Source organism: Amblyomma mixtum, chromosome 3 (assembly GCF_055824585.1).
Source record: "Amblyomma mixtum isolate Tamu chromosome 3, ASM5582458v1, whole genome shotgun sequence".
Classification (NCBI taxonomy): domain Eukaryota; kingdom Metazoa; phylum Arthropoda; class Arachnida; order Ixodida; family Ixodidae; genus Amblyomma; species Amblyomma mixtum.
Window position 1 is genome coordinate 335,697,659 of NC_143014.1, and position 72,089 is coordinate 335,769,747.

Here is a 72,089-nt window from a genome sequence, read left to right on the forward strand (position 1 = left end):
TGTACACAATACGACAATGACCTGCGCAGCCGCAGGGTCGTTAAACCTTGCTGTTTTAGATAATAACACTAAAAAAATATTAAGCAAAGCCTTGCGCGGCATTCAGGCGATCCACCCGTTGCCTCGAACAGGCGGAGAGCTCAGCAGCTCTTCGCGACATGAAGCCCGATCACGTATTCACGCCTAACGTCATCAAATTAGGGTTTTCACATGTCCTTCGAAGCTTCGGACCAAACACAGTGTCGTGTTTTCACTCCTTTCCAAACTTTTTCAGCCGAAACACTGCCTGTCGGAACTGAAGCATCAGACGCAGCAGCCGTCGCGACGAGGCGCGCGCCGAGCGGTCAGGAGGCGAGTAATGGCGGCGTGATCACGTGATCAAAGATGGCAGCCCCCATGATACGCCGCTGTAAAGCGTCTATACCTTCTCTAACGACATCCAGATCTGAGTCCCCGATACACAGCAAGGAAGACATCTGCCATGAAGCCAGATCACTGAGCATAGGACACACCGTCTGCCACAGGCCATGGAAACCAACTCTATTTACTGGTAGAATTCATGGTGCTGACAGCAATAAAGAGGCCACATAAATATCTGCCACTTGCCATTCCTGCAGCCTGTGAATCAGCAGGGGGAATGTCAAGCCATTCCTTGCAGCGATGCAGGAAGGAGAGCACATCAGGAGATTCCGTACGCTCCCTCAACACATACAGGCCCATCAATAGCTGCGGAAATGGAATGCCATCTTGTTGTTCTTGGCTGCATGTGCGTGAAGTGAACGTAGTGGCTGCTGTATTCTGCCTGTTCAGTGACCTACAGCACGCTTCAAAGGCACACCAAGGCATGCATGTGGCTAGGCTCTGCATGACCAGCTGAATTTAGGAAGCAGAGCTGGCTTTACATCATGGGATTAGAAAACAGTGGCGCTGCTTATCACCAATTTTGCACCAAAGATTTGAAAACACTCACCAACCTGTAGTGACTTCTGGTCCCACTAAACATACTAAATGGGTCAATGCGCAGAACCTTATTTTAGTTCCGGCCTAGAGGAAAATATTTCTCAGGATACAACTTTAGGAAGCATGCCAGATTAGCAAGCTTTAGATGTGTCTGTATTTTGTCAGAATGGTAACAACAACATCATTGCCATCATCATCAGCCTGACTATGCCCACTGCAAGACAAAGGCCTCTCTCCCATACCTCTCGAATTAGTCCTGTCCTGTGCCAGCAAGCTGTGTCCATCTTTTCCACGCGAACTTCTTAATCTTATCTGCCGACCTAATTTTCTGCCACCCCCTGCTGCGCTTCCCTTCTCTTAGAATCTACTCGAATACCCTTAAGGACCATCAGTTATCGTGCCTTTGCATTGCATGCTCTGCCCAAGCCCTTTTCTCTCTCTTGATTTCGACTAGGATGTCATTAACAACATACTACCTACCATAAGTAAGCTTATTTAGACCTCTTGATCTGTCAAGAATTCAATATAATAAAAAATTAATGAGTCAGCTCTTAAGCCAGAGATGTAAAGTGAATGCTGAGTTTTAAGGTTGCAGAGCACCGAAATGAAACATGCAACGCTACCTCAACGCATACACAAACGGCATGTTAGCAAAAGGCCAGCAGTAGTATGACTGCTCCTAGTTTACTGACATAGAACAAAGCAGCAAAAAATTCTACCAAACCAATCTGTAGTATATTGTTATACCTCACGTTATTTCAGGTAACTTTTTCTTTGTTTATATCCTTACACTTCAGCTCATGCAGGGAAATCTACAGCAAGTTGTAGAGAAGTTTTATTTCCTTCTGTGGGAGCACATGACATGTTCTTTACAGTAGATGCTGTTGGAAGCCGCTAAGGTCGTCAGTGTAAAACAGGCAGCATACCTTGCCAGCAGGCTCCTACAGCAAATGTGGTGTTGATGTTCTTGGTCTGGTGAAGAGGCCAGTAGTCTACAATTTCTGGGTTGTTAGCCGTCACCTTAAAGGGCCGTCTGTCGACACAGAGTGAAGCCTGCATCACACAGAACCAAAATGATACTGCCATTCAGAAAGGAAGTGTAGGAAAACCCAAATGCCAGAACTAGTTCAGGAATTAAAAGGCATGAGCCATGTCCCACTGAAATACCCAAAGAATGCTTGTCCACAAAACCCAACTGACCACAGACATCTGTGGAATGTCCGCATAACATCCAAAGCTACAGTAGATCAAGCTGTACCATGTTCATTCTGAACTCGTTAAGGGCTAATTGGGCACTGTTTAGTTCAAACTCAAGACATTTGATACTAAATGCAATGTTTCTAGTAATGATAAGCGCTCCTTCACTCAGTGCTAGCTGGGTACCAAGCAATCTACATGTACCAGCTTTATTTAAACCGTTCTTTAGAGTGAGTGCATTTGGAATTAGTGCTGTTCACTATTGCACTAATTGTTCTAAGAATACTGCAATAAACCAGTCTGAACTAATTAACTGCCAGCTTATCATCTTCCCCTGGACTGATCTGTTTGTGTGCCCTACCCAGTAGGAGATACTGTATCTACATGGAACATCTACTCCCAATTATAGGCACATTTCTATATTCCATGACCAGGTACTTGATGTGCTTATCAGCACACTTGACCCCCACAATGCAACGCACAGCTAAAGGGATGGTACATGGATTGTGTAGTGCAGATTGCAGCCAAGGATGCTAGCCTCAAGGACATTGACGAAGAACGCATAATGGTGCCACCTGTCGCCGCACACCTCGGGTGTCTTCCAAAGCCACTCAGCTGGTGTGAACTTGTTGGCCTGCTCCTGGGTGGGCTCTCGGTGCAGCAGCAGGATAAGCCTGCAGTTGTGGATGAAGAGCACTGGGTGATGCTGGCTCATACCTGCATGAATATTAGCCACACACATGAAAGCTCAATGAGGAGAGCTCATTTTCTTTTTTCATATTGTTCTCAACGTAACGCAATGAGGCCGAGTGATCATGAAATGCATGAGGCCCAAGGAAAACGGAAGCAGCAGATACAATGCCTCTTTTGTAATAGTAGCTGAGTGCTATTTCTATTCCCTGAAACACTTTCATGTGTGTGCTTAAGTATGTAAACAACTTGGGCAAAGTGGAGGAATATGGGGCTTAGCATACCAAGCTGAATGCCCTTTTGCCTGACCAACTATGCACTGTAAACACCCTACTGAATCAGACTACAGGTCTGATGAATGTGAATGAATTGTAAGAAAAGAATACCAATTAGCAAAACACCTATTTTCAACTTCTTGATGAGGTCACTACAACATGTTGATGCCACAATGACAATTTTGCTAGACAGGTAGAGTCGCAAGCCAATTGGTCACTCTTATTCAAGGGAAGATAGCACAGAGGAAAGGACATAATAAGGAGAGGTAAATGCTTAAATGCATGAGCTGTTTTCGGTTGCATGACCTGTCTTTCTTCATACCGAAGAAGAGTTGTACCAAGGTAGCACCTTAATAGTTACATAGAACCATCTTTGGAAATATCACATTCATTTTGGCAGGTCATTTCACCCAAAAGTATATGTCCACTTTGCACCCTTCTGCTCACATCTCGTACAATCATGCTGATGTCCTGTCCGTGAATGATGCTGCTAGGTAGAAAAGTTTTCATAACAAGATATAGTTGAAGCTGATTTTTTTTTCCAAAAATGTACATATTCAAGAGCATGCAATAAGCATTTAGTGAGACGCAGGGAAGCAACTTGGACTAAGTGGATGTGACAGCGCACTTACGGTGGCCATCAGAGCTGCACAGGACATGCTCTTTGAGGTGGCTGGCGTTGTGGGCTGTGGGTGCGCGGGGACATATCCAGAAGTCCACAGTGAAAACATTGGTTAGGGTGTGCAACACAGTACAGTCGGGAATGACCACAGCATTTCTGGCACCATCAATTCATACACCTGGTCAATCTCACGACCTTCGTCCGTCAGCAGAACTTGCGTCCACTCGGCTTCCATGTATGTGGCAAAGAAGGAGAATGCTCAGTGCGATTCCTCTGGGCACAGTCTGAAGAAAGCTTGTAAAGCAGAAACTGAGAGACATTAATAATTAATTTGTACACATCTTGGTGCACTAGGCAGCCTGAAGATGTTAGGATGAAATCTAACCATTCAGTGAAAAAATCCCAAAGAGCCAACAAATTTGTTCAAAACATCAGAAGGAACTATAAAGTTCCATTGCACCATTATGAAAGCAACCAAGCCATGATATTTTGTGCAGGAACCATGACACTGAGGTTAATGGTCACTGGAAAATGATGAAAAGTGTGCAACTTGCGACAGGCATGCTACCGTAGAGCTTCCTTTGAGAATCGACTGAGTAGGTGTTCCAGTCACAACCCTTGCCCACGTGGCGGGTGGCCGGAGTCAGACGAGCCGACAGCTGTTCGGTTGCACAGGCCCCTTCACCCAGCTCCAGCAGGGCATCCGGGAACAGGGCCCGGCGACCGGAGCCTGGTGTGTACTCCACATGCTCCTCCATGCTGCAAGCACAAAACACGCCACTGTGTTGCAGCTAGTGCAGAAGCCACTACGACCATTATAGCTGTAACATCGGCACTCTTCCTAGTCTACAGGCACCGATAAACAAGAGCACAAAGAAGGGGAAATTAACACTGTGAAGATGCTTTTTCACAAAAGCTTTCAGCCAACCCAAGTCAGTTAGTTGCATGTGATGGCAGCATCTGGTACTTCAGAAGACAAACAGAAAAAAGGAATAAAGGATTTCCACATGTCAATTGTTGTGGCTGATGTAATATTGACACATATGCACCAAAACATTTGGCTAACTTTTTTTAAGGATGTACAGCTACTTCAGCAGGTCAGCAGCAAATTTTGCCGCAGTGACATTCCAAAATGTGTGTCTGTATGCATGCATGCATTTAAGTGTGTGTATGGTTTCCCTTTGTAGCCATAAACCTGTACTCAGGTGGATGGTAATCAGTAATTTCTGGCTTAAACCATACACGTTAGCAGCTTTGGTACCGTCTGCTGAGACCTGCACTGGTTGCTGTGGTGTGCAGTGCACTCCATCTACATTATTCCGCAGACACTGCAGCACGTGCCACAGATGTTTAAGTTAATGTTAAGAAAGCTAAAGAAGGATACATGCACTCTTAATATCTATAGTTGAGTTTACCTTTCCATCCAACTTTGAGCACATGCCACACATGTTGTAAGTTAATGTTAAGAAAGCTGAAGAAGGATACACGCACTCTTAATATCTATAGCTGAATTTACCTTTCCATCCAACCTTGCAGACCCTGTTGACCGTGGTGGTGACATTGACCGGATGGCTCTGTTTCTTGCTACAGTCGAAGGCCGTCACTTTGAAAATGTGGTTACTGCTTGCCTCCCAATCCAGGGGCTCCAGATAGTGCCTGGAGCACAGAATAAGCAAGACATGCTTCTTCAAGCATTTGCATGGTGAAGGTGATGAAAATTTGAGAACAAGCCTTGATAACTGGGCAAGAAAAATTCAAGGAATGAAAGAATGCAACACAGCTTGACATTGCTTGCAAGGCACGCTGGGTACTCCCGACTTGCGGGTCATTCAGCAATAGGTGGTGTCTAATCTGAACGAGTCGCAAGACATGCTGGGTACTCGGACTTGCGGGTCGTTCGGCAAGATGCGCGTGCACGGCGCTTTGCTTGCAATGCGGAATTGTCAAGCTAAAATTCGGCTCTTAATATGTTTATAAGCGTTAATGAAGTCATAAAAAAGGTCTCTATGCTCTACGTGCATTATTATGCCCACACTCGATGTGCCATATTTGAATTAAGGGCACAAAAAGCGTTGTAAGTGCGAACGCTACAGCATGCGTTGTCTGTTTGTGCTGAGTTTAGGATGCTTCATTCACTCGCTTAAAGGTTCGCCTCTTGCTACTGTTACTGTGTGGCTGTTACATTGTTCTCTAATATAGTTTAGGATACATATTTCCTAGAGGTTCTGCATTTCCAAGAGGTGAATATATGAACTACCAACAACCGCAGTCTATTACATACTAGTGCACTGTGGCTGCGACGGCAAAGAGCTTGAACTGCTTGAACCATACAAATCCTCGGAGGACTTTTAGTACTCTTTCTATACATGCCGCAGTGGCCTAGTGGTTAGGGCGCTAGGCTACTGAGTCGGAGGACCCGATCCTGGACGCGCGGACGCGTTTCGATGGAGGCGAAGCGTGAAAAGCGCCCTTGTGCTGTGCAATGTCAGCGCATGTTAAAGGACCCTTGGTAGCTTCAATTAATCCGGAGCCCTCTACTATGGTGTCCCTCATTGCCCACGTGTCGCTCCAAACCTCAAAAGTCTGCGTACTTACCAATGTTTTACAACCTTAGCAGGGGGCACAGTCTTTTCATGTTCTTGTAAGCTTAACTGCTTTTGTTGAATATTTGCTATGCTTTATGGAAGACTTACTGCAGAAGCTAGCATGCTTAACAACTCTCTCAAGTTAGTTAATTTTAGTTCAGCTGTAATGCAAAAATGCAACTGCAATAGCAATTTGTTGAATTTTCAGTACTACTGTGTAGTCTTTCTGCATGTACAGAATATGCCCCAACAAGCATGCACTGAGACACAGTGGCTGAAAACCTCTGTTAATGTGTGACAATATCCTGCATGGGCAAGTGACATAGCAGCTATTCCAGCAGTGAGAGGCATCCACTTACTCCAGCTTTGATGGATGCAATAAGAACTTTGCTCACAAACAAAATTAACCATGCTTAGTTATGCACTGTACCTGCACTGCATTGCATTTCACATCTTGCATGGTGGTGTGGCACATTACGTGCCATTTACACATAACTTGCAGCTCTGAATGTTAAGGATTTCTGTATTTGATTTCCCAATGCTGGATTACGTAGATGGAAAAAATGTGCAAAAAAATGCTTTGTTTTGTGTCATCTCTTGAACGTTCAGTAGCTTCAGAATGTAAAATCGATGTTGCTTCCCATCAATGCAGAAGAGAGCCTGTAGCCATTTTGCAGTCGTGTACTTTGTGCTCCACGAGACTAGTCAAAAGAAGAACCACCAGTCTGTGTACAGGCAGATGTCCCTAATGGTTCGCACCTCAGCTGCTGATGCCCAGCTATGTATAGAAATGTGGAAAGTATAACTTGTATGCATTGTATGCACAGTGCTCAAAGCAGTAGCAGCTAGGCAAAAGATGAGCTTGCCTCGTGTTTTTCTAGTTATTTCATGGTTTGACAGTGTGTATATCTTTTACATTTTTTTTAGACATGCAGACGAGGAAGAAAAAATAAGCCTTTCGGTTTGGGGCACCACAAAGCTAAGAAACATGAGGGAAACAAATCTAGCCAGTTTCAGTTAGTCCCAGATTGGAAATGGTGGAAGGTACGGCTCTTTAACCAAGAGTGACATTGCTTCAACCTAAGATCGGGCAGTTCTGACTTTACACGGGTACTCACAGTGATGAATGTTATGATGTGTCTTTCCTATAAGGCATTCATTAATATGAATCTGGACAAGGTCTATGTCATCCGAGTAAAAAAAAAACATTGGAACCAATTGGACATTCCAGTTGGAACTGAATGGACATTCCCATTGCTTCCAATTGGATTTCCCAATTGGAACCAATTGGTTCCAGTTGTTTTTAGCCCCCGACCAATTGGATCAAACTGGACTAGCTAATTGGACCCATTAGGCCAGGCCGTTATTTGACCCAGAAAATAATCACAAAATATGTTATGTTCATTGAGAAAGATGGCTAAATGTTTGAATAATATGCTCTAGGATCTTGGATGAATATTTCTACAACTTAACACATTGTAATATGCAAAAGGAAAACTGATTTATGAGCACTGTGGGGAGACACTCTGCCTCGTGGCAATCAACATTTTTCTACGGAATTGAAATGGAAATCAAAGCCAACAGACACACATGCATCACACAGAAGCAACACTGCACATTCAGGCACTAGTAGCATACATTAGCTCAATATGTACATCCAGAGAACACACTTCTGCTCCAACTTATATACCCAATTTATTAGGCTCTCATGCTGGGGCTGGTGGCGCTTGCCCACTGAGCACACATATTTAATTTAATTTCAGCTCCAGTGGTGGTGTAGGTGATTAGTACAATTTATTAGGCTACGCTGCTGATAGCCCTTATTTATTAAGTACCATATTAGTTCTACCTTTTTCGTCAAACATGCAAGCATTCATTGGATAAATTGGGTGCAGTTCGGTGGACCATTTGGATGCAATGGGTAAGACCGATTGGGCTCACCGATTGGAAGCTGAAATGGTCCAATTGGATAGTCCATTTAGACCATCCAATTGGAACACCATTCAAATTGGAACCAATTGGAAACTGAACTCGTCCAATTGGAACCAATTTGAACCCATTGGAAATCCACTTGGTTCCAATGGTTTTTTTTGACTGGGGTGCTGAAGTCAAGTGCCTAATATTTCATATTTATTTCTATAATTCTAGCCAGAAGAGAAGTTTGGCAAGGGTGCAGAAGAACTACTGGTTTGCACACAGGTTTGATGGTCTCTGAAAGAACAAAAGATTGGTGCTAACATTCATAGCTATTCCTCACTTCCCACCAGAGGAAAATGATTAAGAAGGCTCTTAAATCTAACTGCCAGCAAAATGTGTTACAGAAATATGCACCATCCCCTTATTTTCATTAGCATGCATCTTTGAAAATTAAATGAGTCACTCTTTCTCAAGCTAATATAATATTCAGTTTAGTACACATGTCAAATGATATCAGATCTGTGAAGCAGCAAAAGAAGTTCTTATTCTCATGTTCTTCAAAATGGACGACATGGCGATCATCCGTGGCAATGTAGTGAGTGTCTTGTGTTACCCACTTTGCTATTATATATATGAAAAAGTAGAAGCACACAGCGGAAGCTGAAACAGAACACGAGCTACGCCAGCGAATCTATAGCACGGAATCTGTAGCAAGCTTGCAAAAATGGAAATTGACGAAGAGGGGGAGTACACTCTGGGGAAATGACCTTACGTTGATTAGTCTGCAGTTGGGAGATCTGTTCAAATGAGAAATGCAGCAAAGACAAAAAAATGACAAACAAATAGTGCTAACGGCAGCAGGCATAGAAGAAGCAATTGAGAAATGCCTCATGATAAAGTGGGATTATAATCAGTTAAAACTATTCATCAGTACTAAAATGAAACAAGTAAAAAGGGTAACGCACAGGAGAGGAGAGAGGAAGCAATGAACCAGTGAATAAGGAAATTAAGGAGGCCATCGAACATTGATGGGTGGCTTCAAGGGAACACAGCGAAGCAAAGAAGGCACAGTTATCTCAAGAGGAAATACACCGAAAATGGGAATCTGATCAACAAATGAAGCAGCAAGTGCAGGTCCTCGTCCAGGCTAAAGTAAAGGACTCCACTGACCGCTGGCTGGCTGGAGTGCATGATGCAACTAAACAAGGGCCAAGAAAATTCTGGAACCATATCAGCTAACTGTGTAAAATGAATCAAGGAAAGCAGGAACAGATTCAGCATGGTGAGGGAATTTGCTTAGATCAAGACAACACTGCAATCTACATTACATCAGTTATAGTTGAGTCATTTAGGAGTGACAATACTGAAATCTCCCCAAATGAGAGAGAAACACAGGACAGCATAATAAAAAGCAGGTTATAAATGACCAGTACTAACAGAAAAAAGGTGGAAGCAAATTTTCTTAAATTCATATCCGAAGGGAGAAATGAAATCGCAATCAAGCTGAATGAGTTTGGTCCAAGAAGCAAGGAAACTTTGTTAAAAGCATTGGAGACAGTCACAACAAATAAGCAAACTCCACATAGCTCGCGATAGGAAAAATTTATGATATTCGAAAATGAGAAGGAGAAAGGATGCGCCTAAAATACTTCACATCGATTACGACATCATCTGCAGTATACAAGACGGTAATGCAGGCAATGAAATTAAATATGCAGACATGGGTAGAAAGTCACAAGATACACGGAGAACCCCCGAACGGGTTCAGAAGGAAAAGCCGCTTGTATGACAGCCTGTTCCTGCTTACAGAATGCATAGATATAGCTAAGACAGAAAACCGACATATGTAGTCAGCCTTTTTTGACATAAGCAGTGCATACGACTATGTGAACAGGGAACTCCACTGGAACACGTTAAAAGATGAAGGTATGTGTAAAGAGGCAATTGATTTCCTGCAGGAAATATAGCGTGATAATAAAGTTGAAATTACAGCAAAAGGAGTAAAAGAACAACTGTTGAGGTACGTATGCAATTAAGGCAAGGTTCTGCTCTATCATTGCTACTCATTATGCTTTATGTGATAAAGATGGAAAGAAGGCTACAAGAGAGTAATCTAGGTTATAATCTGCTGTACAGTTTAGGCGAAAAGGTTCTTGAACAACGAATCCATGGTTTAATGTATGCAGATGATATTACTGTTAGCACATAGACATGAAGATTTCCAAACTCTGGTTACTTGTCGTGGAGAAAAAAGAGGCATGGTTTGAGTTTTCGCACAAATAATTCAGGTGTGGCGCTTTCCAATGATACAAGTGATTCATTTACAAGATAAGGCCATAAAGTACACTGAAAGTCCAGACACAAATATCTTGGGATATGGATAAACAAGTGACAGACACGCACGAAAAAGCACGAGTAGTCTGTTGGGCCAAAAGGTTTAAGAGTTGCGATATAATGAAACATAGGGCATTATAGGTGTACAACAAAAGTAATACTAGGAGGTATGAATTTTGAAAGGAATAATGGCGCTGGGATTTACTTTAGGAAATGCGATTCTGTGCTTAAGGGCAGAAGTTAAGTCGAGAATAAAAGCAAAGAGGGTTGACTCACAAAGGTAGAAAAGAACTAAGAACCTAACCTGTAAGTATCCAGGGTGCAAGGACGCAGAAATAAACAGCATTAAACGAGATGTAAAATCCGCAGATTGTAAAAACTAGATTAATTGAATAGAAAAGAACCATAGCATAGAACTACATCGATACTGTAAAAGGCAGATCAGGAAGGAATCATTCTATGATAATTCAAAAGGCAGTTCCCTATTCTTTGCAGGGTGTCTTAGAACGAGCAGCTACAAAAAGAAATATAATGAAGAAGGTCACATGTGCTGCACGCAGCAATGCAGAGCAGTTTTTTGTGAGATTCCAACTGTCCCGGAGGATATTATGAGGACATTTTGAGGAGTTATTACATTTGTTGGCTTATGCTTATCAGCACCTGATGAGACCTGGGTAGAACCTCGAACACAAGTCCAAGTTGATGCCAAGGTGCTCAGCCATTTGTGGTTAGGTACAGAAAAGCAGGTGATTAAAACGGTGTGGAAGGCATAAGGGATGACTTCAAGTGATTTTTGGAGAAGGGTAAGCGCACCTTCCACGAGCAGACATCTTCACTTCAAAAGAAAAAGCAGAAACCAATTGAAAGCTCACACAAAAGTAAGAAACAAAGCTAATTGCTCATTTATGTGCAATTTCTGCACTGCTGCTCTATGGCAAATTCTTAGCTACTCTCCTACTTTCTTTTATTAATCACCAAGGCCTTTTCTCCATGTCTACATCAAGGGTGAAACATTTGTGTATCAAATAAGGTGTACAATGCAAAAGAGCTTTTTAAATGAAGTGAACAAGGCCTTCACACTGTTTTAACTTTACCGCTGCTGCAAATCCTCTGGCAATGGCAGTACACTCAGTAAAAAGGGCGAGGGAGGCTAAAGGGAAAAATCGCTGGCAAAGCCCAGGTTCTCTTCCAGCTTCCTGTGTGCTTGTACTTTTTCTATAGATAATGGCGGAGTGGGTAACACAAGACGCTCACTACAAGCGCCACGGATGATCGCCATGCCGTCCAAGGCACTTTAGTGCAATGCGTTTTGAACAACGTGAAAATAAGAACTTCATTTGCTGATAAATAGATCTGATATCATTTGACGTGCCCACTAAATTAATTACTATAGACGCTTGAGAAAGAGCACCTAAATTAATTTCCACAGATGTACACTAGCGAAAAAATTGAGGGGGACGCTTTGTTGACATAAAGTATGGTGAGGCAAAAGCCTTAAGCACGGTGTTGCTGCTTGTGTCACTGATTTGTGGTCAATACATAAAATTTCGCCTCTAAGAGTGGAACTCGACAGTGTCTTGCAATGCTCCCAGGGAGTCCACAGAACGCCACCGCCTGTTCGGCTCTACGCCATGCTTGTTGGTTTATTGGTTTTTGAGGAAAGGAAATGTATCTGTCTCGCATATCTCGGCGGAAACCTGAACCTTGCCATAAGGGAGGGAGGAAGATGGTAGATAGTGAAGTCACCATACTCACTAGACGTACCTTTGTTCATTCCATACCAACGAGCTGGCAAAGCGGAGTGGTTAGCGTGCTCGTCTCGCACTCCGGAGACCCTAGTTCGATTCCCCAACTCGAACAATTTCCTACTCAGATTTATTTATTTATTTATTTTACTTGGAGCATCACTATACCATCCCTTTAATTGGTTGGACGGTTACTAGCCAAAGTACAATTGGCCTCGTTTGAAATTTGCACATTATGACGTCGCGACCAATTGAAAAGCGTGACATTTCTGTCGACAACTCCTGCTTACAACGATGAGGCATCAAACGCATCCGCCTTAAAATACGGGGTAGCGCATATGTCAGTAACACCTGTCTTGATGGTAGTTACAATAAAGGTCCTTCTTAGTCCTTTTCCTCTGGCGAGAAGTGTAGAATACGTATGAATGTTAGGGCGATTTTTTGTTCTTTAAGAGAACTTAAAGCTATGTGCAAACCAGTAGCTGCCCAGTCGAAAAAAACCATTGGAACTAATTGGACATTCGAGTTGGAACTAAATGGACATTCCCATTGCTTCCAATTGGATTTCCCAATTGGAACCAATTGGTTCCAGTTGTGTTTTTAGCCCCCGACCAATTGGATCCAACTGGACTAGCGAATTGGACCCATTAGGCCAGGCAGTAATTTGACCCAGAAAATATTCACAAAATATGTTACATTCATAGAGAAAGGTAGCTAAATGTTTGAATAATATGCTCTAGGATCTTGGATGAATATTTCTACAACCTAACACATTGTAATGTGCAAAAGGAAAACTGATTTATGAGGACTGTGGGGAGACACTCTGCCTAGTGCCAATCAACATTTTTCTACGGAATTGAAATTAACATGCTTTTATGGAAATCAAAGCCAACAGACACACATGCATCACACATAAGCAACACTGCACATTCAGGCACTAGTAGCATACATCAGCTCAATATGTACAGTCAGGCCGGAATGAAACGCGAACAGAGCATGTCAAGAAAACAAAATATTTTGCCTGCCTACTTTCAGCTGATGTGTACAACTAGCCTGATTCATGTGCCTGGGTAAAGGGCCTACTGAAATGCATAATTGAAAATAGGTTGTAAAGGAATATCTCGCTGCAAAGCAGAAATGTATGACATATGCGTGTTCGCGTTTCATTCCGGCCTGACTGTACATCCAGAGAACACACTTCTGCTCCAACTTATATACCCAATTTATTAGGCTCTCATGCTGGGGCCGGTGGCGCTTGCCCACTGAGCACAGATATTTAATTTAATTTCAGCTCTAGTGGTGGTGTAGATGATGAGTACAATTTATTAAGGCGAAAGCCTTTAATGTCTCATCATTGTAAGCAGCAGTTGTCGACAGAAATGTCACGCTTTTCCGTTGGTCGAAACGGTCGTGACGTCACAGTGCGCCAATTTCAAACGGGGCCAACTGTACTTTGGCTAGTAACCATGCGACCAATTGAAGGGATCATATAGTGATGCTCCAAGTAAGTGGGACTGAGCTTAGTTAATTGTTTAATTACCCAATTAGCCTAATTAACTTTTCTAGTCAGGCCATATAAATAAATAAAACCGAGTAGGAAATTGGTCGAGCTCGGAAATCGAACCCCGGTCTTCGGAGTGCGAGACGAGCATGCTATCCACTCCGCCATGCCAGCTCGATGGTTTGGTGGTTTGGAATGAACAAAAGCGCGTCTAGTGAATACGGTGTCTTCGCTCACTGCCATCCTCCTCCCTTCCCTTCCGGCGAGGTGTAGGTGTCCACCGAGATATGAGAGACAGATACATTTCCTTTCCTCAAAAACCAATTTACCGACGAGCGAGGCGCAGAACCGAATGAGCGATGGCGTTCTATGGACTCCGTGGCAGCGTTGCAAGACGCTGTCGCGTTCCACTTTTAGAGGCGAAGCTTAACATCTTAACCACACATCAGTGACCGCACTTTAGGTCAAAAAAGTGCACCCCCCCCCCTGAATTTTGACGGGTGTCCACCGAGATATGTGAGACAGTTACTGAGTAATTTCCTTTCCTCAAATACAATTTTCATTTTCTTCATTACGGGCCCTCTTTGTCTTTCTTCTTTCACTCCCACTTCCTCCCTTCCTCTACGATGCGGTTAAGGTGTCCACCGAGATGACACAGAATTACTGCGCCATTTCCTTTCCTCAAAAACCGTTGCCTTCAAACGGCAAGGCATCGCGCCGAAGGGGTGGTGGCGTTCCGTGGACTCCCTGGCAGCGCTACAACACGCTGTCGCGTTCCACTCCTAAAAGCGAAGCTTAAGCGTCATTAATTAGCAGTTAATTAGTAGTCAGGAATTAATCAGTAATTAACCATTAATTAGTGGTTTGTCATCACTTAGTAATTAGTACTCAATTACATGTGGCACCACCTGTGCCACAGAAGCAGTCAAAGTGGTGCGGAAAACGCTTTCGCCTCTACGCACTTTAGACAGTCAAAGTGCCCCCTGAATTTATTAGGCTAAGCTGCTGATAGCTCTTATTGTAAGTACTATATTAGTTCTACCTTTTTCGTCAAACATGCAAACATTCATTGGATAAATTGGGTGCAGTTCGGTGGACCAATAGACGATATGCGAAATTGCTTGGTGGTCTGGCAACACCGCGCCCACAACTTCCGGTTTCCATCTTTGCTCGGTCGAGCTCGTCGAGCTGGTGCATCGTTTGCTATGCGTACTTTCTTCTTTCCAGTGGAATTTCAACAGGCAAGCTTCAGCTGCTGGATTGTTTTCACAGCTGATCTTTGACCAAACGTAGGTGCTTTCAATAACCGCCAGCTTACTCCTACCGTGTCCTCAGCTTCGCTTGAAGTCTGGCGCTGATGATCGCAATAATCGGCACTCGAAAGTGGATTGGAAAGTCGAACCGTGACCGTGTGCTGTATTCGTTTTAATGCTCGCATTAAAGCACCAGTTCAAGCATCACGCATTATCATGGCTATTTTATTCCCAGGTGGACGCGAATTCATCTGGTAGGGTAGCGAGCGGTTAGTTTGCGCTGAGTGCGCACGTGTGTTGACAAACTTCTGTGACAGTGCGAACTTTCGTTCGCGCCGACGCCAGGAGCTTCGTGCATTGCAGTATAATCACACAAGACCCTCGACCAGCTGCGTAATTCGATTCGTTTACTGTAATGTGCAATGCGCATGCGCGGTTTTCAACGCCACCGTTTCAGAGCCCGGCGTCGTTTGATTTTCGACACAATTCGTTGAAACTGCGTCCTGCTAAAGACGCAGTCAGTCAGTCGACATTAACAAGAGGAAAGTAGGCATGCACATATAATTCAAAATATTGTAAGCAAAGACGCAGCTTTTTTTTTCAGATAAGCACTGAGCCACCGCGGCGGCTTGATTAGAGAAAGATGCTACAGCTGTAGGTGCATGCACGGACTCGATACGCTGGTAAAGTTGTGTGTGCAGGGGCGAAATTAGCATGTTCGGTTGCTTCCGAAACTTAATTAGCTTACTCCCAAACTTGGACAAATGGCTTTGTTGCAAAGCAAGCTGTTGGAGCTTGCCACAACGATAATAAAATCTGATGGCCCAATCGTTTTCAGCACACTGTTGCACGTACTTTCTAGCTTAGAAATGCGTCCTTCCTTCATAATAAAGTAGCTATATTATTCGCTTCTTTTTTTTAGAGATTCGCCGCCGCAGATATCGAAGGTATATGAATCCTCAAGAAATAAAGCATTCGCACCTCAGTTTTTATACGTAGAGTGTATTGCTTCACAAAGACTCCTTAACGCGCATAACATATGAGTATGGTCCAGAGAGTTTGCTCGCCCTTCTAAAACTAATTGAACACGGGAAAAACTTAACTGAACACGTAGCAAACTAAGCAGTAATCGGCATATGGTTCTTCGAGTGAACTTATTTCGGCACGGCACGAGCGATTGGCCCGCTCAAAAAAATTACCTTCTCTATTACGTTGTTCAAGTATGCGTCTATATATATTCACGCCCGACCGGAGAGTTGATAAGTGCACAAAATCAGCTACTAATTTTGATCAGAGGCAACAAAGGCTGTGGTCCCTATCTTAATTTAAACGCAAATCACCTCGAGAGATTTGTCAAAAATCAGCGCAGAAAGCGAAAGCTGCGCACTGATCCGCGTGCTGACACATGATACCTCGCATGGCGTTTTGTGTTACTAAAACGTTGGGACGGAGTAAAAAATAGAAAAGCGAAAAGCTGGAACGCACCTAGTTCTGGCACACATCGTAGTGTCTTTTCCTAGTGGTGAGGGTAGCGCAACACTGCATCGGAATTTTACTTTTCAAAGGAAGCGCAGCCATTTTCACCCAACGCTGGGCAGCCGTTTCGTTTTCTGTACTGTACCAACATGGAGGACTTAGTTCTCGGAGCGCCGAGAGATGGCGCTGCTCATTTCGCATATCGTCTATTGGATGCAATGGGTAAGACCAATTGGGCTCAGGAATAGACGATACGCGAAATTGCTTGGTGGTCTGGCAACACCGTGCCCACAACTTCCTGTTTCCATCTTGATTCGGGCGAGCTCGTCGAGCTGGTGCATCGTTTGCTATGCGTACATTCTTGATATCGGTATAGCTGTCATGAATCTTGCGTGTGAAATTTCAACAGGCACAAATTCAACAGGCACAAATGAAATTTCAATTGGCACAAATACCAGACCTACATCACACGTTCTATGCAGATGACATCACACTTTGGGTAACCAGAGTATGCGAAGGCTACATAGAAGACACACTCCAAGAAGCAGTGGACATCATTGAGACATGCGCATGGGAATCCGGCCTCACTTGTTCAGAGCAAAAATCTGAACTCTTCGTGATCCGCCATAAACGAAGAAGTAGGAGTACTACGACTCCCCCCCCCCGCAAATAAACGTCTATGTCAATGGACGATCCGTCAAAGAGGTACAAACCATCAAAATACTGGGGTTGTATTTACAAACAAATGGAAAGAATACTGACACACTCACTCAGCTAAAACGCGCGGTAGAAGCGACGACGCGATTAATCCGCCGCATAGCTAATCGAAGACAAGGGGTGAGGGAAAGATATCTATGCCAACTAGTGCAGGCCTTTGCGCTAAGCAGGATGCTCTATGCCACCCCTTATCTCAAATTTGTGAAAGCAGAAAAAGGCAAATTGGATAGCATGATACGGCAGGCCTACAAAGCTGCGTTAGGACTCCCACTAAATGCCTCAACCGAAAGGCTTATGAGGTTAGGAATACATAACACCTACAATGAAAGAAGCCCATTTTAATGGCTCAAACAGCGAGATTAGCCAATTCCAGAACTGGTAGGAGTATTCTTACCAGGCTTGGAATTAACTTTCAACCTACGAATACAGATGCCAAAGTAGACTCACCCCGCGTCTATAGGACGGCCCTATTAATCAAACCCCTCCCCAAAAACATGCACCCCTTACACCATGAGGGTAGAAGACAAGCACGAGTCAAAGCCTTGCATAATAGATACAGACAGTGCGCTGGAACACTTTATGTAGATGCGGCAGAATACAAACGTACGAATGCATTTGCAATTGTGGCTGTGAATGAGAATGGTGACCTCATCGTCTCGGCAACAGTCAAAACGAAATCCTCTGAAACGGCAGAAGAGGCGGCTATAGCCCTCGCCCTAGCGCATACCCAAGACAGCATCATACTCAGTGACTCCAAAATGGGTATCAATAATTTCGCAAAAGGCCGAATTACAAACACCTCTCTTAAAATCCTTAACGCAACCAAATTCTCACCAAATTATTCCGAACTGATATGGGTCCCAGCCCATTCGGGGAATCCGGGGAAGGAGGCAGCCCACAATAAAGCCCGAGGTTTTGGCGACCGAGCAGTGGATGAGTCTGGCTTCCTGAATTTCGCGAAGGACTCCATGATCACATATCATGATCTCACCATCATTTTAAACTAGAGAGGAGAATTTTCCCCCCTCCAGGCAAAACACTTACTAAAGAACAAGAGGCTACGTGGAGTCGTCGACAGACGAGATCGATACGCACCCCATCACTCCTCGCGCTCATTTTTCCCGATCTTTCCAACCCAAACCGCAAACACTGTGGCCAACGTGCCACCTACGATCACATCCTGCGGGACTGCAAAATAGAGCCACCTCCGGGTGATCTAGTTACAGCTCCTTCTCTCGAGCGGTGGGATGCCGTGCTGGCTAGCTCTGACCCCAGAATGCAAGGTTTGGCGGTGGAGTGGGCTGACAAAGTCGTCGAGGGCTGCGTACTCTCGACCACTTAACGCGACCTCTTACCAAGCTCTTTCCGGCGAATAAAATGTTTTACAATCAATTCTCGCACCACGATTGTGCTCCTCTCAACCGTGGCTTGAGTGAACGAAATCAGCTGCTGGCAAGGCGCGACGACCTCAATGCTCCAGCAGGCCGATATGTCAACGGTGGTTGCGGCGTTCGCGCGAGCCAGTCTGCAAGCGTGACGCTACAAATTGCAACGAACGCACCGGGCATTGTGAGCTATGAAATGGCCAAAGGTGACAAACACAAATGCGACGAGTTTTATTCGCCACTGAGAGGCAAAAGGAGATAAGTAAAATACTTGCCTATCTTCTTTTCCTCTCAGTGGCGAATAAAGCTCGTCGTATTTGTGTTTGCCTATCTTCGTCTTGAAAGAATGAAAGAATTCTTTCAAGACGATGTACCAACTAACCCGTCAAAAAGTTCTACTACAGAATTTCTTTCGAGGAGAAATCCTTGAGGCCCGTGAACTGTGCGATGTCAGTGCACGTTAAAGAACCCCAGGTGGTCGAAATTTCCGAAGCTCTCTACTACGGCGTCTCTCATAGCCTGAGTCGCATTGGGACGTTAAACGCCATAAACCAAACCAACCTACTTCGCTCCGAGGACCCGCGGCCAAGCAAGCCATCGCCGCAGGCCGGGCTGCCAGCGTCATGAGCCTCCGGGACATGAACATTTGAGTGCAGTGGCGCCTTGCGGGGCCCCAAGGACCTACGTGTCCCAAACTCTCCTGTTCCAAATAAAGTTTTCACCAGAACCACACATTTACCTGTTTAAAGCTAGTAAATTTCTAAAAACTTCAGCTGCACTTTGAAGGGTCCCTGAAAAGGGTGCTTGAGCACACCCAGCAATTCTGGACAACAGTATTTTCAACGGGAGCCAGTTTATGAACTCAATTTTTTCATGTATTTTAAGATTTCACTGTAACAATCAATATATTCACCAATCTCCCGTCGGCAGGCTTGCATTTTTTTTCTATTAGCGTTTTTGTTATTGGCAAAAGCGTTCCCCATTGGTTTTCTACGGCAGTTCTAACTGCTCGATGCCAGCTATGGAAACAGTTTAAAAGAAAGCTTTTGCTGCACATCGGAGTATAACCTTCAGTATTTCCATTACAGTCCCTTACAGTTTTCCAATTTTCAAAATTATTGTCCAATATTGCTGGATGTGTATTATAGAGTACAGGCCCCCGAGTGTTCATACCACGTAAAAGGCTTCAAAAATGAGCCGATCATTTACAATATGTTTTTTTTTAAATGGCACTTCTACCCCTCGGGGCGACCAGCCGTGCCTGGCTGCCGCCCGAATCCGCACGCAATGCGTCATGCAGCGCTCGTTATGTCAGCAGTGGAAGCGCAGCAGCGGAAGCGCATGCTCAGGAAGCGCACGCTAGAGAAGCTGTCGATTACTTCCACAAAATGAGCGCTGAAGACACAGACAAAAGAGAGCATTCTTTCGAGTGTTATCTCTGCGGCTCTCACAAGCATTTTTCCCGCGCCTGTCCGTATATCGCAGATAAGTGATCCAGTAATATGCGTTGTGGGGCTAGTTGGTTCATACTCAGATTTCTTTTATGCGCACAGAAAGACGACACAATAAGACAAGGTAGACAGGACGGAGCGCATACTTTCAACTGTTTCATTCCATAAAAAGTAATTGAGATTTTGGTATAAATGTCATGTACTTTTTCCGGAATAAAACAGTTGAAAGTTTGCGCTCCGTCCTGTCTACCTTGTCTTATTGTGTCGTCTTTCTGTGCGCATAAAAGAAATCTGCAGATAAGTGCGCGAACTGCGGAAAGAAAGGCCACGTTCAGCGTGCCTGGCGTGGTCCCAAGCAGAAGCCAATGAGTTCAAGGAAGTGGATACGCACTCTTGAAAGTGACGACACTGGTAACGTCCAGACGCTGTCTCAAAAAACCCGGCGTCCCATCACCGTCGACGTCGAAATTCAAGGTGTACCTTTGCAAATGGAGTTAGACACAGGCGCTACGGTGTCTGTAATATCAAGACAACTGTTCAAGATACTTAGACCGCCTTTAAAACTCGACCCGACGGAACTGCGACTGAAAACATACGTAGAAGTTGTCCAGCCCTGCGGCACCTTCAAAGCAGCCGTGAAGGCCGAGTCACACTACGGAAACACAACAACGACATGAACCAAACACGTTCGCCGCCGCGGTGGCTCAGTGGTTATGGTGCTCGGCTGCTGACCCGAAAGACACGGGTTCGATCCCGGCCGCGGCGGTTGAATTTCTTTGGAGGATAAATTCTAGAGGCCCGTGTGCTGTGCGATGTCAGTGCACGTTAAAGAACCCCAGGTGGTCGAAATTTCCGGAGCCCTCCACTACGGCGTCTCTCACAGCCTTAGTCGCTTTGGGACGTTAAACCCCATAAACCAAACCAAACCAAACACGTTCGCAAGCGAGCCGTGAACAAGTCGGCTAACCAACTCAACCCACAACTTCATGTCACACTGCCATAGAGTTTCTTACTATTACCTAGAGGGAAAGCTGGCGGCCCGTCTATGGGAGTTTGCATGGCGACCCCTCGAGACCACTTCAGCCACCATGGGCGCTCAAAGCATCATGGGGCGGTGAGCTACTTGTTGCGGAACTGCAACTTTTGGCCAAAATATAATAGAAAAATAAAGCTGTTCGATAACTACGAATGTCCTAACATTCAATATCTTGTTTAATGATTGCAACAAATGAGCAGAAAAGCATTTAAGTGCAAAGTTTGCCCAAAATAAGAGATGACTAGCTTTCCTGTTGGCCAAGTGATGAACACTACAAAAATAAATATTTCGTAATTAATAGGCGCACTTTCAAAAGTAAATATGTTTTCAAAAAAAAATGTTGTTGCTTAGATACTTTAAGAGGTTTTTTTTAATGGCATTTCGGAAGAGTAGAGCCTTTTATTGGCGTCGTGTGTCATCGCGTTTTCACTACTATGGTTTTTGCACACTGCGTTCGCGCGAAAGTCGTCTGCGCATACACGAACAGCGTTTTTGGAATGAAACATCTTAGGTTTGGTTTGGTTCATGGGGTTTAACGTCCCAAAGCGACTGAGGCTATGAGAGACGCCGTAGTGAAGGGCTCCGGAAATTTCGACCACCTGGGGTTCTTTAACGTGCACTGACATCGCACAGTACACGGGCCTCTAGAATTTCTCCTCCAAAGAAATACCAGCCGCCGCGGCCGGGATCGAACCCGCGTCTTTCGGGTCAGCAGCAGAGCACCATAGCCACTGAGCCACCGCGGCGGCCTTAGTAAACATCTTAGTAATGACACTCCGTGTTCCTGAAAAACTACGACTGTCTCGCAACAAGTAGCTCACCGCCCCATGATGCTTTGAGCGTCCATGGTGGCTGAAGCGCAGCGCCGCCAGCTTTCCCTCTAGGTAATAGTAAGAAACTCTATGCACACTGCACGAACGGCAGGGAAACGAGACAGGTTGCTGGGGTGTTGCCTCGGTATGACAGCTTCCGGGAACCGGAACAATAAACAGCGTTCGTGGACCCGGTTGGCGTTGTTAGCCGGCCGGGCTGATTTCCCGGAGACACCGAACCAACCAAATAAAGCACAACGCGGTGATTCACCGGTTTTGTGCCTTTCGTGCTTGGAAACGTCGTTTTCAAAGTAAAAAAAGAGCGTTTCCTTTCGTGGTAATGTCGTCTGCTACGGTACGGCGTCTTGCACGCGGGCGGGAAGGCTGCTGTGGCCACCGTCGGCTGTCGGATGCGGTCGCCGTGGAGAAGCACGTTCGATCTCCGTCGCATTCTTGTGAGCAAGCGTACACTTCTGACGAACGCGGCTCTGTAGGGAGCCAAAAGGAATGTCTTGCTCCAGGGACTGCCTCGGCCGTGAGCTCCAACAGTTTCTTGACGGGTTTGTGCGCGAGAACCACCCGAGCAGGAGCCGGCATACGAGTGTGCCAGTTGCTCGCGTGAACATGCCGCCGGGAAAGTGACCTGATCGCGATGATTGAAGAGAGGCGCTTTCCATGGGATATAACAGACCCAAAATATGAACGATGTGATCTGAAGGAATCTGCGTTTCAAGAGATCGCTAGTTGGGACCGTATTTCACAGGTTAGCGCGAGTTACCTGTCCTGCTATTTTTGAATTTGAGATGAACAAGAAAGCAGTGCTGCATTTTTTTCTTTGAGATAGCAATCAGAATAACTTTACTGGGCTCCCATTTGATTGCAAGAATGATGCGTACAATTTTAGGTTTTGTAAGTACTCTGACAGTGTGGAACAAACTCGATGAATCTGCCGAGATTATGGCGTGATTTATAGTGACCGGCCGGGTTGATAATGCATTGTGGAACAGCAGCGCAAAATACGAAATTCGTAAAAGTAGACACAGGGCACAGAAAGTAGACGCGTGTAGCCCGTGTTTAATTCCCTCGTATGAGGTTTTCGGAAACGCTTTGCTCGGGCGCCCTTCGCATCCAGTCGATCAAACAGCGCGGTTTCCCTGTGGTGGCGGCTCGTCGTCCGAGTCAGAATCGAGCAAGGCTGCACCTCAGCCGCCGCGCACTGTCATAGTTCGTCCGATGTTCTGCAAAACTTCCAGTACCTACGGCAAGGCAAGTGTCCCCAGTTTCCGCGGCTGTGCGCACGCACGGAGTGGAGTGCGCGAGCAAGAGCAGAGAAGCGCCGGGGAACGCGATTGATGTAGTTTTCCTGGTGTGACAGAGAGTTTCTGAACAAGCGGCGCACATGTGGCCAACACAGGCTGGCGGGAGACAGCGACACGTTTCCCCTCTGTTCGTGTTGACGCTGTGTGACAGGATCGCCAACCCAACGAAAACACTGTTTTGTCGGACGGGTTGGCCGACTGTTTCCGCGGTGTGACTCGGCCTTAAGGTACAAGGATCAAGTAGGTGACCTTCCGTTGTACGTCGTAGACTACGGCGGTCCAGCGTCTTGCATGTCTAGAAAGCAGCCCAGATAGGGGCAACTGGCGCTGTGAAGGTCTGAGGATGACTGCGGCCTTGTTTCCCCTTTTATAGCCGCGCTTTACCTGAGCGAAGCACCCAGTGTCCCAAGATCTCCCTCACGTGTTTTTCCAGCGCCCGTCGCTTTTATTAAACTACCGCAAGCCGTTTGAAGGCCGAAGTAAACGCATAGACGCGCTCTTTCACACCATTTTGCTGTTTTCTGTCGAAAAGAAAAGGTTTCTCTGCATAGGCACAATACGCGCCTAAGTCGACAAGCTTATTTGTTGAGCCCGCCATTTTGTGTGATTTACAACCTCGATTGACGGTTGTTTTCGTTGCCTGGCTGTTTGCGGATGCTGTGCCAAACCTGGATGGTGCATCGCCAGTCAGTTTCGCACAATTCTTCATGACTGGCGCCAGGCAAGATCATCTGAGGTTCTTTTTCAAATCACGCATTTTTTCTAACATCCGCTCAAAACAGGACACATATATCTTTTAAAAAATGGCAAACCACACGAAGGCGCAGGCCACTTTCCTTAGCTTCTGTGGTAGTAAAGACGGCCCGATTGCCAAGTTATATTTGCCCCATCACGGGGCTTGTGCTTGTTAGGAGGACGAATGACGGGAGATTTATATGAAAGGCTGATGTAAAGAAAATAGACGAGGAATTGTGTTGGGAGCGGCGATAAAAGGTTTATCGTAATGATCGGGTATGCAGGAAAGGATGAAGCTGATGCGCGAAAACATGACATGCAGCACGGAATTCGGTCTATGAATGACCGTTATTTAGGACCATATCACGAGCGGAAGAAAAGTGCATTCGAAAGAGCTCATATAGATCATGGAAATATGGTGAAATTCTAAAGGTAATTAAGAGAGATAGATTTGGCACTTAAGATAAACAGGTGGAGAGGCAAAAAGAAACCCAAATGTTGGTGGGACGCGGATATTAAAGATGCAATATCAAGCCGCCAAGCAGCTAACAGGGCACATCAGAAAGCAAAACAAGAAAATAGACCCTTGCCCGAAATTCAAGAGAAATGGGTGGAGTAGAAGAACAAAAAGGTATGCCCAAGCCTAGGAAAAGACTAAGGCTACAACCGATAAGTGGATGGCAGATAGAAAAAGAGATAAGCAGGCACTGAGAAAGCTTTGGAACAACCTGAAGGCACTAGCTACCAGTTCGAAGGAAACGCGTTGCCATATACAGGATGACGAGGGTAAGTTAATGGAAAATGAAGCAGCCCTGCAATTGATTTGTAAACACTTATCAGAGGCTTCTAAAGCGTGTGGTGGCATCAGCGGTACGCAGCCTGATGCAGGGCGCTACCAAGGGAAGGTTTTTGACGAAGACAGGCCGGATATAGCGGGAAAAAGCGGAGAAAATGGTCCTTTTGCAGACAGCAACAGGTTTGGACCAAATACCAATGAGCCTATAATTCCGTTGCTTGGTAAAAAAACAAGAAAAACTTCGTATGCTGCTTTTAGTTACGTATTGAGAACTAAGGAAATCCCAGCAAGCTGGCGAGAGAGTAGAACGGACTTGACGTGCAAAGGCAAAGGTTGAACAGATCGCATTAAGTACTATAGGCTTCTAACGGCGACATCGGTACTGTATCGAATAACAATGCAAGTCATCAAGGATCAGCTGCAAGGTTGGACTGGAGATGTGCTTTTGGTAGAACTGCAGATTGAGTTCAGACAAGTTTAGAAGACAACTTGTTCGCCGTCACCCAATGCATCGAAATTGCTGCAAGTGAAGAACGACCATTGCGGATGGCGTTTTTGGGCATAAAAGGGGCTTACGGCAATGTACCAGGTCTGTTAGAAAAGTATCCGACCTTTGACCGAAGAAAAAAAACTGGCATAACTGGAGTGTTGGAAACCTACTAATCTTCAAAGTAGTCTCCTTGGGACTCCACACACTTCTCCCAGCGGTGCTGCCATTGTTAGAAGTATTCCGAAAAGGCCCCTTTCGGAATGGAGTTTATCTCAGCGGTCGTTGCAGCCATAATGTCCTCTCTTGTCTGAAATCGCGCTCGTTTCAATGGCCTCTTGATTTTGGAAAACAGCCAGAAATCGCAAGGGGCCATATCAGGAGAGTAAGGAGTCTTCTGAACTACAGGAGTCTGGTTTTTCGCCAAAAAAGTCTGAACCAAGTGCGAGGAATGTGCAGGAGCATTGTCGTGATGGATACTCCAATTTCCTGTGAACCTCAGCTCCGGTCTCGTGCGCCGCACAGCATCACGTTGGCGACGGAGGACATCCCTGTAGTACTCTTTGGTCATTGTTTGACCCTGTGGGGTGCGTACTCGTGGTGTGCCACACAGCGGGAGTCAAAGAAAGCAGTCAGCATCATTTTGACGTTGCTGTGCATTTGGCAGGCCATCTTTGGTCTTGGTGACGTGGAATGCTTCCACTGTGACGACTGGGATTTGGTTTCCGGGTCGTACCCGTACACCCAAGACTCGTCACCAGTGATTATGGTGTTGGTGGAGTCGGGGTCACTGTTTGTGGAATCCAGTATGTCATGTGAGACTTCAACACAAAGCTGCTTTTGCTCCATCGTGAGCAGCTTCGGCACGAATTTCGCCGCAACTCTCTCCATGGCCAAATTTTCGGTGATAATGGAATGTGCAGAAAAATTGCTAATGTCCACCTCTTCCGCAATTTCTCGGACAGTCACACGAGGGTCCCGCATCACCACAGCGTTCACTTCGGCAATGACCTGGTCATTTCGGCATGTTGATGGTCGATCGGAGCGTGGCTCGCTCTCCACTGATGTGCGGCTGTCTTTAAACCAGTTGTACCACTGCTTAATCTGTGTGCTGCTCATAGCATCGTCACCGAAAGCCGTCTGAATATTCCGAATGGTTTCCACTTGGTTGTCGCCCAGTTTCTGGCAAGATTTGATGCAGTAGAGCGGCTGCTGTCGCACCGCAATTTTCCTTGCAATTAAAAACCGACGAGAGCACTGCGCACTGCCTCACTCACACACTGCGCCCCAGCGACTGGCACTCTCGGCAGGCGGGAAAAAATTCGTGCATGCGCACGAAGGTTCAAGGTCGGCTGATGCAAGCGCGCTTGTTTCAAATCCATACTTTTCTAACAGACCTCGTAAACCACGCCCCTGTTAGGCAAATTTTTGAAAAGTAAGTGTGGGCTGTGAAACAATTTGTTCATTACAAGAAAATTAGAAGAACAACCTAGCTGTGAATTGTCAGGAAATGGAAGCTGCTGAAAGATTTGCAGTTGAAAAACGAGTTAAGACAGGATAGAAACAAGCGGATTAGGTTCTACTGGGTCGTGGTGGCGAAGGGGCCAACTGGTGACAAGTCGTACCGGGATGGACACATAAAAATGACATCGTTCTTCTAACAGATTGAGCGAGAGGCCTTCAAAACTTGGTAGACCCTTGCGGAAAAGAGCCGGAGGCTCTAGGACTGAAATTAAACGCTGAAAAATCTGGAGTCATGGTTTATAATGATGAGCCTGGTACGATTACGCTACCGACCTTAGAGTTAGAGGCGTACAAATATATTGAAATGTGTATTAATGATAGCAGAGACTAGATGCAAGGCCAAAAGGAGGAAGTTAAGAAGAAAGCAAAAAGAAACGAGGCTGTCATGAAGAATCGCGCGTTCTGAGGATATAACAAATATTATTCGGGAAATCTGAATAGGTGCGATGCCACCGGGCTCGTCGTTTGTAAATGCTGTGGTGTGCTTATTGTGGCGACCCCACACACTGCGCGGGTCCACACGGGACGGAGAGGCACAGAGACTCCGTTTCACTTAGCTGGAACAAAACAGATATATTCAAGAATTACATATTGGCGAGTACATGATGCAGAGGTAGTGGTGTCGAAGCTTACATGCTGCTGCGTTGGCGCCGGATTCGACAAAAGGAACGGAGGGCTGCGGAGTGAACCTTGTTCGTTCGCCGGTGGACAGACTGTTGTCTCGGGCTTTTCTCGGCACCAAAACCGACTGGATTTTTCTCATTTTTTTTTAAATCCATTGAGGCCATCCGTCTTTCCAAGCTGGAGCGCTTCCTTCGCCTTCCTCTCGGCGCTGGCGACTGCTGCATTCCCCGTCTTCCCCCGCATTTTCCCACCGAATCCTGCCTTTTCTTCTCTGGCCGGCGCCACTGCCACTCTTGCCAAAGGGTGTGCCCGACCAATTGAATGCTTACAGATGGCGACCAGGCTGTCAACCTCCGGACCTGTAGTGAGCCTTGGCCAGCGACACCCGGTTATTCCTGGCGCCATGCAGTTTATTGTTCAAGCGCGTCCGGGGTCAAACGCAGGGAAGATGTCGCCGGATATAACGACCGTCCGGAGACACGCTGCGCACGCAACGCCAGCAGGCGAATTTGAGACTGAAATTAGCGGTGCGTCTGAGGCAAGAAAATGATAACGTTGAAGACACCACACAAAGAACATCGTAGTAAAAATAGCAGGCGAATTTCTCGAATGAGCATCTGAATCTTCACAGAACAATATATTAACGAGAGAATTAATCCAAATTGGTTCCTCTACAAGCCAATTGCACATTAATTACCACAGCTTATCTGTCCGTGCTTCCCTTCACGCTTTTTGCCCTGATGCAACGTTTGGACGCCGACCGCGGTTCGCCGGCTAGCGCTTTGTAAAAGCAATGAGCTTTAAACAAAAAAAAGGGGCGGAAGCGCCTATCGCACGCATTACCGAGCTTTAACATTGTACTGTGAAATCTCGAACGCAAACAAGCATTCAGAAGGGAATTGCCAACTTGCACAGGATGACAACTTAATTGCTATGTTATTCTCTCAGGCGCCCTCTTTTTTTACACCCAGCAAGACTAATAGGGCAGATAAGACATGTGACCAATACTAACACTGGACGACAGTTACATACCCACATACAATATTTACAAATCGCATAAACATAGCATTGAACCAACATGCGGCGTTTGCGCTGCAAACACGCGGCGAGTTGTTCGGTCACCACTTCTCGCGCTTGACCCGGACCAGACACACAAGTTTTTTGCGGGGCTGGGTCTCTTGGAAAATGAAACATCCTCAACCATTTCTCGAATGGTTTCTCGATTCCTGCCTTCGCGTGCATGTTCGCAAGAGGCGGAGTTACGTAATAAAGAAAAAAAGGCGGAGGGTTGCTGTACTTCATCACGAACGATGAGACGGATATATTCTTTTATATTTTTTGGCGTTAAAAGCAACATAAGAGAGATCCCTCTCACGAAACTAGAAAGAGTATAAGACACCTATTGTCGCTTTCAATGGAAGGGACAGATTTCGAACACTTTATTTACACTGCTGATACCTTATAGCACGCACTGATTGTAGGCGAATTGATAGCAATGGCTCAGACCGCAATGGGGAGCAGTAAAGGTGAGCTGCAAATAGTGCAGACTCAACATTCGCAAGTTTTGTGCAAACTCTTCAAGTCATCTGTCACGTATGTACGAATTTTCTGATGCGGTATATCGCATCGATAGCGCAGAATAATATAAACGAGGAATTTCTTAACACATACATTGAGGTTAGATGTGCTGGCACACATATCCGGATAGATCACTACAAACGTCAGGAACTGCAGTACTTGCCGGGAGAGGTTCGCCGACAATGCATTAATGGAAAACCATGTATATTCATTTACGGCATCGCATGGTTCTCCATAGAAGGAGAGAAAAATATTCCTATTATAGCCTCTTGAGACCCGAAGTGAATTTGAGTGCACAAAAACTTTGTAGGGTTTCAGAATAAGCTGGTAGGAGTACAAAGGTGAAAAGTGAGAGATATTTTCTCAACAGAACTAATAGTTTCAGCTCAGCACGATGTCCAATATATTGGACACTAGGACTCTAGCCGGATTTTCCTACCCAGTGGGCGTGCCACAAAATACTTCAGATAAAGCTGTGAAAGTTGTGCGAAAAAATACTTTATTATGACAAAAGTCAAAGTAGAAAAATATACGTCAACTGAATAAAAAGGTTTCGCTGTGCTCACTTGCTGTGTGCCTTTTCGAAGCATCTTCTGTCTTTTGTTATGCAGAACTGCTGACATTTTGCGCAAAAAAACTTTGTTTTCATGGTGCGCCCCTCAAACCTGCAGCGCGCAGCGTTATAACGCTGAGCTATAGCTGCATCAGACAGCCTTGGGAAGTGGTAGGCACTTTTGTTGGTCTTTCCTCGTCGAGCTTGCTTTGATGGTGGGCTCCACTCAACTTCACTGTCACTCTCTGTTTCTTGTTGTTTTTTTTTCCTTGACGTTTCTTGCTTCTTGACGTTTCTTGGGTTTCTTGCTGTTTTTGGATCGACAATAGTGTCGTCGTCGCTGTCCGATAGGTCAATGTCTGATGTGTTGGAGGCCGCCGCGGTGGCTCAGTGGTTAAGGTGCTCGGCTGCTGACCCAAAAGACGCGGGTTCGATCCCTGCCGCGGCGGCTGGAATTTCTTTGGAGGAGAAATTTTAGAGGCCCGTGTACTGTGCGATGTCAGTGCACGTTAAAGAACCCCAGGTGGTCGACAATTCCGGAGCCCTTCACTACGGCGTCTCTCATAGCCTTAGTTGCTTTGGGACGTTAAACCCCATAAACCAACTAAACCAACTAACTGATGTGTTGGCTTGTGCAATTCTTTGTAAAACTGCTTCGGCTGTCTCATCAGGAACGCGAGGCCTGCCTCCTACAACAAAAAAGACATTATTTCGTCCCCAGCCGTTAAATACCAGCAGTATTCGTTTACAGTTATTGCGAAAGCCATCTCAAAAGCGCGGTCAAAATAACCGGGCTGAGTCCCAGCGTCCAACGTATTGGACACGTGAAATCAGATTGAAAGCACAGAAAAGTTAGGTCATGTAGAGTTACAATTATGATATCTACATGTTTTCTGTTCTATTTTTGTTGATATCCAACAAAATTTACTCGTTCAAAGTAGGTAAAATCGCAGAAACAACACTTACTTCTCCGGCAGGTGCCATAGAACGCCGCGCCACTGAACGCCGTCGTTTTCAAAGTGTTTTGGCGGGAAAGTGAGCAGTTTAATTTCGAAAAAGGTGCACAGATGGCGCCACCAGTTGTCCAATGTATTGGACAAGTCGGTTTTATGAAGATGAATCTTTCGGCGCGGGAGTCCTGGCTTAAAAGCTAATGTCCAATATATTGGACAAATTGCCATACACGGGTCTCAGGAGGATAGATTTATGCAAAAGAGATTCGGAGTATTGCCAAGCAACAGTTGAGATATTCTGTATGTTTTCATCGTTCGCTAAACTCCGTGGCTTGTGCTACGATATAACTATAGCGGAGCCTCATTTCCTTTCTGTGAACATGCATCATAAACATAACCAGGTAACAGCGTGCCTGTAAGGCCGACTGTAGCTGCATGTTTCGGTAGCAGAAAAGGAGCGTTTTCATTTTGCAGCCGGATTTGTTTTCGACAAAATGTAAACAATGCGCTCTGTTAGCACGACTCACTCAAAATTCAATGACGGGGTTTCAGAAAGGCAGAACAGAGTATAGCTCGCGAGCAGTTCTCAGTTCGCTGAAAACATTCTGAAATTTGGACATGCGGCGGCAAAGAAAAGCGGGAGCTATATGCTATGTATTCAAGCGATCGCGAAATATTACGTGGGGATAAGTGCAATAAAGCGCACAGGCTACTGAAATTGTGCGCATACTGTAAATAAACGTTTCCTGCAGTTAACCTCTGCAGATGTATCTTCCTTGACAACGTGGAGCATGGTTTTCTTATTTGGTGGCGTTCCAAAAAAGCTTAGGTTCCGAGTTCTTTTACTGGTACTGAATATTCAATTGAAAATCCTGTCATGTGCAATTTACCGTCACGTTGTAGCGGAGTTTTTAGCCTGTTCTCTGCTGCTCAGCAAGAAAGAACAAAGGCCGACGCTGCCAGGATGCCTCGTGTTACGCATATATATATATATATATATATATATATATATATATATATATATATATATATATATATATATATCGCCATGGGACCCTAATATAACAATAGCGGCAGAAATGATCATAGGGTGCTGCGTGTACTACCAAAGTTTGATACATCTTACTGCGAGAATAAACCGAATAGTCGTCATATCCCAGCTCGCAAATGATTTTAAAAAAATTGCGCCTCTCCCGTAACCGAGAGTAGAGTAAGCATGAAATGTTTACGGGCCTAACATAGGCTCCATTGCTCGGCTTAAGCAGCTGTGACGGTGGCGGCATTGAAATCCAGGATGATGCTGAAGCGTACGCGGACACGACGAGAGACGCAGGCCTGACAAGAATGTATATGCAGCGCGTTCGAATACTCCGCGAGCGTGTATACATCTGCCTGCCAGAGGGGGAAAGGGCTTGAAGGCCAAGCGGCTGGTCTTTTACATGCGTGAGTGTGGGACCGCAGCGCCATCCTTGGGGAGGGAGCGAAAGTTTTCCGCCGAAACCCCTTCTCGGCCTGGAGCTCCCCTCTTTCTTTAAGCGGCCTTCTCTCAAAGCCCCTAACAGATCACGTATGACAACGAAGTGTATTGTGGCATGTATGTGCTTTTTCCACACGTTATTAGAAATCGGAAATTATAATTCCGTGCATTATCAAATGCACAGCTCGACTGATGTCTTGATAAACATTGAGAAGACACTGGCAGCAGTTATTTTTTGTGACTCGTTTGGAGAACAACCGGCGCTTGTATGCCGGTCCCGTAGGAGGGCTTAGAGAGTCTCGTTGAATCTCGTTAAGTCTCGTACGGTGCCCGGATGTTCTCGTTTCAGAGCCCGGATGAGTGGGATTCAGTGCCCGGATGATGGCTCTCGGTCTCGGCGTGACGTCACCACAATGCCGACAACGGGAGCTAAAAGCATTTCATGCTTAAAACACAACTTAGTGAATGCAAAAAACATGCGCAGGCCTGCAACGCGGTCCCACAGCAAAAGCGTCAAGGCGCTTCCCACGCAGGCGGCCGCTCCGCCCGCGTGCCTCGAAGCCTTGGCTGCTTTTCCGTCGTCCATCATCATCACTGTCTCTGCTGCTTGACCGCCCAACCATGTGTCCGCGCCCTTGGAGGCTAGATTTTCTTTTGTGAAGCCATACTCCTGCCCGCGGTCCCACAGCAAAAGCGTCAAGGCGCTTCCCACGCAGGCGGCCGCTCCGCCCGAGTGCCTCGAAGCCTTGGCTGCTTTTCCGTCGTCCATCATCATCACTGTCTCTGCTGCCATAGGCAGAGTTTCGTGAGACGTACCCGCCGTCTGCTATCCCAGTGTTGCCATACTGTAGTGTTGCCAGACTTGCGCAACTCCCAGTGTTGCCAGGCTATAAGGTTGCCAGATTGTGAACTAAAACCCAGTGTGGCCAGACTATTTGTTCCCTCTCCCTTTTACATTCTCCTCCGCCTACAGCTACGCTGTCGCTCCGGAAAAGCCCAGCTCGTAAGAGCAGCCTTGCCCGGAGTGGCCGCCGCCTGTTCGCCAAGCGAAAGAGCACGTCCGCGGCGGTTACGAAATTTCTTTTTTAGGGACTTGTCGAGCAGACGGGTACCACAGACGAAATCTGCCGATGCGCGGCCCCAGTGAGCGTATTAAGACGAGAGAAATGCGTGATTTTGTTGAAATAAGCGTGCTATGCTCAAATTCACTTGTCGAGCAGACGGGTACACCAGACGAAATCTGCCGATGCGTGGCCCCAGTGAGCGTATTAAGACGAGAGAAACGCGTGATTTTGTAGAAATAAGCGTGCTATGCTCAAATTCACTTGTCGAGCAGACGGGTACACCAGACGAAATCTGCCGATGCGTGGCCCCAGTGAGCGTATTAAGACGAGAGAAACGCGTGATTTTGTTGAAATAAGCGTGCTATGCTCAAATTCACTTGTCGAGCAGACGGGTACACCAGACGAAATCTGCCGATGCGTGGCCCCAGTGAGCGTATTAAGACGAGAGAAACGCGTGATTTTGTTGAAATAAGCGTGCTATGCTCAAATTCACTTGTCGAGCAGACGGGTACACCAGACGAAATCTGCCGATGCGTGGCCCCAGTGAGCGTATTTAGACGAGAGAAACGCGTGATTTTCTTGAAATAAGCGTGCTATGCTCAAATTCACTTGTCGAGCAGACGGGTACACCAGACGAAATCTGCCGATGCGTGGCCCCAGTGAGCGTATTTAGACGAGAGAAACGCGTGATTTTGTTGAAATAAGCGTGCTATGCTCAAATTCACTTGTCGAGCAGACGGGTACACCAGACGAAATCTGCCGATGCGTGGCCCCAGTGAGCGTATTAAGACGAGAGAAACGCGTGATTTTGTTGAAATAAGCGTGCTATGCTCAAATTCACTTGTCGAGCAGACGGGTACACCAGACGAAATCTGCCGATGCGTGGCCCCAGTGAGCGTATTTAGACGAGAGAAACGCGTGATTTTCTTGAAATAAGCGTGCTATGCTCAAATTCACTTGTCGAGCAGACGGGTACACCAGACGAAATCTGCCGATGCGTGGCCCCAGTGAGCGTATTTAGACGAGAGAAACGCGTGATTTTGTTGAAATAAGCGTGCTATGCTCAAATTCACTTGTCGAGCAGACGGGTACACCAGACGAAATCTGCCGATGCGTGGCCCCAGTGAGCGTATTAAGACGAGAGAAACGCGTGATTTTGTTGAAATAAGCGTGCTATGCTCAAATTCACTTGTCGAGCAGACGGGTACACCAGACGAAATCTGCCGATGCGTGGCCCCAGTGAGCGTATTTAGACGAGAGAAACGCGTGATTTTCTTGAAATAAGCGTGCTATGCTCAAATTCACTTGTCGAGCAGACGGGTACACCAGACGAAATCTGCCGATGCGTGGCCCCAGTGAGCGTATTTAGACGAGAGAAACGCGTGATTTTCTTGAAATAAGCGTGCTATGCTCAAATTCACTTGTCGAGCAGACGGGTACACCAGACGAAATCTGCCGATGCGTGGCCCCAGTGAGCGTATTAAGACGAGAGAAACGCGTGATTTTGTTGAAATAAGCGTGCTATGCTCAAATTTACTTGTCGAGCAGACGGGTACACCAGACGAAATCTGCCGATGCGTGACCCCAGTGAGCGTATTAAGACGGGAGAAACGCGTGATTTTGTTGAAAGCAACTTCTCTGTTTTTCCGCATCTTTCCTTGCTAATAGCAATAACACTAGATTCTCTGAACAAAACAATATGCTTCTACCAAAAGTGAGTACAAATTATGGAAAACAAACTGCTTTTTTTCCGCCATCAAAACCTGGAATTCATTACCACTAGCAATCAAATCCGCACGTTCGCAGTCCGCTTTCTACACTTTACTAAAAAAAACATCTCTCATCAACCCATTCAGCTTCATGCCATGCTTAAGTTTGCCTGAATCTTATTTTCTGTTCCCCACTCTGACAGCGAACGGTCATATTGTTACTCATCTGGAACCTCTTTTTTTTTCCTCCGCCTATGTTTTATATCTGCATTTATTCAATGCCCATTGCTATCCGATGTCTTTTTGTGTTCTTTCTCTTGCTCTTATGCTTTGCTGTTTTATGCCATTTTTGTTAAATTATGCCCACTAACTATTGTATAACTTATTAATTGGCGCAAACTACACTAGTAGGTTTTAACTTAATTGTATACTTTTGTTCCATCTCCCCTGCCAAACTTGTGCACTTTTCTTATGTATTCCTGATGGGAGGTTCCCCAGACAGTTTTCACTTTGGGACCTCCTACTGTACTAACTTTTTTATGAAACTTACAACTCATTTGTATTTCGTTTTAATAAACCTTTAAAATCTGCGCGAAAAAAAAACCGTTCGAGGCGACATGTGGAGTCATGGGACATCCGGTTCACAAAGGCGGCGACGAATAGGACTCCAGGAACGCTTCCCTCCTCGTGCGTTAGTGCACTGCGCCACGGGCTAACAAAGGCAGAGCGAAGGCAGCACCCCGCTGCTGCTGGCACACTGTAGTCACCCCTGAAGAAGGGACCAAGTTGGTCCCGAAACGGTGGGCAAAAAAGTAAAAATATTGGTTGGCGTCAGTTTCCTCTCAACTATCTCAAAAACCCATCAAGACGGACTTCGGTCGAAGATGTTTTCGTTCCTACAATTACTGTTCTGAATGCGGCTTTCAACGCAGCACGAGCTGCAGAGCATTCTTAACTGCCAGAAGAAAAAAATATCTAGCCACTACGAAGTGACTGGGCAATAATAGGATGCGCGCACATGAAGCAATTATTTCTGCAAGGCTGCTTCTGACGACGCCCGAATTTCGCACTTTTTTCGAAGCTCACCAAGCACAGCCTACAATTTCGTCGTTATCAGTTATTCAGTTCAACACTGCCTACCCCAATTAAAAGTGTCAATGTTGCGTGAATCTGAGCACACGTCGTTGGTACCTGTTAAGCTAGACGCCTACGGCGCCAGTAGGTTCCTTCCCCCTCTCGACGGTAACTACCGTGTCCATCGGAAGTCTAGAGGGGTTAGGAATGGTGACAGCGCGTCGCGCGCTTCGGACGCTCTCCAAGGCCGCGGGAAACGGGGACCAAGGGGCCGACGACCGTTTCCTATTAAAAAGAGATTAGCTCTCAAGTGGGTGGGGGTCAGTAAGGTCGGCGACTTCTGAAAACCCGGACTGTCTAGCTAAGCAGCGGACATTACTGGCGCCTCTAGAGTCGGGTTCTGGCGAGCACTGGCCGCCGCCCACTTGTACCTACAGTGCCACTCCAGCAGTATTGATTGAAATTGCGCGAGAGCAGATTTAATAAAGCTCCGCCCAATTATCGACGGTATTAAAACCAGCTGCAAACAAAGAAGAGGAGCGCGCCGAGTCCCAATCTCGGCCGCTTTTCTACAGCCCTTTTTCAAACCGCCTTTTTTTTAACCGCCTTTTTCTCCTGTTGCCTTTATTTTTGTTTCCGTCTTCAAGAAACTAGTTTTTCTTCTCAAGAAGTTTGGAGTTGCTGCCCCATCCGGCTACGTGTCGCCGGACGAGTGGACGAAGGCGCGAAGCAGTGGCGGTCCGAAGGGCGGAGGGGGCGCTCGCCCCCCCCCCCCCCCCCCCCCCCTTCCCCAAAAGCCTTCGCATATCTTCCCGAACGTACGTTTTCGGGCTCTCACAGGGCGAGATGTGATTTTTGACGTAAATCAGCAAACCTTTTTCGTCTGTGATGTGTCCAGTAGTCAACTACCTTGTACGTTCAACGCGTTAGCGGCAGTTTTATTCCACACAATTCTAAAATTCGTAGTTATTGTCGAGGCATCGGGGCCCTGCCATGCCCCGCTGTTGTCTTGCCTTGGCGCCGGCGCGGCGACGACGGCGGTGCCATTCACATGCGGTTGCGGTGGCCAGCAACCTCGTCGGGGCGACGTGGAGCCTACTCATTCATGTCTTTATCCCACCGTGGGCGAGCAGGCGGGCTTGACTTCCCGCTTGCTCTTCGCTAGGAAGTGCACGCGTGGCATGCACGCTCCTTAGGTGCTACCTCGGACTGTACGAGGCCCCCCCCCCCCCCCCACCCCGGCCGCTCGTGCAGTGTGCCACGCGCGCGATTAGTTAGACACAGGACGCTGCGTACAATTTGTCGTTTTCTGTAAACGATTGTGCACAGTGGCCGCTCGCGCGCTCTTGCTTTCGGACAGAGCCCGGACATTTGCGCGCGAGCGGCGCGAACTTGATTACTTTTTGTATTTTATAAATAGCATACAAAGCTCTTCCCTGTCCTTCTCCTCGCTATATTTTCCCTTTCACCTCCGCCGGCTGCAGCTCGCGTGCTTACGATACTAGATGGCAATTGACGCGGCCGGCAACATTCTTTTCCTTCGCCTTTTTTTTATTTTTTCTTTAAAATAAACCGCTACCACCTATCCCACCATGAGACGCAGCGACGCCAGCGTGGGGATCGTCCCTTCGGTTGGCTTCACAAGACGCACCGCCCAGCCGCCTTGTCGGAGGTGACCAAAGGCGGAACAAAGCTCCTTCCCCGAACTGAGTAATGAGGGCCGCCAATCACACTCGTGAAATGCCCGGACAGGTGCATTGACCTTGCTAGACCCACCGTGGCGGGATGTCTCATCCGACGACCTGTTTCCCCCTGGCATCGAAATGAATATTTCTCACGTAGCCGTTAACATTCAAGGCAAGAGTTATGGTATAACATTTATATCGTTCATCATTTAATTTTCAAAAAAAACGCGCAAAAGTTGTACAAATAAAATGTAGATAAAAAAAATTGTCTATTTTTTTTTATACGGAAGTTCGTCCGCCCCCCCTAAAACCAATCTCTGGGACAGCCACTGGCGCGAAGTGCCCTTCGAACAGCTAACCACATTCATAGACGAGCCGGCCATTCCGACGACGATCCGGAGGAGAAACTTAACTGGCGTCGTGACCAGGAGGATCAGAGTTTCAAGTTAACTGGTGCCGTGACCAGGATGAGTATGACCAGTGCTTCAAGTTAACACGCTTATTTCACCAAAATCACGCGTTTCTCTCGTCTAAATACGCTCACTGGGGCCACGCATAGGCAGATTTCGTCTGTTGTAACCGTCGGCTCGACAAGTGAATTTGAGCTTAGCACGCTTATTTCAACAAAATCACGCGTTTCTCTCGTCTAAATACGCTCACTGGGGCCACGCATAGGCAGATTTCGTCTGTTGTACCCGTCGGCTCGACAAGTGAATTTGAGCTTAGCACGCTTATTTCAACAAAATCACGCGTTTCTCTCGTCTTAATAAGCTCACTGGGGCCACGCATCGGCAGATTTCGTCTGGTGTACCCGTCTGCTCGACAAGTGAATTTGAGCATAGCACGCTTATTTCAACAAAATCACGCGTTTCTCTCGTCTAAATACGATCACTGGGGCCACGCATCGGCAGATTTCGTCTGGTGTACCCGTCTGCTCGACAAGTGAATTTGAGCATAGCACGCTTATTTCACCAAAATCACGCGTTTCTCTCGTCTTAATACGCTCACTGGGGCCACGCATCGGCAGATTTCGTCTGGTGTACCCGTCTGCTCGACAAGTGAATTTGAGCATAGCACGCTTATTTCGCCAAAATCACGCGTTTCTCTCGTCTAAATACGATCACTGGGGCCACGCATCGGCAGATTTCGTCTGGTGTACCCGTCTGCTCGACAAGTGAATTTGAGCATAGCACGCTTATTTCAACAAAATCACGCGTTTCTCTCGTCTTAATACGCTCACTGGGGCCACGCATCGGCAGATTTCGTCTGGTGTACCCGTCTGCTCGACAAGTGAATTTGAGCATAGCACGCTTATTTCAACAAAATCACGCGTTTCTCTCGTCTTAATACACTCACTGGTGCCACGCATCGGCAGATTTCGTCTGGTGTACCCGTCTGCTCGACAAGTGAATTTGAGCATAGCACGCTTATTTCAACAAAATCACGCGTTTCTCTCGTCTTAATACGCTCACTGGGGCCACGCATCGGCAGATTTCGTCTGGTGTACCCGTCTGCTCGACAAGTGAATTTGAGCATAGCACGCTTATTTCAACAAAATCACGCGTTTCTCTCGTCTTAATACACTCACTGGTGCCACGCATCGGCAGATTTCGTGTGGTGTACCCGTCTGCTCGACAAGTGAATTTGAGCATAGCACGCTTATTTCAACAAAATCACGCGTTTCTCTCGTCTTAATACGCTCACTGGGGCCACGCATCGGCAGATTTCGTCTGTGGTACCCGTCTGCTCGACAAGTCTCTAAAAAAGTCGCTTGGCGAACAGGCGGCGGCCACTCCGGGCAAGGCTGCTCTTACGAGCTGGGCTGTTCCGGCGCGACAGCGTAGCTGTAGGCGGAGGAGAATGTAAAAGGGAGAGGGAACAAATAGTCTGGCCACACTGGGTTTTAATTCACAATCTGGCAACCTTATAGGAGGTATTCACATGACGTCATCCGCAAGGGGCGCTAGCGGCCGGCGCGGCATTCGCCATGTTCGTGGTCGCGCGCGCGGCCGCCGCAGCCAGCCGCAGCGTTAAATAGCCGGTGATGTGTGAAATGTGAGTGTATTTCGCGTCTCGCCATAGATAACTACTGTCCGGCCCGTAACACCGCGTTACTGACAGGGTGTTCCGTGTACTGCGCGAAGCAGAAAAGAGCGGCCACGCTCAAAAGGTTCCACTTTGTGAAAAGGTCGGCCCGTAAGAAAGCGGAGGCGCCGGCGCAGTGTGAGACGTACAGGACTGCTGCCGCGCGTTGAATTCACCGGTATCGAGGCCCACCTTGTGCACGGCTTAAGTTTGCTGGCAGGCCAAGGAATTAAAGGATATAAACCTATGAGAGGGTGCAATTACTTGACAAGCGGGTGAGTCCAAGAGCCGTGCTGAGGGTGCTGACGTCCGCGGTGCCGACGGCCGAAGTGCCGTTTTTGAAGAGGTGAGTAATTCGAAGGGTCTGTTCACTTAGCTGTAGCTTAACTTGTCATCTCTACCTGCTGAAAGTGACGTGTTACCACTGAATCTAGCGGAATGGCTGCACACTGCGTTGCTGCGAAAGCGCTAGACGTCTTGTGCATACGAAGCAGCGCTACGTAGCTACAATCAAAACTGCAATACATTCTCGCTGTGTCTGCCGTTCGTGCTGCGAGCGCATGACAGTATTTGTTTCACCGTTCTGTCGTGTAAATAAGGCAGCTATGACGCTTTGCCTTTCTGCTGAAAGACCGTCTGAGAAGCGTCAGCAGTTCGCGTACTACAGGCGCTTGAATTATCAATTTCTGCGGCGGCAGTTTTGGAATATCAGTAATTAATCGTGTTGTTTATCCACGATGTGCTCTGCATGACTAGCTGACAGTTATCAACTGATATTAAAAGCTGCAAGTCGTGTACATTCTTGCGTGCAGCGCAGCCAGCCAGTTTTGCTGCCGAGTTGAGGCAGCTCGGTTATATCACGGCGCAGAAGAATTCTGCTGCAAACTTCATGCACAATACGCGCTCCACAAAGAAAAGTGGTCACTGACGTATTCAACAACGTACAAATATGTTACGGATCACTAACAGTTTAGGCCGGTATACCTTACGGCGTACCGTGGCACTGCGCGAGGCGGCGTAAAACGACCGCAAACATGGCGCGCTTGCCGTGACGACGCTCGCGCCGTCTGGTAGCGCGGCCTCAGTGAATACCTCCTATAGCCTGGCAACACTGGGAGTTGCGCAAGTCTGGCAACACTACAGTATGGCAACACTGGGATAGCAGACGGCGGGTACGTCTCACGAAACTCTGCCGCCATACTCATTCGCATACTGGCACAATTCTTCCTTAAACTGATTGTCTGAGTTCTGCAACTCGTAAAAACCATCTATACATAGCATTGCTACAGCAATTGTCCACATACTTCGACAGCTTCGTTTCGCTCGCTTAATCTCAGAACAACACGATCAACAAACTATTTGCGCGGCGATAAATGTGAGTACGCAAATGAGATCCCTTAGAAGAAAACTGTTCAGACCACTTTCAAATACAGGCACTTCTCTTTTTTTTTCTTTTCGCGAGGCCTCACCTATAGTGCCGCAAGCGGGGGTACCACTCCGGCAGCGCGAATGCTGCCTTTTAGGCATTGTTCGCGCGATCATTGTGCGCGATGCTCTTGTTCAAACAGCGTAGTGTAGGCATCGTCTGGAAGCTCAATGTGCACTGTCAATTGATGCACACCGCTGGAGCGTAACTGCATTAACATCTGCGGAAGAGGTGGCATGGCAGATGATCAATTCGGTATAGTTTCTTCGACATGACCTACTTCAGAGAACTTTTCTGAAGAAACTACATAAATTAGGACAGTTTCGTTTGGACTACACGTAAAATAGACATTAGTCTGTTACTTTACATTTCGGCATGTGCACTCGTTGAATTTTTGTGATAGGCGGCCTTTTAAATACATCGAAACTTAGTTATTTTCGGCACAAATATCTGTCGCTTATCGGAGCGCGCAGCATCAATATTTTCACCATTTGGGGAGGAAAATATAGTAGTGCAGTGTGCGCAGTTTAATCAACGTATATTCATTAGTCCGTTTTTAATTGCCTTTCCAATTTTAAGATTTCTGTAATACTGAAAGAAATAGAGACGGACAGGGCAACGCACGCCCGCGCTAAGATAACGCTTGTCTGCGTCGTCCTATCTTACTTTAATGATTCCTTCGCGCTACTTTTTAATCATGAACGTCCACCAACTCGCCCAACTTTCGCCTTTACTCAGCAACATGCCATTGGTATCTCCACGAAGTTTGAAACGCCCATGCATGTAAACTTCCTGCGTCGAAAGTGGGAAACAAAAGCAAACTCAACCTAATCGGTAGCCTTTCTTTAGTAGCCTTACGTGAAATAACAAAACGATATCGGCTACCTGAAATGGCCAAGTACAGGCACGATCTATGACAAAGGTGATTTCCCTCTGCCGCGCTCAAACAATGGCCTTTTCAGCCGCGCGCGTCGGGGCCGCGGACTAACCACCTCTTCAGCTACAGGGGCTTAGGGAGAGGAAGCCAACCCACTCTTTGCCTTCGCTAGCGTCTTTCCGCCCTTTCGACAAGAGGAGAGGTCTTTGGTAGCGCTTGCAAAGCCCATAATTGCTGTCGACAACAGGCTGCAACAAGTACTGTCCCGCTCCCCCTATCGCTTCGAGTCCGACTCTTCGGCTGTGCTCCTGTCTGGCTGCTTCCCAAGAAAAATCCCGCACACGCGTCTTTCTCTCCTGGAGTGTTCGGGGAATCAGCATATATCCACGATAGTTCCCCCTCAAGTCACGCGCAAGGAAGCTCGCACAGCGATTTGCCTTTTCTCTTGCCGTCTTTGACCCAGGACAGCGCAATTTGATTCTTCTCGCGAACTGACGGATTTCCATGGGCTTCTGACATGCATGCCTGGAAAATTCGTTTTTAATTTCCTGCCATTGCGGTCAGCTTTTGAAGCACCAGTGCCTGTCGCCTGGCCAGGAACCCTGTCCGCGAGTTACAGTTGCGCACCACGGGAAAACTTCGGGTTCTACCGCCTTCCGCTCTTTGCTCACATCAGCAGCTGTGAGCACAAATGAATCGATTTCTCTGTTTGCCCTTCGCCTTTGTCCGTTTTCCTATTCTGCGCATAGACTGCTGAGCGTGTGTCCCCAGATCAGAACTAGCTTCTAGTTCTTTCATCGCACCTCGGAAACCTTCATCCGGTTCAAAACTAGCCACTTTGTCTTCGCAGCATTTCCAGCTCCACACAGCTGACAGACGGACCTTCAGCTTCCTGCGAGTTGTGCCGTTTGCTCCACTGAAGGTAATTCTCTTCCGCCTCGCCTGCTTATCAACCGTCATGAGTCTTCATAAGCCAGCTTCGCTGAAGTAGCCACACCGCTTTCTGTTTCACTGATGCTCTAGTGACGCCTTGACTCGCAGCTGCCTCGACTCACACACACTGAACGGTTTCGCTTTGTTTCTCTTCTGAAACCTGCACCTTTGGAGAAATCTCCCTTTTCGCGGGCTTGTAGGTTCGACGCCTGTAGCAATTCAATTGAAAGGGCTTCACTCTTAATTACCCGACTAACGGTCTCCGTTGCCACTCCTACCTTCCTCGGAGGGGAATCCTCGCAGTCGGGTCTCGTAGGCCCCTTCTCTGAATGCTCTCTATCGGCATTGCGGCTGCCTAGCTCGAACACGGCCTCGGATACTGCGGCTTTCCTTGGAGCACCTACCGGTCAGACGCGTTCTCTGCCGCTTCCCTCGTGGTGTCGCAATTAACCAACTCGCCTACAGTCACAGACTTTGTGAATATAATCTGAGAAGTAGCCTCACTCCATTTCTCCAAGATTTTGCCTTTCCCGGTGAGGGCTGCCCTTCGCTGCATCTCAAGCTGGAGTTTAAGCCGCTTCACTTCTGCGTCTTACCTTTCTCTGTCCTGGTCATTTACCCAACGTTGCACATTTTCCCAAGCAATCTCACAATCATCCTCTTACTCCGTTCAAGGATTCTTGATTACCTGAATAATACTTTTTATCCAGAGCGACGCGCAACTCATCGCACAAGAACAACAGTCCTGCCCTCGACAACCTCGTCATGTCTGTGGTCGCTGCATTTAAATGCTGGTCTTGCTCGCTCATCGTGATTCTGAGCTACTGTACCCCTGTGCTACAGACATCCTATCAACCAGCAGTTAAAACATCAACGCAGAATTTGAAGCCTCGAGGATGCAAACCAAAAACCAACACTCACCCGCAGATGCAGCACCTTGTTACCCGGTTCATCTCACCGCCTAGCAACAGTGTTGGATGGGGGTTTCGGTGTAGCGGCTCGACAGAATCTTGGTCAAAATGACGCTCTTTACACCAGGACAGTAGGGCCGCTGAGGGAAGGAGTTGTGTGATGGTGAAAGAACACGACTGGGTTTATTTACATAACGTACACCGCCAAGAGCGGAGAGTCGGCCGCACTCGCTGACGGCGGCCTGAAACGTTCAATTTTGCGCACAACACTTCCCCTCCCTTGTGGACACGCCCCCGTCACGTGTTTGAGGGTGAGGAGGATGCCATCGAAGCAGCGCAGACTGCGGTAGGATCGCATGTGATAATCTCTCGGCACTCGTGGCGGCCCTCGTGTTGCCGACACCTGTTCATCATCACCCGACGCGCGAGGAGGCACGCCAAAGGAGAACCACCGGGAACGAGACCCTGCTCGCCGCGGCGGCGCTCGGCACGTGAGGAGACACCGGAAATTGAAGACGGCCGCACTTCGGTGGGGCAAAGCAGGGTAATTGGAACCACATGACGTATGTGTCCTCTCCGTGTCTCCGTGTGGTTCATTGCGTCAAGCTGGCTGCTTCCACAGGATAGTTGCTGAGTAAACGTAAAGCGCGGTAAACACATGGACGTAAGAAAGACGACGGACGAGCGCAAACTTCCAACTAAATTTTATTACAAAGATAGGTAAGAATATATAGCGACATGAAAAGGTAACAAAAAAGACACCATCACAAATAGCGTACAATGCGAAATGAAAGTCATTCTCGTAGTTTATTCTGAGATACATAACCTACTTTTTTCGGAAATGCGACTGATGGTGCACTTACGCAGCCACTATATGTCCTGTCCATCTCCATAGATTCCGATGGCTGTCAACACAGAATGTGCGAAATCCGGAGCACAGTGGCTGCCACCCTCGAAGTCACAGTCGCGGCAATGAACTGAAAGTGTTCCACGCATCTCACGCACACTGTTGGCATGCTCTCGCAGACGTTCGTACTCAAATCGTCCGCTCTGGCCCACGGAGAAACAGCCGCATGACAACGGTACCTCATAGACGATACCCTCAACACATGTAGTAAACATACTTGTTGGCATGTCGTGTCTCGCAGCCTACATTTTCACTTTCTGAAGGGCTCGTCAGCCTGCAAAGCCTGCTTAGTTTTTGAGGTGCTGACAGGACGACTTTTACGTTCACTCTCCATGTTATCTTGATGATATTGTGAGGCAAAGAATGGTTGTATGGCAAGGCTACAACCCTTTTTTTCTGGTTTTTCTTTGATCACGCTGTCACTGTCGACCTTCTGTTTTTTGAAGATGCCCTCAGCTACAGCACAAAACAGATTGTTGGTATAGCCGCTCGACTTCTAATCTGCCTTGAGACACATTCGTTAATCAAGTGAGGCAAGACTTTCCAAGGACATTCGAAAGGCTGGTCTGCATGATGCGCCCTTTTTACGAGCTTCGTCGTCTTTCTTACATGTGTTTACCGCAGTTTACGTTTACTACCGATCACAAACTAGCCCGCACCGCTGTTATCAGCAGTAAGAAGGCGAGGTGGCGTTGTGCTTAGCTGTACCTTGCCCCAGTAGCGTTCCGGTGCCGCGTTGCAGACCGTGTGCCCAGCGGCGTCACGACGGAGGTGAGGTGCGCAGCCGGGTGCAAAGCTCAAGGGGGTGCAGCTCCAGCAGAGGAGGAGGATGGGCGGGAGCAGTGACCGTGGCGGGCACGCTGCGCTTCCCGAAGCGCCTTATTTAGCTCGGAATGAACTGAAGAGTTCAGTCCGAGAACGCACTTTTCGTCGAAATGACTTGCCTGCGGATACACCTCAAAAAAGGCATTGACCTCAAAGAGGCCAAGCATTGTTTCGCATAGTACTTCGTCACATTCATAACTCAGTGGGAATTTATTGCCTAACAGCGCCTTTTTACACGACCTGTAAATATTTCTGCCACCATTAGAGGGGGGGGGGGGGGGGGGAGGCATGCTGTACTTTGAAAACTACGAAAAACTACTTGACATCAAAATGCAACAACGTTGAAAAACAATCTGCATCTTTGCGTTGTGTTGTGTTTAGTGTCGCATAAGCATCTAAGGCTATCATGCGCCAAACACAAGGTATTGAAAATTCTTTTGTGCGGGATTTTATAAAAAGTGTAAAACAATGGTGGTTTAAAGCGCCGCAAAAGTTTTGTGAGGCCTAACGTACCGAAGCTACAAAAGGGTACACATGGCACTATAACATCGCACACCGCAAGGGCGTTTTTGTATTTCGGCTTCATCTAAATGCAGCCGCCACGAACGATATCGAACCCGCGACCTTGAGATCAGCAGCCGAACGCCAAAGCCAGTGAGCCACCGTGGCAGGGTGTTTTCGCATTTAAAAAAGATCTTTTTTTCTGCCATACACACTCCGAGAAAGTGAATTCGTTTACCAAGTGCCCCCCCCCCCTCCCCATCCATTCGTTCTTGATGAGGGTAATCAGCGGAGAGTTCAATTATCAAATTTTCTACCGTAATATGGAACCAAAATTTGCGGAGATAATTACAGCTTACTGCATATCAATGTAATGCTCTTGACATTAACAAATTAATTCCACTTCGCCGTTGCGGTTGCCATCACAACGGAAGGAAACTTTTCGTTGCCGCAGGGAGCCTGTTACCAATCCTTTGACAGCAATACCATAAGGAAATCGCCGCCCGCGCCGAAATTTCTTCGGGTTATGAAGGACATAAAATCCGTGGAGCCCAGGTCTGAACTGCAGGGTGAATGGTAAACCTCCATGGTGCGCGTTCCAAGATATCAACTTGTGATTTCCGAGCCACGTAATCTGGCGAATTGTGAATTATTTTATTTTTGTCGTCGACGTTATCAAAACCGTGTGACCATATGATTAACAAGAGCTTCAGTGAACAAGCTGAGAGACTAAGGGACAAAAAACAAGGTACAAAAAACGCTGGAGATGCCTTTTAAGTTGTCGCATGTTTCTGTGCGGCATCACTCCGCCTTATCATAAAAAGATACGGTACGAAAAAACAAAACGGAAAGGTTAAATTATATCTTTGAAGAGGAGGCCGCCGCGGTTGCTCAGTGGTTATGGCGCCCGGCAGCTGACCCGAAAGACGCGGGTTCGATACCGGCCGTGGCGGTCGAATTTCGATGGAAGCGAAATCCTAGAGGTCCGTGTACGATGCGATGTCAGTGACCGTTAAAGAACCCCACGTGATCGAAATTTCCGGAGTCCTTCACTACGGCGTCCCTCATAGCCTGAGTCGCTATGAGACGTTAAACCCCCATAAGCCATAAGCCTTTGATGACGAGGAAACTTATGCGAGCACAGACTTTGAAAAACGATGCTGCTAACCAGTGCTAAAGCGTTGCCGGACCTGATAACTCAGTCGCCCATATCGCCTCACTGCAGTGCAGTGACACGCAAGAAATCCTGGAACTGAGTGCCCAAGTTCCAGTTTACGAGAAATAATTGCCGAATACATACAAAGATTTCTCGTAATACGCGGCTAATTTTTATCGACTGAAGGCTAAGCTAACTGGGCTCCCAGCCGCCGCAGTGGACTTGCAAGGAGGCATGAAAATGGTGGGATCACACACACACACACGCACACACACGCACGCACACACACACACACACACACACACACACACACACACACACACACACACACACACACACACACACACACACACACACACACACACACACACACACACACACACACACACACACACACACACACACACACACACACACACACACACACACACACACACACACACACACACACACACACACACACACACACACACACACACACGCGCGCGCGCGCACGCACGCGCACGCACGCGCACGGGTACAAAAAAGCCGGTAAAGAGAAAGGCTAATTCAAGGTGTTGCGGGTATTAAAAAGGGCTGTCCACCATGCAGGCAGTCGCAGACGCCTTAAACACGAATGGCGTGTGTGTCTTCGGCAGTGCTTGTGTGAGCGGTGCCGTTCGCTTCAGCCGCCCAAATTTGTTTCAACGCTCGACAGTGTGCGCGTGGCTCGTGTGTACTCGCCTGGAAATGCCCGCGCTTGGAAGACGCGATTGACTCCATGTAGCATCGCAGCGCAGCCGCACGTCTGATCCGGTGTCTCGGCAGTCGGCTTCGGGAGGTAACTTCTGCAGCAAGATCGTGCTTGCAGAGGGATGGAGACCTTGGAGATCTTTTCCCGAGGGCCTTCTGCACCGCTTTGCCATTGAGAGCCCGTGCTTGACGAGTGAAGAAATGCTCGCCACTACACGTACGGCAGTGGACGCCGACGCTCATCCAGAGCAGCCGCCGCCGGCTACGCAGCAGCAGGGCACGCTGCAGTGGCTCCGCAATGACGACGCCTTGCCTCTAAGCATATCCATTTTCCTCAGGTTGGTTTTTTGCGGACGGACCTCCGTATATTAAAAAAAAGAAAAGAATTAGAAACAACATTTTTTTTTTCATTTTATTTGCACTACAATTTTGTGCGATTTTTTTGTTGAAAAATAAATGGCGAACGATGCTCTTCTCCTTCAAATGGTTCACCTCATAAGTAGCACAATTCCTAAATATTCACGCTGGTTGTAAGGTATCGGTAGTGCACGCGGGGTCATTGGGGCCGGTCGTTCTTTCTCAGCACCCCGCCGCTGCCGTCTTAGTGGACCCCCCCCCCTCCCCCCCTCCGCGACGGGACGGAGGGGTGCGCTCGAAGCGAAGAATGACATTTCTTGGAACGGTGCGCGCGCGCGCGCGCGCGCAGGCGCCGGGCCGCTAGGGCGTCCATCGCCCTTTGGGGCTGATTCGCGTCGGCTAGGCAAAAGAGCGGTGGCAGCTTGAGACTGAAGAGCCACCAGACGACGACACCCCCCCCCCCCCCCCCCCCCCTCAAGAGACACCAGCCGAGACACAAGCTCGCGACGAACGAGCTTCTCCTACCGCACGAAGTTAAGAGCAGCTTAGCTATAGAAAACAGCTTTTCAGCTTTACACCTAAATATTCGCTCGATAAGAAACAAGGCCGACCACTTGCCCTATCTCTTAGCACACCTTCAACATAGTTTTGATGTGCTGTTGTTCACAGAAACGTGGGCGGTGCATGAAATTGATTTTATAAACCTTCCTGATTATTCTCTTTTCTATTTGAACCGAAGCACGCGAGGTGGCGGTGTAGCCATTTACGTCAAAAGCGGTCTTAAAGCAGACCTGCTACCCGAGTTTTCTGTTATGAAGGATGATTTTGAGATACTTACAGTCAAAATTGCTGACAGTATTGTCTCAGTGGTATATAGGCCCCCGTCAGGTTGCACTGATACCTTTATTGAGTTTTTTGATGCCTTTCTTGACTTTTGCTCTCGGGAAAAATCTACGCTTATTGGTGGCGACTTTAATCTTAACATTGAAGATAATAGTCGTAACAGCAGTGCCTTTTTAGAAGCTGTCTGGTCCAATGGATTTTTGAATTTAATAACCACACCTACCAGATTTACAGCTACTTCTTCGAGTACACTTGATCTTTTGATTGTTGACATCGCTTCGTATGTCAATTGTGCTGGAACTATAGTTTCGGATATTAGTGATCACTGCGCTGTATTTGCTTCTGTTGTTGCCCAAACACCTGCTGTCAATTGTGAACATAACGTCTTTACTTACCAGTGCATTAATGAAGAATCCCTTAACCGTTTTAGGCTGTCAATACTTTCTGAAGACTGGAGCTCGATTTTCAATTACTCTCAGCCGGACGATTGCTATAAGCACTTTCTTAATAAATTAAAAGTACACTACACACGCTGCTTTCCATGGAAGACAAAAACTAAAAAATCTAAGATCCGAAAACCATGGGTAACCCCCCTTCACATGAAAATGATGAAGCGCAAAAGTAAGCTTTTCAAGCATTTTATGCTCACTAAGGATCCTGCTGATTTAGTTTCATTCAAAAAATATCGTAATAATCTAACAAGTGAGCTAAGGAGCGCTAAGCAAGCTTACCAGCAGCGCTTAGTTAGTAATAACAAGCACAATCCCCGACAGCTATGGAAAGTTTTGAATGAAGCTTTTGTCCGCAAAAAACATAACAAAACACTAGGTGAACTATTTGTCGAAAATGAGCTTTTATCCGGGGCCTCCCTTGCAGAGAAATTTAACTGTTTTTTTACTGCCTTTAAGCCAACCGGAGATGTAAAACCTGCCACTAGTACAATTAGCAATATGCCTAATGAATCAATAGTCTTTTATCAAACGGATTCGGAAGAAGTGTTCTCAGTATTAATGAATCTGAAATCAACACGCTGTGTGGATTATGATGGGCTGCAAATAAAACCGCTGAAGTTTGTTGCAGACCTAATAGCCCCGTATCTAGCTTTCATTTTTAATCAGTCCCTTTCATGCTCTATTTTCCCTAATGAAATGAAAAATGCCAAAGTAACAGTTATCTTTAAAGGAGGTAATAAAGCCGTATTAACCAACTACCGCCCGATTTCCGTACTTCCGGTTTTTTCGAAGGTATATGAGAAGATTATTCTAAAAAGAATGGATAGCTTTTTTACTAAACACAGCTTGCTAACAGATTCACAGTTCGGGTTTCGAAAAGGACGCTCTACCGAATCTGCTCTCCTCTCACAAAAAGAATTTATCTTGCAAAATTTTGAACGTAAATGTCTAACTCTCGGTATCTTTGTTGATTTCAGTAAGGCTTTTGACTTTCTTAACCACACTATTTTGCTTGCTAAACTAGAAATGTATGGTGTTCGAGGAATGTGTCTCCATCTTCTACGGTCATACCTCACTGATCGAAAACAGGCTGTTTTCTGTGACGGACATGGATCCACTCTTCAGGCTATAAACTGTGGAGTACCTCAGGGCAGCCTTTTAGGTCCTTTTCTCTTTAACGTATACATAAATGATCTCGTAAACATTGACAGTAACGTTAAATTCATTCTGTACGCAGATGACACCAGTATTTTCTTAACGGGCTCCTCAACAGATCAGTTATTAAATCGCGGTAATGCTGTTCTTAAAACTTTGCATGCGTGGTCCGTTCAAAATGGGTTGTCTATTAATACCAATAAATCTAAAGCTGTTTTCTTCAGGCCTAAAAACGTCAAAATTAACTTAAACGATGATCTTCAACTTGGGAATCATAAAATAGAAATCGTGGACACCTTCAAATCACTCGGTGTAATTTTTGACGCCTGTATGAGCTGGACCGCACACGCAACACATCTTCGCAAGAAATTAGCTCCTTCCGTTGGTTTTCTTGCTCGGTACCGCACTGAATTTCCTCCCTGTATAAAACGAATGATTTATCATGCCCTATTCCAATCACACATTAACTATTGCCACATAGTTTGGGCTACCACATCCAAAACAAATCTACAGAAAATTCTAATTCTCCAAAAGAAAGCTATCAGGATTATCGCAGGTGCCAGTTTTACTTCCCATACGGCTGAATTGTTTACTAAGTATGAAGTAATTCGTGTCAATGTTTTTCTTGAGTACCGCCTATTATACTATCTCAAATTTTCTTCACCATCAATATGTAATTTTTTGCTTAATATCGCATTGTTAAAGCCCATTGAAAAGTATGTTCAAACCCGATCAACTGCAAAATGGACACTTCCACGAGCTAGAACTAACTATGGTAAACAAGCACTTAACTTCCTTATACCTAATGTTCTAAACAGCTACGAATCTAACCAGCTGAGCATGTATAACCTCCGACCACATGATTTAAAAGTGTACTTTGTAAATAATATTCCATAACTTCTTTTCATATATTATAGTTTGTGTATGTATCGGTGTCCTTTTCCCCTTTGTAATCAACCCAGCAGTGTATAACTTTCAAATGCATTTGTTCAGTTTTAATTGTTTTTTTCTAGTTTCAAACTACATCTCTGTGTACCCATCAGTTCAATCGTAAATATTATAAATTCTTTCTACAGTGTGCTCGTTTCCGATCTGCCACCGTTGTATGCATGTGTTTATTTTATTATTTTGTAATGGCTCTTAGATGAGCCACAGGCATTTTCAAGCTATTTTCTTTAGCTTTTGGCCTGTGGCTCATCCTAAAGACTGTATGCACATTTGTAAAATAAAATAAAGTTTGGTTTGGTTTAGTTTGGTCTCGTTCGAAAAGTCTGCAGAATTCCTGAGGATTAAGCACTGCCGGACGGAACGGCGTCAGGGCGCCGTTGACGAGGGGGGCAGTAGAGATGAGGAATAGCCGGCGACAGCGCGTCTAGCCGCGAGCGGCGAAGGCCCGAGTTGGGTGACGCTACGGGTACCGGAGAGCCGCCGACTAAACAGCCTTGGGAAGGCTAAGTCGCCTAGGAATGCGTTCTGCAGAAAATCCGGCCTCCTTTTCGTCATCTTTTTCAGCGAAAAATGACCGCAGAAGCAACTCAGGTGGGCCACATTGGTCACCACCTTGTGGCGTCATGAGAATCTGCCCGCCGGATTCTGAGAAAACTGGCCACCGTGGCAGGTGGCAGCCAATGAAAGGTCGAGAAAGGCATCTTGGCAAGACCAACTCTGGTCTTCAATTTCAACCGATGGCAGCACCTTCCACCGCAGGACATTAGCGCATCGTTTAGCCGCGGCATCAGTGCGCCAGGATTGGAATGAGAACTGCCAGAGATCAGTGAATGTATGGAGAATGACCCATTACGCATTTATGAGCGTTAACACATTAACGCTATCGCTTCGCTACCTTAAAGAGTAGCTCTTGTGTCCTCTGTAATTGTATTGTCTTTGTCTTCTCCACAACCGAGCGCGTTGTTCGATGACAGTCGCGACTAGCTTCGGCTTTCTGTCCGGTCATGAGATCTGGTGGCGCCACCCCCTCCGCCATCGTCATCGCCGCTCAACCCACAAATGGGCTGGTAGCAGTTTCGCCGAAAAATGCTGCGACAACAGGCGTCTTCTGTCTCCTGAGTCAAATAGAAAAATAAAGGAGCACGCTTCAGCTTCGCCATTAAGCGCGGAACACGGCAGCGTGTTGCAGCGCTGCCAGGAAGTCCACTAAACCCCATCACACGCTCGGCGCGACGCCTTACCCGTTGGCCAATTCGCTTGGAGTGTCTAGAAGGCCCCTTAAAACAGCCCATTCGCCACCCGAGGAGATCCCGAACCAGATGCAGTGACGCCCCTTCCTGAATTGGCCGTTGTGTATCTCCGTTGGGATTGTGAATTGAGAGGAAAAGAAAGGCACAGTAACTGCCTCACACATAGATGGACGCCTCAACCACGCCCTAAGAGAAGGGAGGAAGTTTGGAGTGAGAGAGAAAAAAAAACTGAAATAGAGGCAGTAATAGAGATCTGCTTGTCCGTTGGCTTCGCATTCCTTCACCACAACAGCGCACAAACGCGTACGTCACATGCGTCACATGCGCTTGGGCGCCACGGGTTCCATGACATCGCAATTGTTGACATCCGTACAAATATGACGCACACAGGTCCGGTCGCCGCTGCCTGCCCGTCTGAAGCCCCTATGGGTCGCGAAGGGTTGCACCCAGGCTGCCGCCCGCTGGGACGGAACAGTCGTGTTATCACAGGGCTCCGCGCTCGAACCAGTTCACGTCTTCTAAGATTACCTGCCGGTGCTGCAAATTCAAATCCACAACCACTGTGCGAGTTTAGACCAGGTTAAAGAACCCGTGGTCACCGAAATTACCGAAGCCCTCCACTACGGCGTCCCAACAGCGTGTAGGAACGTAGAACGCCATAAAACCAAACTCAATCAGAACACGGCCACAATACCACCTGCCGTGCCTGAGAGCAAGTTATTCGTATTTATTTTAATTTCTGCAACGCGGCAGCCACTTTAAAATATTGGCAGTGGTTTAGCTCCGGTTAAACCTTCAGTATTGCGAAAGCAACGAGGAGAGAGAGAGAGGCGATAGAGAGCGCGCGGCAGTGGCGGCGGTCCCGGCACGCTTGCTGTGCGCCGCTACTGCGCATGCGCAACTGGCGAGCCCGGCGGCGGCACTCCTGAGCATGACCGGGCTAGAGGGGTGACCCCTCTAGCCCGGCCATGTCCTGAGTCACCCGCGCAGCGACGGCGGCGGCGCGCCAGCTGTGCGCCTTGTGATGTCGCTGCTCCTCGCGCATGCGCAGTATGGCCTTTCTTCAGCTCCTCGAAATGGCTCGGCGACTCGTGTAGTGTTGCTTTCGAAGCAAAACTTTATTGAGTAGAACGCGATTGTTATCGGGTGCCGTTTCAAAGTTCGCATACTAATAATTACTCATGTACGCATCAGTGCACAAAGACACTTTACGAAGTCACAGACCACAACGCATTCACTAAGTTCATTTTTAAGAGCGTTCGCTCGTCTACATCGCGTTTCTCGATTTCTTGAGGTCTGCTACCACCTCCCTTCGGTGTGAAATATTGTGTCCGAGGAATTTAAGAGGACGGCACCCATAGTAAATCAACATAGTAACCCAATTGGTGATTTATTGGTGACGTCATTCGAATATCCGATTGGTGACGTCACTTGTTTTGTGGCGTCATAATTAACTTGTCACGACTATGTTAAATCACTTTACACTCAGTAATTAATGAGAGATCATAAAACGAATTAGATACTTGGAATCCTCTACATGAGTAGAACATGTTAGACACCAAACTTGAGTAATAAGTTAATATTTTATTTATTTATTTATTTATTTAGAACATACTGCAGGCCTACAGTAGGCCCAAGCAGGAGGGGCGAATACATAATATATGAAAAAAAGAACAGGTTTAGCAAAATTGAAAAATGTTAAATACAAGTTGTAACACAAAATACAGCAATAAATACAAGGCTCAGATGCAAAATACAAAAAGTAAACGTAGAAATAAATGGCTCTCAAATTAAATGCAGTGAAGAAAACATAGAGTCAAAAGAATCAGCTCTGGTTAAGAGATCTGGCGGACACCTGTTCCACCTGTTTGTTATGGTTGTGCTTATATTTACTAGCTTATAATTCACCAACCGATAACGTCGTGATCTAACTAATGGATATTCGAAACGGGCTCAACGAGTAGGACGTGTTAGACACTAGTATTGTCTAATTAGGTTAATATTTACTTATGGTTCGGCTTAACATGACGGCCATGCTGTCAGCGCTCGGCAGCTCACAATTGCATACCCCATGCCGATCGGGCACCTATCGCCTTGGGGTAAGGGAAAGTAGCCCTCCAATGTTTCGAAAAACTTTTTCGGCCCAAATTGGCCGAAGTCCTTAACACAACGATCTGCATCTGTGTCATACTTACGCCACATGTGTATCAGTCGAGGTGGCCAGCTAACAAATGCTCTTTATTGCTGAACATACAATGCTTTTATAGCCGAAGGGATGTGGCAACCAATGCGCATATCTAATCTAGGCGAGCACGTTGAATCGCCGCACTAGGCATGACACGTGCGTCATTCTCGATACAACATGTAAGGAATAAAATGAAGTCCGTGTCACTTCAAGGGTTTTTTTTTTCAAATGCGACAATGAATGATAAATTACGCGGGTGAAGCGTAAAATTTATGTTCACAGCCCGAGGTTCTTTAAGGTGAACGGAAGCTGCAGCGCACTGGAGTTTTTGCACACTCCGGTAAGCAAAGACACACTGTACTCATGTATCATAGATGTGGATGCCTTGAAATATTTAGGATTCTATTCATATCTGCCTTTATTAGTTTGCAGGGTCTTTTGTTTTACATAGGCAGGAAGCGGCGTTTGCCTGCGGCTGCTCTCTGCGAATAGTACCGTCGATATGTGCTATAATTGTGTACGGGCACTGGCCGCTGAAAACACGAGCATGGTAAAATCGAGAATTATGCAGCCGCTAGTGAAATGAAATAATGTTTGCCCTTGGGGCCAGGCATGGGTTGCAGCGCCATGTGGTAGGGACTTAAAATAGAGTTGAAACCACTTTCTTCTTGCGATTACACGGCGGCTGTAACAGAAAACATGAAATGAAATACGTCTTTTGTACATAGTTGAAAGGCGCTTAGGTGCGGCGGCGATCCTACTGCCAAAGAATGCAATTCATGTCGGCCGATTATTCTGTACCTCGAAAACACCACCGCTATGAATGCCTCTGATCAACGCACGCGGCGGTCCAGTGTAAACCAGCAAGGTGGTGGCGCTCTGCCTTTTTCTCCGACTTTTTCCTCGACGGACCGCCGCGCATGCCAGTTACGACAATCCCATCATACCATTGATCTGGTACTAAGAGTCGCAATAATATAAGGCAATATTTACTCGATATTGCCCTTCAATTGTACAATTTGTTCACGTTAGTAGTTACGTGAGTGCATCGTTAAGCGAAAACAACAGAAAAATACTCACCTCAGGAGATACGTTTGGTAACGATCGAGCTGACCAAGCGACTGATGTTTTTAGGTGCTTAGAGCCAACTTTAACTTCAAATTTGTTTTGAGCCTAAAGTCAAAACAAGCATAATCGTTTGCACCTCGTGACGCAAGTGACGTTTGAAACATGTTCAGAATCTCTATTTCGCTAGCGGAAGCCCGTAGATATATGCATACTTGCATGCGCTGCTTACATAATACATGCGTGGATACCTACACGTAGCCAAGCATTTTTTCTCACTAAGCTTTGCAGTGCCACCTTCTGGTGGGATGAGCGCTTATGCCGACCGCGTCGGAGTTCTCTGCCTTTCGAGTTCGTTATTACGTCACCGCTAAATTACTGCACACGCACACAGACGACGATGATACAAGGGAAGGTGCGCGACAAAGGCAAATATGAGCCTCCCTATGAGTTGGCTCGGTAACAGCGGTGCCTGCAAGGTGGGTAGATTGACAGTCGATAGTTCGCCCCAAACTCTACTCGGATGAGCTTCGATGCCGGCAATGACGTAGGCGCGAATGTGCCCGTGAGCGCGTGCGTCCACGGAAAAAAAATGGCTGAGGCTTAGCTAAGGTTAAGCCTAGTCAGATGCGAAGCATATTGATGGCTAGGCTTGGGAATACATGGCTTTCCTTGGTTGACGTTCATCCCGCTCTTCATCGGTCTCTGTGGCACGCTGAAGCTTTCGCTTCTCGTTCAAATCAGCCCTGCTTCTAGGCGGCATCCCAACACCTGGCCGCCTCGTAAGTTCCCGGAGAGCGAGGCAAGCTCAGCTTTATACCGCTGCTGTAGCGTCACGTGGTCAGCTGCAGCGCCTCTGATGTGGAGCCTCCACCGCCGCGGCCGACCGCGCGAGCCGGCAGCCCATCTCTCCTCTGCTGTGACGTCATGTTGTCACGTGGTCAGCCGCCGCGCCTCTGATGTGGAGCCTCCACCGCCGCGGCCGACCGCGCGAGCCGGCAGCCCATCTCTCCCCTGCTGTGACGTCATGCTGTCACGTGGTGTCCCGTGGTCACGCTAAAGGTCAATGGTAGCTCCACCGCCGCGCTCGACGGGCTGTAGTGTAGCTCTAGTAATATGCTTCGCATAAAATACTTTGGGATACCTGTCTACGAAGCAGATGGGAAGCGGTGGCCGACAAAGCGATCCTGAAATACGATCCCGTAAAAGAACGTCCGCAGAGGCGCTCCGGTGTGAGTACAGTGATAACTCCTTCTATTCCCAGTGTTTCGTTCGCAACCAAATTGTGCAGCTACAATCACCTCGTACCACTCATCGAGAACCGTGAATCACTTCAGTCCACTTCACCCAGGCACAAGAGAGAAGCGAACCAATCGGGAGTTTGAACGTCAATTTTTAATGCGAAAGCGTTACTAGTCTATGTTCGTGGGCTCGTGTTTCCAAAGCGTGTCATCAAAACGTGTCGGCAGTAACTGTAGAAACTCTGAAGAGATAAATTCAAACGAGTGGCTTTATTCTAAAGAGGATGATGCGCGCTTGGTACGAAAAACAAGAATTTTTGAAATCAGATGAATGGTTCATAAATTACAGCCGAAAATATCCAAAAAGTAGACGGAGTTAGGCCAGCTTGTGGCGCCAAATTTGAACACGCGGAAGTGTGAGAGCATGTGCCCGGATGTGTGAGCGTAGCCAAACCCTAGCGCCAAATTTGAAAGCCCGAAATTACAGAACCTAAGAATAGAAATCAAACAAGCGACGGATTACGGGTGGAGTAAGATGATTTAAGAGTTAACGGAAGTGAGATAAGGAGAATTATGATAGATTAAAAGTGAAGTAAGATGAAGTAAGGGTGATTTAGGGCGAATTAAAAAGAATTAAGGATGAAGTAAAGGGGAATTAAAATGTGATAGATCGGTGGCAAAGAGAAGCAACGAGAGGCAAAGAGGGGCGACTAATGCCGAGCAAGCTCCAATGCTTTCGCAATACTCCAAAGCTGCTTACCGCAGTGATCTCGAATGTTTTTTGTAACCCGTTCCAATTTGTGTGGCTGTACTTCGATTGGCGTTCAAGGATGGTGCGAATTGCAGCGTTAACTCTGCGCTTAACATACTCGGTGGTCACTGTCATTAGAGAGCGGCAGAGTTAGGCTTGTACTATCATCAAGAACAAAGCAACCTGGGGCTTCTCACTATCGCAATATGAAATTACAAATTTTCCTAAAGATGATGACGTTGCCCTATTCTTTCCTGATAAAAGGGGAGGTCTGGAGGCTTTGCGTGTAACTGAACATTTTTTTCAGCTCAGGTGCGTCTCTTAACCTTCATAAATGAAAGGGGTTCTGAGTAGGTAACTGAGGAAGAAAACCAAGATATTTTTGACGGCATCAGATGGGGCTCCAAAGCTTTAGAGTTTTTTGGGATTCACTTGCATCAGCATCGTAATATTGCGTCTCAGTGGGATTCTCAGATCTCGTTAGTTAGCCGACAAACGCAGGTTTGATTGGACAGGGATTTGTCTCTATTCGCACGAGCACATGTTTGCAATATCTTTATGGTTTCCAAGCTTATATATTTCATGCAGGTGTTGCATTGTGCAAAAAAAGTACAGGCAATTCATAGAATTTTTTCGACTTTTGTGTGGAGCTCTCAACGGGAATCTATGCTTTGAGACAAGTAGTTTCTCCCTCTGGATGCTGCAGCATTTGCTTCTTCGTCAACTTCTTGCAAAGTTTTTCTTGCTGCACTTGGTGCGTGTCTGGTGGCAGCATCCAGATCACAGTTCCTTGGCAGCGCACTGCTTCGTGGAGATTTGGCAGTAGCACCCATGCGTAAAGACAATAACTATGATGCAATTCGCAGTCAAGCGCGAAGTGGTCGCCTCGTTTGGACGACAGCTCCATCTGCCCCGTTATTTTCAAGATTCTGCGGACTTCTACAGCATAAAATCGGAAAAGAGCCAGTTTTTTCTCTTTTGCTCAATGTGTCGCCGGTTTGGTTTGGCGCAGATTTGTGGAACGGAGTTCGATAATCAGTCGCTAATAATGGTGATTATGTCTCAAGGCTGCACACGAGACACAAGAAGACTACATGAGAGACTTCTTGATTGCCAATGGAGTGAAAATTGCTTTTTCCCGGCGTGAAGAATTTACCGCGTATAGGGTGGGGTGGGGGTGGCTTAATCAGATCCAAAATTAAAATAAAGTTTTGCGATAGACCAGTAATTAAAAAGGAGCACACGGCTTTGAGTACGTCACAAGAACAAGACAAGGGCTGATAAGGGGGCATTAAGCTTATACACAACAATAATGTAAAACATAAGCACCGTAGTTGTTTTAATTAAAAAAAAATCTCACAGGAGCAGGGTATTTTCCTGTCACTATGCTGAGATGACAGCCCCTTAACCAAGAAAGCACCCCAAGTGATGACAATTACGCCGTGTCTTCAAAAGAAATTCAGAACAAGCAGAGAGCGGCGAATCACCACACTGAAAGAGGAAATGGAAAAAGGAGAAAAGACTGAAGGTTACGCAGCAAGTAGCTACTCAAATGGAGCGTTGGCCTTCATATTTGCAGATAAACTTTTAATTTCGGAATACAAAAGGAGAGCGCCAAGGATGAGACATGATGTAGGCTTAGTTGGGCGAGCTGAGCTGCCATGTGTTGTTGATAATTAGGCGGGAAAGTCAGCTTAGATTAAGGCTAACCGCAGCATTAGCCCGGACCTCGGATACATTGCCATAGAGAGTAAGATGGAGACATTAGAGCAGTTGAGAAATGCGTTAGCCAGCATTTCAGCAGGACCATTTTAGAAACTTCCGTACGTTGATACTCTAAATCAAAGAACTCAGCGCACATCTACGGTGTTGGAAGCAGGGTTCGGGCGTGGCAGGGCTCATCCTGCGCTCAGGTCGTTGACCATCCAGCCATGGCTGCCGTCATGAGAAGGAGGTTGATGATCTAGGGGTAACCGGTTTATGTACAGTCCCCGTAAAAAGTATACAGCACAAGGGGTTTGCTTCTAAACAGTTTAGCGCGGCTCCTCAGCACAGCTAGCAGTCCAAAGCTTCGCAGGATTGAGGACGCGAATGCATTTATGGTTCGACAGATTACGGTCGCTTAGGATGCATAACTGGGCACGCTGCAGGCCCCGTAAGCAAACACCTTGGGCGGTATATTTTTGATGGGGGCTGTACATCATGTACATAAGTTTTGCTAACGAGAAGGACCTACAAGTTCCCGCAACTTTCAATGGAGTCTTAAAGAGTGGCCATCTTGACAGTCCGCATAGGGAGGCGTTGCTTGTTGATGAGAGGGTATTTAGTAAAATACAGAGTGGCTTAGAATCACACGTACTCACACCTGTGCACATATCGTCCCTTAAGAAAAAATCTAATGACTTTCTTTAGAAAGTCTAGTGACTTTTGACATTAGGATCTTATGCCTTTCTCATGACTTTCTGGTGATTTTCGTAATGAATTCCTAATGGCTTTCAAAAACGAATTGGCCACCGTGGTTCTAGTGTGTTCTTAATGTATGCTCTTCTGATGATTTGTTCGTGACTATCTCATGTATTACCTGCCGTTTCAAAACCCGATCCAATTATGGGGATCAGTAATGCAAAATAACAGGCAAAACAAAAAAGTAGAGAAAAACAAAAAAGAAAAAAAGAAGAAAAAACTGCACGCGGATTCGAACCGCCAACCTTAGACACCCTGTTTTACCACGCTAACCACTACACCACGCCACTTTTTTTTTCCTTTATTGCATTTTCACAACGGGTACAAAAGAAGTAAAACATGTCAGTGTGTACCCTGTTCCTCTTCTCCAAGATACGGTATGTCATGAATGTGTTGAGCGCCTCGCGGATCAATATTCAAAGGATCCATCGGGGTTTTTTTTTTGTATTTATTTGGGCGTCAACATGGGAAAGAACTAGTCGAACAAACTTATTCTTGCCCGTGTAGAGAGGAGGTCTCGGTCTTGTTCATTTATTTGTGCGACAAATCGTGTCCCGCTTTATGTTTCTTCGCGACCAGAACGATTTTTCTTCGCACAGTTATGCAAGTTCATTTATGTCGATTGCTACCAAGAGTTGTAGTATGCTCTGTTGAAAACATGCGTGGTACCGTGAGAGGTTATCTGCGTGAAGTTGTGCTTGCGTACAGAATGTTACAAGTGCGATTTGCAATGCAGTACCTCTCCAATGTCACTAGAAAAAATCTGTATAAAGATTTAATTGAATCAATGCTAAATGTGTTGGATGATTAAATGTGTTGGATGACTTGGTTGAACTGAAAAAATTTAACCTTCCGTGTCAGTGCAAGTGTTGCACTACACCACGCGGCCAGACGTTAACTAGTCAACTTATGTGGCGTGATATGTGCAGCCACAGTTGTTTCCTGTTCTTTCCATTGCGTGTAAATGTAGCAGAAGCATCTTACATGCACGCACGGGAAAACAACGTTGTTCAGAAGGTCCTTTCAGGCCTCTTGGGGGTACCAACGTATTCCGAGCCTTGACATACAGCGCATTAGCCGTATCAAACCGCTTGGGAAACTACAAGTCTCAGAACGGCAGCTGCCCGTTTTACTGTCTTAGCGCTCCTAATCCTTGGTACAGACCACAGCGTTGTGGAAAACTGCACTCCGGGGCATAAATTACTAGAATAATGCGCTAGGTAGCTTCAAAACCTGCGAGCATGGTAGCGACACACATCTTTCTAATCCATCCAAACGTTTGAATAATATAAACACACATGATGAGGTGACTGAAGATTGAGAGACTGCGCTGTCTTCTTTTTTATCTTGTGCACTGGTACATCGCATGCTTGTCACGGTTTTTTTTTTCTTGTTGCGTTCCTTTCTGCACTGTTCGGAGTTATATTGACAACAGCGCGCGCTTACGCTTGCAACGTGACGCACTATATGGAGCCTGCGACTGAGTGAGCCTTTGATATTACGTTGTTCGTTGCTGTATCAATGTCTTCGAGCCTATATTTTACACTTTGCAGACAAAAAGAAGTTCTTTCTTTCACACTTGCTGGTAGCACGTTTTTTGGTCACTCATATTAACGCCACCGAGCGATACGTTCATCGCATTGAATAACGATCAGAGGTAACGCCACTAATCTCGACACGAAAGAACAAAAAAAAATCCAATTTTCCATGTAATGTTTCAATAGCTAGCTGTCCAGAAGCATACTGTTTTTTTTTTCAAGAAAATCTTCACTGGCCAGTAAACAACCTCTCTCTTTCTAGACTGCCGACGCTGTCATAAAAGCGTAAATTATAGCCCCCCCCCCCCCCCCCCCCCCCCCCCCCCGCCCCCCTCTTCCAAGTGCCTCCGGCGCTTGTTCCATTTATTTCATGCATGCCTTTGTGCGTACCACAAAGGCAATGTCATGAGAGAAATTCGTGTGAAATAACATCTGAATATGCTGTGCTATATCTCTGCATGGAGGTTAACGACGAGAAAACTCACTTGAGTGGCTGATGGCTAATAACATAAGGAAATCTTCTGTTTTAACGCCAAAGAGTCTCTGCTGAGTTTTTATTGTCGAAAGACATGAGTACCTGCCTTCGTGGTGACCTTCTAATGTGTCACAAGGAAAACATGAACATGACACCAGAAACTGAACGCTCATTTTTGTAAGGGGTAACGAGGAGGCGAGCTTCTGGGTTAGAAGCGCCACGATAAATGTACGCGAAAACGTAAATTTCCCACGCGAAGAACACGCGTACAAATGATTAGAACATGGCCCGCACAAAGATGTTACCCGCAGACAGATGACACATGCCAGACTTTTTTTTCTGTTTAAGTGAAAGTAGTCCCGTATTTCCTTTTAACTCTCATTGACCTACAGGTATAGCGTAACCCTGCATTCTTAACTGTGTGCCCAAGCAATTATATCTGCTAATAGGCAGAACGCGAACTGACGATGCGATGCGATTGAAGTTTAGCACACCATTTATTACCGCTTGAATAGTATGCAGCGAAGAATTTTTGAATTGTGGAGCACAAAAGACAGCGACAGGTTCTACGGCCTGGACCTGTGTCTTTTTTTTTTGTGGAGCCAGGATTGCGTCGATAAATGTTAGGAGAAACCCTGCTTAAATAACAATGAGAAAGATAGGGGTAATAGGTGCCAAAGGGAAACAGGTGCCATTAAGCTTGCCTTTCTAGTCGCTTGTGGTGGGTTCGAGGCATTTAGCAAGACATTTTGTGGTACAGCCAGCGAAATCTTTAGATGGCGTGCGCGACGGCTGCTTTTTCCGCACTCGTGCACTTTGTGACGAAGCAATCTTGGGGAAAGCTCTTTTTTAAGCAGGAGTTTAGTGAGCCTCTGCTTAAATTTGAGATCATAGCAAGTTTGCGCAGTCACAAGCTGCAGGAGCACAGAAAACGCGGGCGTCGCGCACGCCAGCTAAGGATTTGGCTGGCTCCACATGCCTGAAGTGTTAAGGTTTCGTGCCCAAATAACAAAATAAACTCTGAAACATTTAAAAATCAAATATATTTGTTACTTGTAGTCTCTGCAGGCTCAATACCTTCTCCACAAAAAAATTTGGCTGCCTGGGGCACTGCTTTTATACAGCTGCTCGAGTGTACAGGGCCTTCCCAAGTGCAGACAGAATCGTTCCTTCCGCACGAGGAAGAAAGGGGAGAAAAAAAAAAACGAAGAACAGCCCCGTGGCTTTCGTTCCGGCACGCGCACGGTGCAGATCCCTTCTTTTTGCGATTAGCGGCCATTCCCTGCGTTTCTCTCATAGACATCCTGACTGGCCCTCCGCCCGCTACGACAGAGCCACTGCAGTGGCTACCGACTGCAACGTCCGTGTCTTGGCGAGTTTTTACAGGAAGTGGGGTGCTCCCACGGCAAGAGAGGCCATGCTGCAGCCTGGGCGAATCGTTCACCTGGAACGACGCTGGTCGTCGAGCTCGCCCATCGCGCCGTCACCGTGGTCCGGCGCTAGGACAACAAACTCGGAGAACAAGATGGCCGCCTGCACAGCCTTCCAGGTTGACGTCCACCGAGGCCGTATGCACGGGAAGTGCAACCCACTTGGCAGTGCTGTAAGGCGCCCTTCCAGCTACCACCACGGCGATGTGACGTCGAAAGCTTCTCTGGTGAGTTTTGCCGGCAGTCACGAGCGTCGACTAATATCGAGATTTGTTTCGATTTTTTAGCATGGTCCCAACTTTCTTTCCCTTAGTGCGCGCCTCACGACTTGAAGCTGTTGGGCGGAAAAAACCGACTTAAAGGAACGTCTTCTTAAGTGGGTGGCGCCAGCTACCCTGATTTGTACTCAGATTTTTCACTGCGCCAAAATTCGCAACAAAGAACAAGGCCGTCTTTGGATGGCTATTGCTTGCTGCACACCAGAAGACAATCAGGCCATCGCTTACGCTTTGAAGGGAAGCTTCGCTTGTGGCAGCTTTTCCCCAGTTTGGCAAATTAGTTGTTATAGGGTTCACTTTGGCAGTATGTAGCATATGCAAACGCGCCTTGAATACCAGTTTGCAAATGGAGGTCTCGCCTATACGTTACTCAAAACCAAGTAACAAGCCACTACGCTCTGTTGAGATGCCTTTCCACCGTCAAGACTTGACTATGAAGCTGCCGCTTAGTTGTTCAACAAGCATAAAGTATTTCGGTCATTTCTCCCTTCTGTGCCTTAGCAAGCATTCTCTTGTCAACCTCATGCAAGCTTACACTGGATTCAGCAGAGGTCCTTTCTGCGTCAAGAACTAAATCACGGATGCGCGCATGCAGCTTCAGCCAGTGCCTCACGGTACCAAAATTGTTCCCGTGGTTGAAGCTTAAAGCCAATGAACCCGAACGTGCTCCGTGGTTCGTAGGGAAGGGACATGAAAGCGAGGAATTTGCACAGGAGTTCGAACTGTGCACATTCGAACGCTTTCTTGGGCGCGAGACAGATCGCGCGCGCCTGTCAGTGCCAATCTACAAGCCCTACGGCTGCTTTTCATGCGTTGTCATGCACTACATCAAGATCGTGGACCGTGCTCCTTGACATATATTGATGAGAAAGCATTATATAGCTCATTTTGCCTGCAGATCTCTTCCGCAGAACTTGTCCGTAAAATGTGTCCTCACGATGACGTCCCTCGAGATGAATGAATGGGTAAAAGATTAATAATCTTGAAGAATAAATGGATAGTGTTATACGCCGTGATGAAGAATGATGTCACATTGTTAATTAGTAACCAATTAAGAAATTAATACAATTAAGAAAAATGATTTATTAAGTAGAAATCAAGGAAATTAGAATCCAAGATGTCATCACTATTTAGCGAGACTAATTGGGTAATTAGTGGTTCCCTTGGCACGACCACTTTCAAATTGAAAGTCAGTTGTCAAGGTGATTACGTGATACAAAAGCCGCGTGACAGGAATTACTTGCAAAAAAAATGAGTTACGTGTCAAGATAATGACGTCACACCAAAGTCTCGAGGCATAACGCAAAATTTGGAGTTATTACTTCACGCCAAAGTCACGTTACAGGACCAGGCAAATTTCGATAGTGGTGACGTCGCACCAAAGGGATGAACTCACAGGCAAATTTAGTCCCAATCGCTGCTACGTGCAGACAGGAGCGAGGAAGAATGATGGAAAGGGACGCGCAGCGCAAAAATGCGTCCACCGAAGGGACGACGTTAGTATATGCTACAGATATCGCAGGTACCGACAAAATCCCAGTGCTGTCTTCAATGGTTGACCTTAATGTGGCGGCAGTATTCCCGAATGCATTCACCAAAATTGTGAGCTACCGTTCGCCTTACAGCATTCTGGGTGGCGACATAGCATTTCTCTTTGCATATGGCTTACATGTCAAGTTGAGGGCAATCTTGCGACAGTGGTTCGGACCATTCGCATACGCACCTTAAATTGGATGTTTTCTGATACTTCATTTTCCCTTAGGGTGCGGTTGAGGTGTTCACCAAGTTGTAGAGATGTGAAATTGGAGGTTAACTAGCGGCAAGGGTTCGCAACGATGACATATACAGCTTCAGTTGCATGCTTTAAGGCGCGGTTGAAGTGTCCACCGACATGTCAAGATTTGGCAGCTACTGCGCCCTCTCCTCCCCTCAAAAACCGTTCCTTTCCTCAAAACCCGTGCCTTCGCATTCCTCCGCGTAATCGGACTTGAGTGTAATTTTTTTCTGCCTTTAACGCGAAGGAAGGCACCGTCGACTCCCATTCCGATGTTTAAGCACTAGTGCTTACTGTCCAGCATGTGACGCAGGATAGTTAAACTCAGCTACGTGCCGTTAGCGTACACACCCGGCCAATTCTTAAGAAGTATCGCGCGGCCCTAGGTGGACCAGGGGTGGCCCAGTACTATAGCGGAAGGTGTCTTTGCGTACGACGACAACGAAGTTGTCATCCTGATTTTGTAGTAGGAAATGTAGCTTTTGTGGTGCGCCAAGTGCGGAAGCTATAGTGCCCAGTTTTATATTTCTGGAAGCCAGAAAGGTGCAAATAGTCAGCGCTATTTCTTGGTGAGAGGTGGAAACATTGCAAACAAAGGACGTTCAACACAGCACCAAAACATGTGTCTGGAAATAAAAGGTTGAATACCACAATAATGACAACCTGCGAGCGTTCAGAGAAAAAAGGAAAAAAAAATGTGCAAACTCTTAATAACAGTCTAGCATCATGAACAGAGCAGCCCGTAAGCAATGGTAGTGAGATCAAGTTTACTTCTACTCTGTCAAACGGAACATATGACGCAATTTTTTTCAGCATTGCAGTGCGTAATCGAGGCGAAAAATTTGCGACTCAGGCTTAGTTCCGGTTTTGCATTGGAATTCTGCTCATCGACGCACTGCAATTTCTTTTACTTTCCTCTGAAAAATTTTGTGAGTGACACTATCAGCCAGCACACCGAAGAAACATATGCAATATTTGCTGATTATTGTTAAGTGTATGCTTTTCTTACTCTAATATTGCACATCCGATCAATACCTTTCTGATAATTCAGAAAATGACGACAGTCTGCACCATATTTTTACCGCAAAACTGAAGTTCCACCTTTAGGAAGCGGGTGTTGTCTATCCGGGCGTTGCTTGTGTCTTCGCAGTTTTTTCAATACACGGGGTCTCGGAATATGTCTCGTGCCGCCAGCGGCCCAGGCTTTGCTCACCGGTGCACGGGAGTCAGGCGTCTGCACTGCGCCGCCGCACGGATCTCCACCTGCTGCGTGGTGGTTCCGCAGAAAGCAGCGTTGGCTCAGCCGACGGAAACGTGCACCTCACGCCTGGAGGTGCACGGGCACTGAGGACGCTCGGACGCAGCTCGTGGACCCGCGTCCGCGGCTGCCCTACTGCTGCTGCTGCTCACCTGCGCCTCGGTGAGCTTAGCGTCACGTACGCTCACCTTAATGGATACTGCTTCTCATTGTTTCAATACACACTCGCAGGAATCGTGACAGAGAACAACCCAGCAATGTGCGGCCACATGCATCCTGCAAAACCTGTAGGGAGCATACGGAGTACTCTATAGCTTGATTCCGTTCCCACGAAAGCACAGGAAGTGAATGCGCGCATCTTGAGCGCATCCCAGTTCAGGCGGATGGTTTATCACACTTAGCCCCTTTTCTATCCTTTGAACAGTTTTTTATTAGCCTCAAGGTGCAGGTCGCTTCGTGATTTAAGGCACCTTGATCATTTTCTAGACAGTAGTGCACTTCTTCATATTTATCATTATGTGATTTCTTCCTTTTTCTTTTCCTTCGCAATTACATGCCTTTTGTTGAAATCCAATACCTTTCGTATTGAATTTAATCACCTGGTACCCCCTCCCTTTTAGACGCTTTGTGTAACCTAGTGGCATATTGCATTCTGGTCTCCTGCAGACTTACCTGCAAGTTATTTAGTTCTTTTCCTCCTCTGCAATTTACCGCACATCTGTTTAACAGGTGCACCGCTTTCAACCCATCTTCGGCAGGCTTTTTCCCAGAATATTTTTCGTTGCGGTCAGCTTCCTTCAACAAGCGTCCTTCCCACACCTCCTGCACTGTTGTTTGTAGTTTCGCGTTGAGCACCTAAGCATGACTTCTAGAATTATTTTTACTACAATAGCACTTCTGTCTTTGAGCGAAATATCTCGTCCTCAAAAGTAAGCCCTGACACAACTACTCGTTCCCAGATAATCTGCACTCCTTATCTGGAAACTGAGACAACTGGTAGCTAGCTACGCGAAGCCTTGCAGCCCATGCGGCTTCAAGAGAAAATTTGCGCATTTGTTACAACTGGTCGCGCAATTAAGAAAACGGATTTTGGTCGGAATTCAGCTTATAGTTGATTTCCAGCACGCGTTAGAGTCAGCGTCGTCTCCATGCCTCACTTAACGTATATTCCAAAACCCTTCAAAGCTTAAACATAGGACTCCTGTTAAACGGCGGAAATTTAGAGACCTTTGGGTTAGAAAAAAATGGCTTCGGCTTAGCTAAGGTTAAGCCTGGATATCTCGAAGCGAAAAGCTCTTGCTGCTTTTCAGCCAGCTCCAAAGCTACCACTTCTGGATCGGTGTTTCAGTGCCGTCCGACTGCTGCTTCTCCATCCATGGCAAGTGTCTGCGCCTGTTATATGGGCAAGCGCGCCTTATATACCCCTGCTTTCAAATGCGCACTGCGCACGGCTGCGGCGAAAGGTCAAAAGGTGGCGAGGAGGACAAGCGGGGGCGCACATGCGCAGTAGCGTGCGGCGGCGGCGAAAGGTCAGGCGACGGAGTCTGCGGCGGCGGCGACGGCGGCCACCTGCTCCGTTCGTGACGTCGCTCGGTTTCGCGCATGCGCAGAAGTGGCAAATCTGGCCTCCGCCTCACGCGAAGCGCGGTGTTGAGTAGCCTAGTGATGCGTTTGGCTTCAAAAGAGAATTTTTCAAGAACACATAGCTTCAAACGTTTTGCAATGTGATTGCTTAGTAGGGTCATGGAGCCGAACATTGTCCGTCGGTGTCCTCGGCGTCGGCATCGGTATGAAGCATAAACTTCCTAGGAGGTGCTTAGGAGGGATTTTTCTCTCTCCACCTTCCAGCTACCAATCGTCTCCCTCTCCTGCTGCCGCTGTGCCCTTCCCCATCGCCACTTGTAGGGGAGGGAAGGGAGCCGCTTCATGAAAAATGATTCAGCAAAAATGAATCTGACTAAAAATAAAATCACTTTACGAATGACTAAACATAAAATGACACAACCAACAGCTAGACTACGTGCAAAACATCCTGTCTCTTGAAGAACTGTCCGGACAGAAATTGAAAGGGTGGTGAGACTATTTTTCAGACTCGAGCTGTTTATCGCATTTTTTTCGGTATGTATCTCAGAGAAACTCGGCAAAATGTCACCTCTATTGATGCAGCGAGCAATTGGTAATTAAATTTTTAAAAGCTCCTCTGAACCGTGTGGCAGGCAAGCAACACTAGCGCGCTCGCGTTCCATAGCGGTCGCGTGAGGACTGAAGGACTGAAATGCGCACAGCGCGTAGTCACGTAGTCAGCGTAAGGGAGTGGGTTGTTGATTGTTCTAGCTAGTTGTGCGGAGGGTTCAAGGGGGTAGTCACGACAGGGGGACAAAGGCAACAAAGACCCGTGTCCTTCCTTTTTCTGTCTATTGTCTGCCCGATTTTGGCGCCTTCACTAAAGTTTGTCACGGCCGGCCATCGCACCGACAGAATTGCGCGGCAGCTTTACAGGAGACGGTGGTGCTGTCGTTTTACGACGCCACTCGGGCTGCTTTATAATGACCGTCTCTTACATTTCGAGGGGCTTAGAGCGGATAATTTCTAACTGCAATGTCTTGCTCAAATGTATGCGTACACAGAGCCCTGCGTCTTTTTTAAAGTAGGCATAACAACGTGGTGGCTGCTATCCGGAACGTAAAACAACGATTTGCTGGGGGGTCATGTCATGATCCCTTTTAATTTGAGCGAGCCATTCCTTTTCACATTGCTCCAAAAGAGCAACCTGGGTGTCACAAGCCCCACCGGTGGCTGCGTTTTTAAACAACCACCAGCCTGTGCAGTGGTGCGTCGCTTCACCGCTACTCCAATGCACAGGTAGTGGTATCATGAATTCTAATAGCATAATCGGAATTGGAATAGAATTAGAATTGCAATAGACTGCGAAGTTAACAACAAAGAACTCAGAAGTTAAATATAATAAGAACTGTAACAGATTCGCAAGTGAAAGAAGCATGGTATCGCATTTGCTTCGCACCAATCCAATTGATCGCCCGTAAATTTTTTCCTAGCTTATTCACATAGAATAGTGACTGTGATATATATATTTGTTGCTGTGTTTTGTCTTTACAAAGAGAAAAATTGCCCAAATTATCATTTTCACAACATGGTTAACTACGCTTGCGCTGCTGGGCTATATGACAGGCTATCTGGCTAGTTCTTGGTGTGAAGCCCAGTGCCGGCATATTAATTTCTTTCTTGCGAACGCTTCCATTTGTTTTTTTTTGCAGTTCGTTCGTGGGGGCAAAGAAAGTACGAAGCGCCTCATTTGCTATCAGGTTGATGCACGGAAAGGTCTGAAAAGGGCGCACCACACGTGAAGCGCTATTATACCGCACGCGTGTGAGCCCACTATTCCTTGCGCCACGTGCTGCAAATGGCAGCCTTATGTCGTTGGTACAACTCCACTTCACGGTATAACTCCGCTTCAAGTAGACATCTTGTTTAGCAAGGCGAGCAGCACGAAGGGTAAGGTGTATTAAATTTCATGATCGTGGACTGTTTGAAGAGAATGAGCACTTCCCGCAGGACACCTTAAATCCCCGTGGCTGCTGGTGAATGTTCAGTATACAAGGATCTGCGTGGTGTTAGCGACGCCAGTATGATAAGAAATGACATGTACAATTCCTCTCTGCCGCACAGAGTTCCCGAGCTGCTGGCGATGCAGCATTTTATTCATGTGGTTCAAAGCACCCTCTAGAAAGCAGAGTAACCAATTAAACTTCGATGCCACACGTTAGTGGTCTCTAGGCATTACATCGCCGCTAGATGCGCTGTGACACGCAGCCTTTCCTTGTTAGGGCTCCGGCCCAAGAGTTTTGCAATCGAAACAGTCCGCGAAATCGCCCCCAATAAGTATGCGTCCAGGAGAGACCAGAGCGCATAAGAATAAGGCTGCGGAAAACTAATACCTGCTGCAATATTCTTTTTTTTTCACAACTATCACCGGCATACCATTCAAGAGTTCAGTGAACATGGGCACTGTATTTAGAGGTTGAACGTGTGGCAGACGCTACGTGTAAAAAAAAAAAGAAGAGGGATCCGAGGCTTAAGCTGCGCCTGTAAGAGCACGAAGCAATAGCGTTGATGTCTCCCTACAGCTGTTTCTCTTCACACACAGTCACTATTTTTTCTTCTGGTTCACACAATTGTCACAATTATCACAACTCCACGTTCTTTTCTTAGAGCCGCTGCAGTGCCTCAGTGTTTATGGCGCTCTGCTGCTGACCCGAAAGACGCGGGTTCTATCGCGGCCATGGCGGTCGAATTTCGACGGAGACGAACACTAGAGCCCCGTGTGCTGTGCGATGTCAGTGCACGTTAAAGAACCCCAGGTGGTCGAAATTTCTGCAGCCCTTCTCTACGCTGTCCCTCATATCCCGAGTCTCTTTGGGACGTTAAACCCAGCTAAACTTTAGTAAAATTTCTTTTCTTAAATCTTTTCAACTCTGCAATTTACGCGAACAATGTTCCTTCTGCAGACAGACACATTGATTAGTGCTGACTTCACTACAGAGGCCGTTAGGAGGTCACAAAACAGTGTTCCAAACGGACGCAGGTTCCACGCGGCTCGCGCCATCTTTTCTGGCGGCGGCACCCACCACACAGCGGGATTTTTCCTCTTGCTGCATGCCGGCGCCACTATGGCACGTCAAACACAGATGATATAAAACGGTAACGTGCACTTTGCTGCT

General features: G+C 46.7%; 1 pseudogene across 1 annotated transcript; it reads right to left on the minus strand.

Annotated features, from left to right (window-relative positions):
* Positions 1 to 445: 445 nt before the first annotated feature.
* LOC149356047 (calsyntenin-1-like) lies at positions 446 to 43,994 on the minus strand (annotated as a pseudogene). The gene is made up of 6 exons (XR_016291616.1): positions 43,777 to 43,994; positions 5,261 to 5,400; positions 4,313 to 4,503; positions 2,747 to 2,874; positions 1,887 to 2,013; positions 446 to 760 (listed from the first exon to the last, which is right to left on the minus strand). The product of XR_016291616.1 is annotated as a calsyntenin-1-like (transcript).
* Between the last annotated feature and the right edge of the window lie 28,095 nt (positions 43,995 to 72,089).